The 71,607-nt window shown below is 43.9% G+C and overlaps 3 protein-coding genes across 5 annotated transcripts in view; 1 reads left to right on the top strand and 2 right to left on the bottom strand.

Annotated features, from left to right (window-relative positions):
- Positions 1-12,001: 12,001 nt before the first annotated feature.
- On the bottom strand, positions 12,002-57,772 carry LOC115788131 (CCR4-NOT transcription complex subunit 3-like). The gene is made up of 19 exons (XM_030741054.1): positions 57,626-57,772; positions 50,181-50,243; positions 44,360-44,445; positions 42,073-42,135; positions 39,558-39,647; positions 36,593-36,721; positions 35,566-35,661; positions 31,568-31,696; positions 29,724-29,814; positions 29,159-29,292; positions 26,784-26,846; positions 24,341-25,292; positions 23,481-23,586; positions 22,920-23,070; positions 21,686-21,782; positions 21,244-21,445; positions 17,228-17,360; positions 16,726-16,851; positions 12,002-16,130 (listed from the first exon to the last, which is right to left on the bottom strand). Exons 2-19 carry the CDS (start codon positions 50,203-50,205, stop codon positions 16,032-16,034), a joined length of 2,772 nt encoding a protein of 923 aa, XP_030596914.1. The 5' UTR covers positions 50,206-50,243; positions 57,626-57,772; the 3' UTR covers positions 12,002-16,031.
- A 3,552-nt stretch (positions 57,773-61,324) lies between these two features.
- LOC115788605 (coiled-coil domain-containing protein 106-like) lies at positions 61,325-66,882 on the bottom strand. Of its 2 annotated transcripts, XM_030741710.1 has the most exons (8): positions 66,820-66,882; positions 66,665-66,735; positions 64,101-64,271; positions 63,613-63,804; positions 63,391-63,528; positions 63,079-63,291; positions 62,362-62,522; positions 61,325-62,017 (listed from the first exon to the last, which is right to left on the bottom strand). In XM_030741710.1, exons 2-8 carry the CDS (start codon positions 66,702-66,704, stop codon positions 61,862-61,864), a joined length of 1,071 nt encoding a protein of 356 aa, XP_030597570.1. In that variant the 5' UTR covers positions 66,705-66,735; positions 66,820-66,882; the 3' UTR covers positions 61,325-61,861. The 2 variants fall into 2 exon arrangements, with proteins under 2 accessions (XP_030597570.1, XP_030597569.1); XM_030741709.1 differs by having other exon boundaries at positions 66,665-66,846.
- Positions 66,883-67,219: 337 nt separating this feature from the next.
- The window catches only part of LOC115788701 (transmembrane protein 238-like), an 8,448-nt gene continuing 4,060 nt past the window's right edge, over positions 67,220-71,607 (top strand). The window contains exon 1 of one of the 2 annotated variants that reach the window (XM_030741842.1): positions 67,220-67,331. The gene's annotated coding sequence lies outside the window, so the exon portion shown is untranslated. The remainder of the gene's footprint in view (positions 67,332-71,607) is intronic. The other variant, XM_030741844.1, reaches the window with a different exon arrangement.

Genomic DNA, 71,607 nt, shown 5'->3' with positions numbered 1-71,607 from the left:
AGAAGTCTTTCTGAAAGTGCTGTAACTAAGTTTAAGGATCTAATTCCTTCATTATTATGCTCTTCAGTTCCAACACAGTGCAGAGCAGCTACCTAAACTCTGCTCCCAGTGAGGTCAATTATCTCGTCAATAGTTTTACATCCTCACTGCGTATAACTCTGGATACTGTGGCTCCTCTGAAAAGGAAAGCTTCAAATCAGAAGTGCCTGACTCCGTGGTATAATTCACAAACGCACAGCTTAAAGCAGATAACCTGTAAGCTGGAGAGGGAATGGCGTCTCACTAAATTAGAAGATGCTCATTTAGCCTGGAAAAAGAGTTTGTTGCTCTATAAAAAAGCCCTCCGTAAAGCTAGGACATCTTACTATTCATCATTAATTGAAGAGAATAAGAACAACCCCAGGTTTGTTTTCAGCACTGTAGCCAGGCTGACAAAGAGTCAGAGCTCTGTAGAGCCGAGTATTCCTTTCACTGTAACTAGTAGTGACTTCATGGATTTCTGTACAAGTAAAATTTTAGACATTAGAGAAAAATTATTCATAACCATCTCAAAGATTATTCTTCATGTTCGGCTGCTTTCAGCACTGCTGGTATTTGTTTAGACTCTTTTGCTCCAGTTGATCTTTCAGAGTTAACTTCAATAGTTACTTCCTCCAAACCAGCAACATGTTTATTAGATCCCATTCCTACTAGACTGTTCAAAGAAGTCTTTCCAATTATTGATGCTTCAATCTTAAAAATGATCAATCAGTCTTTATTAGTTGGCTATGTACCACAGACCTTCAAGGTGGCTGTAATTAAACCTCTACTTAAAAAGCCATCACTTGACCCAGCTGTCTTAGCTAATTATAGGCCAATCTCCAACCTTCCTTTTCTCTCAAAGATTCTTGAAAGAGTAGCTGTAAAACAGCTAACTGATCATCTGCAGAGGAACGGTTTATTTGAAGAGTTTCAGTCAGGTTTCAGAATTCATCACAGTACAGAAACAGCATTAGTGAAGGTTACAAATGATCTTCTTAGAGCCTCTGACAGTGGACTCATCTCTGTACTTGTCCTGTTGGACCTCAGTGCAGCTTTGATACTGTTGATCATAACATTTTATTTCAGAGATTAGAGCATACTATAGGTATTAAAGGTACTGCACTGCAGTGGTTTGAATCATATTTATCTCATAGACTCCAATTTGTTCATGTAAATGGGGAGTCTTCTTCACACACTAAGGTTAATTATGGAGTTCCACAGGGTTCTGTGCTAGGACCAATTTTATTTACATTATACATGCTTCCCTTAGGCAGTATTATTAGAAAGCACTGCATCAATTTTCATTGTTATGCAGATGATACTCAGCTTTACCTATCAATGAAGCCAGATGACACACATCAATTAGTTAAACTGCAGGAATGTCTTAAAGACATTAAGGCCTGGATGACCTCTAATTTCCTGCTTCTAAATTCAGATAAAACTGAAGTTCTTGTACTCGGCCCCACAAATCTTAGAAACATGGTGTCTAACCAGATACTTACTCTGGATGGCATTACTTTGGCCTCCAGTAACACTGTGAGAAATCTTGGAGTCATTTTTGACCAGGATATGTCCTTCAATGCACATATTAAACAAATATGTAGGACCGCTTTTTTGCATTTGTGCAATATTTCTAAAATTAGAAACATCCTTTCTCAGAGTGACGCTGAAAAGCTCATTCATGCATTTATTACTTCTAGGCTGGACTATTGTAATTCATTATTATCAGGCTGTCCTAAAAGCTCCCTGAAAAGCCTTCAGCTGATCCAAAATGCTGCAGCTAGAGTACTGACAGGGACTAGAAAGAGAGAGCATATTTCTCCCATATTGACTTCTCTTCATTGGCTCCCTGTTAAATCTAGAATAGAATTTAAAATCCTTCTCCTCACCTACAAGGTCTTGAATAATCAGGCACCATCTTATCTCAAAGAGCTCATAGTACCATATCACCCCAACAGAGCACTTCGCTCTCAGACTGCTGGCTTACTTGTGGTTCCTCGGATACTTAAGAGTAGAATGGGAGGCAGAGCCTTCAGCTTTCAGGCGCCTCTTCTGTGGAACCAGCTCCCAGCTTGGATTCAGGAGACAGACACCCTCTCTATTTTTAAGATTAGGCTTAAAACTTTCCTTTATGATCAAGCTTATAGTTAGGGCTGGATCAGGTGACCCTGAACCCTCCCTTAGTTATGCTGCTATAGGCCTAGTCTGCTGGGGGTTTCCCATAATGCACTGTTTCTTTTCATTCACCTTATTTACTTTGTTTATACTCCACTCTGCATTTAATCATTAGTTATTATTAATCTCTGTCTCTCCCCCCTCAGCAGATGACCCCCCCCCCCCCCCCCTCCCTGAGCCTGGTTCTGATGGAGGTTTCTTCCTGTTAAAGGGAGTTTTTCCTTCCCGCTGTCACCAAGTGCTGCTCATAGGGGGTCATTTTGACTGTTGGGTTTTCTCTGTATGATTGTAGGGTCTTTACCCACAATACAAAGCACCTTGAAGCAACTGTTTGTTGTGATTTGGCGCTATATAAATAAAATTGAACTGAATTGAATTGAATGGAATACACTCAACTGGCAACCAGTTGAATCATGTTCCCTCTTGTACTCTCTGACACACACTGGCTCAGACTGCAAACCTTTGCCCCTCTGTCTGAGGGTGATTGCAGTCAGTCAGAGTTGGGAACTGGTTGAATCTCACAGGAGACCGGTGCAGTTGCCCTGCAATTAAAAGTGGACCCCAGTGATTGAAAGGGTTGCATGCTCAATCTCTGGGAGACCACATGGTTGTTGCAACTACTTGCAATTGGTCAGCAGTTGCAAAGGTTTCAATTGGCTGGCTTCATTTTTGTAGGTTTGTATTTGTTCTCAGCTTCAGTGACTGCCATCGTAACTAACAAATTTTCAGTAAGCAGAAGGATACATGAACACCAATTTGTATCTTTGGGGTAGTTGATACATTTTGCCAGAGTAGATATTCACAATGGGAGGGTGGAAATGTTTTATTTTAAAAGAATAAGCTTAATGTAATCATCCCCCCCCACACACACACACACACCCCACCCCCCACCCCCCATCTTTCAATAAAATGTAAGAAATAAGTGGCCGTATAATCCTGTTTTTGGTCCTATGTGTACATTTCTCTCTTGGACTTGTTAAAGGACAGAAACGAGCCGTGTTTGGTGAGTAGACTGCTGACTGTGGGACAGCTTGTTGCTTTCTTCTGCCGTCCTGCTCTGATGCGATGTTCTGTCATTGAGTCATAGTTTAGTTTCTCCTGCAGGCTGTTTTCACGTCACTCTCCAATCATTGAGCGCAGACTGGAATAACACGATGCGTGTGCACACCGACTCCCGACCTGTGTCGCATCCTATTCTTCTCTCCCATCTCCATCTCCATGCTGTCCTGTCTGTTACAGCTGGAGAGAACTGCTCTGAGTATGTGTCTGTGAGAGCGGAGGCTGAAGCTGTGGTTTTTGGAGTTAGCAGCTGTTTCCGAGCCTCCGGCAGTTCAGGATCTCATAATGAGGCTGGGAAACTTTCTTGGGGCATTTTCCAATATCTGCTTCAGCACCACCACCTCCAACACTCATCGCTGCAGTAACATGGATAAACTGATGAGTGTGAAGACAGTAAAATGTAGTTCAAAGCAAAAATGCCGTTTGCTTGAAAGCCTGAATGCTGCACGGTGTTCAGGAACCTGAGAGGACTCTTGGTTACACTTCAGGAGGTTTTGAGCTGAGTGTCAGGTTTGTGGCTCAGTTTTCAGCACTGAAATGTAAAATCAAATGCATCAGAGCTCTTTCTCTTTGTTTCCATTCCCCTTGGTTTTCTATTGTTTTGATTGTGTTCAGCTTTTACATCACTTCCTCTAGGGCAGCAAGAGGTGGGAGGTGGCGGGTTGGGGCGGGGGTGTTGTTTGACGCTGCAGTCGTCGCAGGGCTGCTCTTAGTGGTGGACCTGCCAGACCTCAGTACAGTCAACAGACAGGGATGAGTCAAAGTGTCCTCTGGCCAGCAGTGAGTGCGTCACCCGTACACATGACCACACAGACACACACACAGAAACACACAAACTTGTATAACTTTTATGTGAAGGTGCCAGTGGTGTCCAAAATATCAACCTCAGTGACCAAAAAAAGAGCTTTTCTGTTCAGCCTGACCTAAAAGTCTGCAATAATTCCAGTTTTCATCGTCGAGTAAAATGGGAACTTCAGCTGAAGTGAAGAAAAATGAAGTCTTGCTTTTAGCGTCACTGCGTTTGGAGTTTGAATCCCAGACTTCTGAAATGTTTTCATCAAACCAGCAGCAGAAGAAATCTTCACACGTGGTCCCGAGTTCACAGCTTCTGGAAGAGTCAGAGACAAAAAAAAGTGCCATCTTTTTGTGGATGAACGAGATATCTTAAGATCCCAGAAGAGCCTGCTTTTGGTTTAGGTTTGAAACACTTGAGTCTTTGCTAACATGTTACTGTAGAGCTGAAAAAGACAGCAGTATCTCCCACTGTTCCAAACCTTCAGACGGGTTTGGAGGATTTTGAAAAACAAGACAAGTGTATTTGTCACATAAATTCACTCTTCCATATTATTGCAGCAAAACTTTGATTTAATGCTTATAATACAAACCAGACAAAGCACATCCAATTTATGAATAGATACTAAATAGATTTGTTAACTGGCCTCGGTGCCCCCCCTAGAAGAGCTGGAGGAGGTGGTCAGGGAGAGGGAGGTCTAGACTCCTGCCCCCACAACCCGGATAAATGGCAGAAAATGGATGGATGTATGTATGTATGTATGTATGTATGTATGTATGTATGTATGTATGGATGGATGGATGGATGGATGGACATATGTATGGATGGATGGATGGATGGATGGACAGCTGTATGGATGGACGTATGGATGGATGTATAGATGGATGGATGGATGGATGATGTATGGATGTATGGACGGACGGATGGATGGACGTATGGACGTATGGATCGATGGACGGATGGATGGATGGACGAATGGATGGACGTATGGATGGATGGGTGGATGATGAGGAGACTAACACCAGCCTCGTGTCTGAGTCTAAAGCTGTATCAGGTAAAGTGGGATTTGGGCTGCTGTGTTGTAGTCGTGTGGAAAGTCAGCTTTAGCGAGTTACCCGAGGGAGAGATGCCACGGTGTGTTGAAGGGGAAAATGTCACTTCTGTGAAGCCTGAAGTGGTGCAGCACAATAATAACCCAAATAATGCATTAATAATTATCAGCCAGAGGCTGCTCTCTGTGCTGATGACAAATTTGTGGTACTAGTTTATGTTTCTTATGAACACTGATGATTCTGCTACAGCAGACTCTGGTTTCTTTGTTATTAGGCTACCTGTGCACATGTTTGATTGCAGTAGGATGTAATAATCATTTCTAAAATGCGGAGCTTGAATCTAAGAAGGAAAACAGAAACTTGACAAGACAAAATATTTAGTTTAATAAGCAGTTCAGACTTGTACTAGCAGTAAGATAGGAATATCCACAGAGCTGTGATGGTGCACCAGAGACAGTCTGAGGACGGCTGCTGTGTAGCTGATAATTTAAAACCTTTTTCTCTTCCCTCATGGATTCATCAGGGTCGTAAGGTGGGAAAAAGGAAAGACTGTAGAGTGCCCTTAGCTTAGGTCATAATGATGAATTGCACAAATTTGAGTCAAGTGCCTAAATGTGTTACAGGGGGCTCACATATGGGTCATCCAGCGAACACTATTTAATAAACTCACTTTTGTGGAAATACTCACTAAAGCCAATTTGCATAGTACTGCTGTTACCTGGAGACCTACTAATTTGCAATAATTACCAAGCTAATCCTGAATGTGTCTGTTACCCACCACGATCTGCCAAACAGACTTTCTGAGTGTGTGTGTGTGTGTGTGTGTGTGTGTGTGTGTGTGTGTGTGTGTGTGTGTGTGTGTGTGTGTGTGTGTGTGTGTGTGTGTGTGTGTGTGTGTTTCTGGCTCTTTCCGGTGATAATGACAGTTACAGTGCTGTGAAAAAGTATCTGCCCCCTTCCTGATTTTTTTTTTTTCATATTTGTCACACTTACACGTTTCAGATCAAACAAACTTTAATATTAGACAAAGAGGACTCATCCAGGAGGTCCCAGAAGAACCCAGAACAACATCTAAAGACCTGCAGGCCTCACTTGGCTCAGCTAAGGTCAGAGTTCATGATTCAACAATAACAGTAAGAGGCTCCAAGGAGAAAACCACTGCTGACCATCAAGAACACGAAGGCTCGTCTCACGATGATCCCCGAGACTTCTGGGAAAATATTCTGTGGACTGACGAGACAGAAGCTGAACTTTCTGAAAGGTTTGAGTCCCGTTACATCTGCAGAAACTAACACAGAGTTTCATAAAGAGAACATCAGACCAACAGTCAGACGTGGTGGTGGCAGCGTGATGGCCTGAGGCTGCTTTGCTGTAACTCATGGAAACATGAATTCTGCTCTACCAGAAGATCCTAAAGGAGAAAAATCAAGTGCCCTGAAACTCAAGCTCACACCAGCAAATCTCTGAATGGTTCCAAAAAAAAGTGTCCTGGTCACAGTCTGAATCTGAAACATGTGAAACTATGAATCTATCAAAGAGGCATCATCTCGAGTTTTATAATTCATGGACTAAGGAGGAACTCAAAGAGTTAAAGGACAAGTTCACGTGTTGTGTCATGTTGTTTCTACACAGAAGTTTTAGGTTTTGTATCACAGATGGGAAACAGTGATGCACTGAAGTGTAAAATGGACATACCTGCTTCAGTTCAGAAATGTATGAGACAGTGGACGAAGACGGTAAACTGCTATCAGACCCTGAATAAACTGTCCTCTGTTGTTTCAGCAGTTACTGTTTGTTAAGGCCTCAGTCGCACCGGCTGGGAGCCGAGTCAGCGACCACATGTCGTCAGGTGAAACTGGGCACAAAGAAGAACACGGTGCTGCACCAAAAACCTTCTCAAAACTACTCTCGTTGCTAGCAGACTGCCACGCTTGCCCATTGCTTACATGGAAGATTCTGACTTATCAACAAACACTCAGCAGCCACTCACTGAGCGGCAAACTGTGAAACAGTTCACCTTCAAAATAAAAGTTTCACCTCTTGAAATGTGTTAGTTGCTGTGTAAAAGCACAGCTTCTACTTTAAAGGCAGACTGTTTCCAGTTTGTGTTGCACCTTTTCAAGTTTCACTGCCGCTTGGCAAATAGTTGCCGAGTGTTTGCAGACAGGTTGGGGTCTCCCATGCAAACTATTGGCAACTGCTGTAGTCTGCTAGTGACCAAAGTAACCACAAAGGTGCAGCACCCTCTTTGTGACCTGGTGACAGCAACCAGTTGTCAACTGGCTGGGGAAACACACATTTGTGGTGGTTGCCTCGGAGTCGCTGACCAGGCTCTAGGCCTGTGTGACCGAGGCCTCAGCTGACCTACTGGTTACACTTGGACAGGGTTTCAGGGAGGAAATCTCTGAGGACTTCTGACAGTTTTTCTACTGTAAGTATGAAACTACAACACAAACTATAACACTGCATTTTATAAATGTGCAGCATTAGATACGACAGCTATAGTGACAAATGGCTGCACACACAGAGCACTGCACTTATATTGTGTTCCTCACACACACACTACTGCTTGCACACATTCAAATCTTTTCACACACACGCTTCACCAAAAACGTCCACACTTGAGACGTCGCAACTTGTAAAGAAAAAATGCAAAAAAAAAAAACAAGCATCACATCTGCAGGCTTTGACCTCAGTTAACTCATGTTAGAATGTAGCCTGCATGCAGCCAGTCATCCAAGAAAAGAAGAAGACAGCGAGTCTCTGCAGCCGTCACACTGGCAAACAGCAAAACACGGCCATATGGAGGCACATCTCCATATGTCGTGCTGCGGTTTGCACCGTGTGAGGAGTAAACAAACATCGCTCGGGCACATGAAAGCACACAGAGTGTAAATAAGTGGGGCAGTGGTTGCCCAGAGGTGACGGACAGGACGGGGGCAGTGGGTGTGGGTGGGTGGAAGTATCTGTGGGTGGTTGGTGAAGGGTGGAACTTTAGGATCACAGTTAACTCTGCGTACCTGTGCTGCAGGCTGCTCTTACATCTTTGCACACATATAAAAAGGGGAGCGAGGCTCTGGGTGGGGAACAACATGCAGCAAAGATCTTCACTCACATAATGTTTGGGGTCGTGGACTCGACCCCTGAGACAGCAGCACGTCCTTTCCCTAAGCCTGTTTAGTTATAGGTCGTCCATGAAATTTGAGCCTCAGAAATGGCACACTTGAGTCTGCAGCAGCGGGGTGTGCTGGGGTGTGTCGTTATTTAGTCACCCAGCAGCTAAACGAAGAAACAGAATCATTTATTTGGAGTCAAATATGATGAATTTAAGTCTAATATTTGCTCTGGTTGGCTCTTAACTGGCTAAATGACTTTATCTCACTATGTGAGCTTCCAGTTTCAGTACATTATACGTTCATTTCCATTCACTTCCTGTTTTATTTTGAAGGATAATTTGTCTTTTTGCCCCTTTCCTGTCCTCCTGAGTGTTTATTGAGTTCACTTGTTCCTTGTTGTCCTTCCCTTCTTTCTCCCTCCAGCTCCTGTCGCTCCCTTGTTTCCTTTTGCTTGCTCCCTGCCTGTATTTGTCCTGTTTGCCCTTTTCAGATGCATTTTCCTGCCATCGATGTGCAGCGCCTGATGCACTTTAGTGGCTAAAATGCCCTTTCAACTCCAACCTGGTTGTGTCTGAATTTGGGTTTCCCTTTGAACGATATTCTCAGTGTGAGATCAGATGCTTCATTACCTCTCCCAGTCTGGAACCAGTTCCATGAATTTCCACCAGTAATGGAGCGGTATCGGGACAAAACAAACAGACTCAAAGTAGAGTCAGAGTAGAGAACAATAAAAGTGTCCACTGCAGCCACCGTCTGTGCTTCTGCACTTTTTGATCTTTGATGTTTTTCATGCCTTCAGCTGCTGGCTTTCAGTAAGGTGTCCTTTGGAGCGTGGGGTTATATGAATAGTGAGCTAGTCATCACATGAACCATTACAGTTCACTATTTTACACCCAGAGTTGCATAATTTAATCCAAAGCACTTTTTTTGACCCAAACCTGACCAAGTTAAAGCTCTAAACGGGACCTGAACTTGGGCGTTCTGGCTGATAATCCTGTGACTCATGTCACCACCGTCCCTCCAGCCTCTTAACACAGTCTTGGATCTTGGATCTGGATCGCTATAAGAACAGCACGTCACACTCTGGGATCAGAACGTGTTGCAGAATCAGTTAAATAGAATAAACCAAAGATATGAGGAAGTTCTTTTACAGCATCCTTGGCTCGTTCAGCTCCTGTTAAAACTGTGTGCCTGGTTCATGAAATCCTGTCTGATATTTTGCAGAAATGGTGTTAGCATGAAGTTTCTGTAGTTACTGCAGCTTTTATATTTTTTAATAAATGCTCGATGTAAAAGTCTCCATCACAAATGCTCAGGATGAGTCAATCTTTCTTATTGAAGTGGTGGGTGATGATAATGATAAGGCTGCTGAAGGATGGTGGCTGGATGGACTCCAGGTTTTATGCTCTGCTCTTACTGCGTGAACCTGCTTCATGTGAATGTGTTTGCCAGATTTTTCTACCTGTAAATATCGAGACAAATTAAAGGAAAAACAGCAGTGGAGTGGAACAGTGGAGTGGAACAGTGGGGTGGGCAACCATAATGAATACAGACACTTTCACACAGGTGATCATGATATAATAAGCATCTGATGCTGAGTTGATTCTGATTTTGTACATAGATGGAAAGAGGAAACTATCTTAATTACTTTGGGGGGGCTCCAGTCTGGATGGGAACAGAGACTTCTGCATTTAGATGTGTGGGAGAGACTTCAGTGTTTCTAACACAGCTTCATCATCTTCATCCTCCAGTCTGCACACAGAGGAGGAAACAGAGGGCAAAACTCCAGCAGCACGTGGAATATGAAAAACCTTCAATAGGATCATCAGTGGAAAAATACGGATACTTCCAACATACAAATCTAGCAGTGAGGCACCTACAAGGATGGGCTGGGCGTGTGGTCATGTGACTTCAGGCCAGTTATTGAGCCTGGCAGAGTCCTAACACATGTGGTACAACTGAGGGCTGGTTTCACTCTATGTGCTGCTGCTTTGTGACTTTTTTCTCCAAATCACTGATTCTAGAGCTTTTTGCAGATTTGAAAATATAAACTTATATACATGACGATCTTTTATTATGGATAAAGATACGCAGCAGTGTGTCCATCCATCCATTCACTTCCGCTTATCCTGTTCAGGGTTCTGGAGCCTATCCCAGCTGACATCAGCACAGTGGCGTGGTGGTTAGCACTGCTGCCTCACAGTTAGAACACCATCTGGGAGACCTGGGTTTGATTCCACCGTGGCTGCGCAGGTTTCCTCCCACAGTCCAAAGACATGCACTTACTGGGGTTGGGTTAATTGGTTACTCTAAATTGCCCATAGGTGTGGATGGTTGTCTCTCTGTGTTAGCCTGGTGACCTGTCAGCAGTGTGTACGTAACCAAAATCATCTAGAGCTGCAACATCAAACATGGTTCAACATGCCAAGTAGTTTTTTGTCACTTCTATGAAGTCACAGGGCTGTGCATCAGATGCAAATCCCGCCCAGTGTGTGTGTGTTTAAACCAGCTTCCTACACTGTATTTATTTCTGATCCAGATCCTGATTTCCAACCTATTTTTAAAAATGCTCCTCAATCCGGAGGGCTCAGTTTGTCATCACCTTCACTTTCACCAGATCTGAACCCTGCACGTGTCTGACGGCGTGGGCCCGTTTGAGTAACCGTGCAGCATTTTAATGCTGCAGCAGCTCCAAGTGATTCTAAATACTTCATACTGTACATGAGAGAAATATTTCATGGACTCATGTGAAATAAGCAGTGGCGACATCCATTTCCACAGGGAACAGAATAATCCACAAATGCAGAAAGATGTCGTTCATAAAGCGCTCCTCCTACCTGCAGATGAAGGTTAATGAAGGAGTTTGTCAGCATGCTGACCTCTGACCGCAGAAACAACAAGCAGCACAGAATATCTGAAGGACTTTAACATCCAGCTTGAATCAAACGGTTCCTGCTGAAGGGTTTCCCTGCACACACACCTCACACCGAAGCTTTATTGTTCCACACAAGCTCCACGATGTACAGTCACTCAGAAACGATGGGGGATGACGCTCTTCCCACTGGTGCAGGTCCCTGAAGTAACGAGCTCCGTCTCATCTGAAGTCTTCACTGTTTGTGTATCTGATGGAGCTGCGCAGGCTGCAGGTTCCACCGCCGCAGAAGAACAGCGGGCTCTGAGACGCTATCAGACTAAAATCCTCCTCTGTACACCATCACTGAGGATGTGAAATCAAACACTGCAGATTGATTTGATGTGCACACTTTCAGCTTTATTCGAGGGGCTCAACAAAAATATTGCTGTTTAAGAACCGTGGCCATTTTTATCCAGCCTCCCATTTTCAGCAGCTCAAACGTAACTGAACTGACTGATAAACCGGTCTATGGACGGGTGAGTTCAGTTATTAAATACTAGACTGAGTGCAGAAAGACCCACAAACAAGCAGCAGCTGAAGCTGGCTGCAGCAAAGGCCCAGCAGAGCATCTCAGAGGAGTTTGAGACTTCAGGCAATCATCGACCGCAAAGGATTTAAAAACAATCCTCATAATTGAAGTTGTTTGTCCAATTAATTTTTAGCCTCTGAAATTTTTGGGCCTGTGTAAAAAATGGAGGTAAAGTTTGTGTTAAACCCTTAAATTTGGCACTTCACTCACAGTTTGCTGCACAGACTCACAAACCACACTCGTGGAGCCGACTGCAGTTTCCACATTAACTCCGTAATTCAGGAAGCGGCTGGATTTCTGTCCACGCTCCCGAAGTCCCACAAAAACCACGATACAAGTGCAGATTTCTGAAAAGTAATTCTTTTATTAATATTTTACAATCCTTTATTCATGGTTATGTCATTATTTACTTTTTCAGCGCCACTTTGCAAGTGTCATTATTCCATGCTGTCTCATGACAACACATGAAAAACAAAAAACAAGAAGAGGTTTGAAGGATGACGAGTCGATACGCTTTTTTTGCCAAGGGGCAGACAGAGATTCACATTCGAGCTCCGGCTGACCTCTCGTCACGCCCGCTTGTCAAAAAAAGAAAAGAAAAACGTTAAAAGCAGGACTGTCAGTCAAGTGAATGTGTGTAGAGTTGTGTGTCTGTTATAAAAACACTCCTTTTTGAGAAGTCGCTGATCTTTAAAAAGAACAGGAGTCCCCGTTCTCCTCTGGCTGTTAAAACGAGCTCCCCGATCTCTGAGGAGAGAAAAAAATCTACCACAAATAACAAATACAAAATATAAAGATGGTCTCTCTTCCAGGTGCTGCTCCAAACATTGGAGGATATTTGTATTAAAAAAGAAAAAAGGTGTTGTGTGAAATGAGAAGGGCTGCTGTGGAGCAAGGAGAAGAAAACGAAGCTGTGGGGAGAGATGTACTGTGGTTGTGCTGTGGTGACGGAGCTGCTGGCGGATACATTTCCTCATAAAATGGTCTATCAAATACTTCCTGAGAAATAAAGGAAATATCTACCTGGCATGAAGAGAGGAGGAGGCTGAGAGAGAGGAAGAGACGTAAACTGAAGAAAACAAAAAGAGAAAGAAAACGAGCTGCTGCCGAGTTTTGTTGGCAGCTGTGGAAGAAGCTCGGCAGTGTGAGTGTGTGTGTTCAGTGTGGGCCCCGTCGGCTCGCTCGAACCCTTCAGTGTGTAAACATGGAGAGCTGGAGGACAGAGGAGGTGTGGGCAGCAGTGCTGGTGTTGCTGTTTGTGCTCTTCAGCACAGAGAGAGGAAGAGGAGGAGGAGGGAGGGAGGAAAAAGGGAGGCTGGTGGGAGATGAACAAACTGTCCGTCCAGCTACCGGCAGCATCCAACACGCACAGCGTTCACAACGCTCAGTGCCGGAGCCGTGCGCGTCACAGGATCGATTCTCCCGCTCGGCTCACGGCGCGCTCGTTTTTCAGCCGGCTGCAGCATCCCAAGCCCATCCTCATTCCAAAGCTCCTCAGACAATTTCAGGAGAAGCAGGTCAGGATCTTATTTCAAAAGCAGGAAAGGGACGACTCGCAACCCTGGCAGTATTTGGTTTGGTTTAGGTGAAGGAGCTGCCTCGATTGGGGAATTATCAACACTATTCCAACATCAGGGTCTCTGTTTTTTGAAATACAAAAGAAGAAGGGCTGCGGTGCGTGTGTGAAAACAGAAACACGTAGAAAGTGTGTGCCTGACCCTCTGGCTGCAGCAGCACTGAGATGGACCTCACTGTTAGAGATTAGTGCAGGACGTGAAGCTCCCAAACGGAGCGAGCAGGCGGGTTCCTGCTCGGACTGTGACCCCGGGGTGCAGGCCCGCTCTGGTCAGTGATGCTGAAGGACACCCCGTCTGTATCCGACGCCCTTGGGCGACAACATCTCGGCACGTTTTCAGGTAAACAGCTGAGTGCCGGTTTGGGGACAACACGGTTTTATCGCTCGCTTGTTGAAGTCAACAGCAGCTCAGCTCATTTCTGCCACGCGCAGTGGAAACAGTGAAGTTCAGGTTGTTAAATTAGTGCGCAAAGTGAAACAGAAAAACAGCAGTTTGTGGGTTTATGAGGTTAGCTATCCGAGACACTCTGAGACCGGAAGCTTCCAGCTAGACACGGCCCAACACACGGCCTGAAGATAAACTAGTTCATGTTTTTTCACTTTTTGTACCAATTAAAACAAACACTGGTCATCTGAGCGCGAGCCGCGGCCCCCGCCCTGGCTTTACGCTGCGCTAAGCAGCTGGTGGGTCCAGCTGTGCGTTTACCATACACACACGAACATCTGCACACTCCAAACTGCCAAACTATTTGCTTTGAATACAGATTTATACGAGTGAGGCGGCGTAAACATGGTGAGAACAATTACATCAGATCTGAACCCTGAATCAGTCTCACTTCACCCCAAATGTGAAACTGCCGTGTGCGTCTAAGCCTGTTCGCACAGATGTGAGCAGCTGATCATTCATGTATCCAGCAGCTGGATTGGGGGGGGGGGCACCCCAGCACAGGGATGCAGTTTGGCCTGTGCAGAAAGAAGCATTAAATAAAAAAATAATAGTCAACAGCAACACGGGTGGAGCAGGTATTCATACCTGTACTCACAGGAGGATCTGGGGGGGCGGGGCCTCTGGGTTTTACCTCTGCTGCGTTTGAGTGAACGCAGAAAAATTACAACTATGCATCTATGCCAAGATGCTTGAATGTAACAATGGGAGGACAAAAGGCTTCATTTCCACTTGAATTCTTAAAGATTTGAAGCCATGTTAGTGAAACTGACATAACGCTGCCCACCAGGTAAAAGAGTTACTACCAACACCTCGCCGGCTGTGCTGTCACACTCCTCCGCCGCGGATAGCTGGGAGTAGGCAGGGCGGGATATTTTTAGACCAGCATATTCACAAAATGCACGACGACCTCACAAGACAAAAAAACAAAACAACAAACCTCTGAAGCGCGCGCGAGGCCTGCGGCGCCGCCTACACCCAACATTTACCTGTTTGAAAAACAACCAACCTGCAGCCGAACACACTGAAGGTGAAGCTGCTGACGGCACAGGCAGCTCCAAAAGGACCCCTGATCACAGCAGCAGCAGGGCAGGAGACCACGCTGTTCATCTGCCGTTTCACACTGAAATTTAACGGCTTTGCACCTCAGGAAGTTCACACCTGAGCTTCCGATGAAAGCCGCCACACAGGGGGAGAGGTCCCGGGCCTAAAGATCAGCTCTGCTCAGGACACTTCATGCAGTGAGAGTTTTATAAATACAGTCTTTTTAATCTACGTTAATAGAGGGCGACCTCTGTGAGCCAACACGGGCATTCCCTGAATCTCCTTCGATCATACAGAGCCTGAGATGAGGTCATCCTCCTCTGAGTTTTCACTGACTGTATTTATTTCCTAGTTGGTTGAGGCACACCCCCCATTAACAGCTTCACCTCCAGCACCCCGGGTCTGAGGATATAAAAGAGGAGATCAGATCATTTCTGAACCCCATGATTTGGTTTACATGAGCTCTGCTCACTTTTTCCCAGTGTGAATATTTAATGGGAACTTTAAGCTAAATCAGCTCTAAATGTTCTGTTTCTGGTGAGCCATTCAAACTGATCATGAAGGCATCACGAAGGATTAGAGTGGACAGCTGTATCTAATAATGTGGCCACTGTGTGTGACTGCATTATGAAGCCCTGCAGACATTTGTCTGTATCCAAATGAATCCGGATTATCAAACAGCGGGCAACAAGCCAGAAACTGCAGCTCGTTATGTTCCAGGTCACGTGAAGCACCACATCAGCAGGTGAGCCGAGTCTCTGCTTCTGGCTTGATTTTAAAAGGAGTTTCTGTCAGCTGATCCCGCCCTGCTGCTGCAGGTGTAACAGCACACACTGACGTCAGAGCCTGCACCCCGAGTGGAACTGACCAACAATCTTTGGTCTTTACGAGGCTAACACAAACAGCTTTAAAGCCAAATCAACAGGATAACTCTGAGGATGAAACGCAGCTGGAATATTATGTGTGATTTTTGTGTGTGTGGTTTGTCCAAGTCAGGAATTAAAGGGGGAAAAAAAACAAAAAAGAGGCCTGCTGATGGAGGGAGAGAAAGAGGAGGAGGAGATGGGAGTGGGAGGAGTTATTACTGCTGGGGTGAGGATGGTAAGGCGGGGTTGGAGGGTCAGGAGGAGGGACGAAACCCGCCCGCCCCTCTCCGGCCCACGCATCTCCTTTCCCCAGCAAGCTGAGGTCAAATCCAGGAATGTCAGCAGGTGGATCGCCCTTCTTCATTCGGTCATTGGTTCTCTGTCCCTCTCTCCTTTTCTGAGCTGTCCGTTAATCTGTCCGTCCTGTCGTCCCTCTGCAGGTCACTGGAGGTCTCGGTCTTCGAGGTACCGGTACTCAAACGTGAAGCCCTCCTTCTTCCGCTGGCCCCATTTCTCATAGTCAAAGTAAATGTATGTTCCCTAAAAAACAGAGCAAAGAATACAGTTTAAAGACAATCAGGAAACCAGTCCCTGCACACAAGACCCAAAAGCCTAAAGATCTAGGAATATGATTTTTTTTTTTTGTCCATACTGGACAGTTGTTCTCATGATGCTGATACCATCATGATGGAGCATCATCAGGCAAAGTGGTAACTAAGTGGCTCGGGGAACAAAACATTGAAAATGTGGGTGCAGGAAACGCCCCAGACCTTAATCCCATCGAGAACTTGTGGTCAGTCCTCAGTGATTGCACTGAGTCTGCAGACTGGGCTGCTGTCAGTCAGGATCTGGCCCAGAAGCTGACTGACGGGGGGACTGCAGAGGTGTTGAGAAAGAAGAGCCAACACTGCAAATATTGACTCTCTGCATAAACTTAATGTCATTTTCAATAAAAGCCTTTGAAGTGTATGAAATGCTTGTCGTCATTTTTCAGTATACCACAGAAACCTTTGACAGAAAGCATCTAAAAACACTGAAGCATAAACTTTGGGAAAAGCAGCACAGTTTCATTCTCAGGACCGCGGCACAGCCGAAGCTCTGGACTCGTGCTTGTGGCTACAGATCCGATGCTGACCTGCTCAAACTCATCAGTGATGGTCTTGGGCTCTTCGTGCCTCTGAAACCACATCATGTACTTTGTGTGGAACCTCCACGACTGCTTCTTCAGGGCTTTGGCTGCCAGATACTGGGCCTTAGTGCCCTGCAGAGAGGAGGACAGAGGAGCAGAGAGGATTTATAGCAGAGGAGGAGATGATGGCAGGAAGAGAGACAGTAAATTAGAGACATGTTCTGGTGAAAACATCAATGAAAAATTCTACATGTAATATGATTCATAAATGCCCCACTGGCCTAAATTAACACTTCATTTGAAACGAAGATGAACTGCTTGCTGCCTGTTTCCAAGTGTTTTATGATACCTTAATCAGACCTTAGTCAGTACTGTGTTGACCCTGGTCTCCTTTAACAGGCTCTTCTTTCACTTAAACTAATAAACTTCAGCTTTCAGACTGACTCAGCAGATCAGATCTAACCTCCGGCTCTCTCACAGTAAACAGCATTAAAGACACGCAGCATACCTCCAGGTAGTAAAAGATGAAGAAGAGGGTCTCTGTGGAAAGCCTCTGGTAAAACTCTACAGTGTCTGAGTGGGGCGGTGGCACCTGGTGGTGGAAAGGCAGGGTGGGGCAGGGGTTCCTCATCAGGTACTGCCTGTAACAGACACAGGGGGAGGGGAGTTAGTGGCCTACAGATGAAGAAACACACTGTAACAGTGTAACACACTGCAGCCCTAAGCTTATCGTGAAAAATCATATTTAAAAATGTGTCCAGTGTCTACAATCTTACAAAAATCCACCGCATTGGCTGTGATTAGTCTGCCTTCACAAACTCACTGCTTGAGCCAAAATGATTGATGATAAATATTAATTTCATTTTTTGGAGCATATTTTTTGCTTAAACCTGTTTCTTTATTTGGAGCTTAAGTTCTAACTGCTGATTTCCTTAAATGGGACCTCTAAATGCTTCTAAATGTTATCATAGAGAGCGCGGATTCCTAATATGGTCGTATGGCTGTGTGCACAGAAGCTCCACCCACCCACTGTTCAAACCTTACGTTTGCCAGGCACAGCCAATCAGAAGAAAGCTGGTTCAAAGGGAGAGTGGCCTTTAACAGTGGATGAACAGAGCCAGAAATGAGCAGAACAGGATCAAAATAATTGTGATTATAATTAGTTCCATAACCAAAAACAGTGCTAATCAATAGGCTCCACCCACCTCTCTGCACAGTGGAATTAAGTCCAGAGCAGAAATATGTTTATTTTTTTAGAAACAAAATGAAATGCAAACAAACAGCCGCACTGATGCCAAGGAATAACCAAACCAGCAGGTGGAGATCACTGCTCATAACCACAGGCACGAGGGCCAATCAGAATCACAGACACTGACATCACAAGCTACAATTTCCAGAGACATCAAACGGGTCAAAATGTACAGAAAAAAAATCCATGTTTAAAAAATATATATTCCTGTACATGTGATCAAGGTCTAATAAATATGTGTTTCACAAATATTCTCATGCTAATGATCCCAACATGCAGTAACACGTGAGCTGAGGACCTACAGAGGACACACTGAGGAACATGTGGCTCCTATGATGCTAATTATCGGGACACAATGGATCTATGCAAAGATTTTTCTCTCCTGATGGACTCTCAGAAAGTAGGAAAATCCAACAGTGGGTCACTCCCTCTACCCAAATGCACTTTTCCAAGTATTTTTAGAATGGTGACAAACCCAGTTTATCTGCTCTGTTTCCATGAAGCTGCCTCTGAGTGTGGGCCTAAAATAACAGAGTCCCACAAACAGGGCAGAGCAGAAAGTTTGGAGTGTCTGACTAATGTGAGCACTTCAGATCAAACACGCAGGAAACGAGTGTGTGTGTGTGTGTGTGTGTGCTGAAGGTAAATTACACCTTTTAAGAAACAGGTGGAGCAAACACGTCTGTCATGTTTTAATCACATAAAGACAAATCCACGCTGTGTGTGTACGCTCTCATCCTCGAACTGTAAAACAGCAGGTACTGTGGGACAAGAGGGTTTGATTTAAATGTCAATTGCAGCTGTGTGGGCTGACTGCATTGTAGCTACAGTACCAGTGTAATCACTTCTGTAATTATGACTGTGTGCGTACAGGTGGACTTCATTACTGAGCACTCCGGTATCAGACAGTACTGCACACAAACAGTGGAGGGATTTTATTCTGTGAATCTTTGACTTCAGCTGGATGAAAATCAGCAGAATCTGATCTAATATTTGATCGTATCACATGGAAACAAACTCAAACATGCTTCCTGTGAGACGCTGCGACTGATCTGTAAATGTTTCCATAGATTAAAAAACCATCACAGCCTGAAGTCTGTTAGGCGAGCCTTCTTATAAATATCAGGATGATCCCACACTGCTTCAAAAATAGAGAGTCCAGGCTCTGGGGGGGGGTCCAGTCCACGACTCTGGGTTCCTCTATCCAGGTGTGCTTTGACTGCATTGGCAGTGTGCTCGGGATCACTGTCATGCTGAAAAATGAAGCCGTTCCCAATCAGAAGCCTTCCAGGTGGATCAAAATCTGATGATATGATCCTCACTGGCTGAAATGCAGCTCCACACCATGACGGAGCCTCCACTGCGTTCTCACACTCACTGTTGGACCTCAATGAATTCAACTAAAGAAATGGGAGCAGATTATGCATTTTTCCAACAGACTGCTAGTAACAAAGTGTCTAAAGATACAATTTAAAACTTGTTCTTTGAAAGTTGTGAGAGGATGACATTGGCTCATTCCTTAAGTTAGGCATCTTTTTCATGCTTTAGGTCAGAGTTCAGCAGCTTTACAAAAACAATAATTCCACTGAAAATGGCCACGTATAAGGACTGCACTGAGCATGTGCAGAGTGCCTAAAGAAAACCTCTGAATGACCTTCAGAAAGAATGCAGAGACATTATTCCAGACCACTTCCACTAACTGCAGGAAAGCCTCGCTCCTTGGAAGCAAAAGTGATCAATAAGATCCCATATGCAGCTTTTCATGGAACAGTTAAAAGAAACGCAGATAAGCTGTGATTCTTCCCAAATGATCTAAAAACAAGAAGCAGCCCGAGTGCAAACCTCCACCAAGGCAGCTCACAGTGCAGCTTTTACTTTGAAGGGAACAGAGCTGCAGTAAACATCAGCTGAGGGTGACAGATGCTCCACAAACATTATGAAGGAGCAGGTGATGATAACTGATGTGGAAATATTATTAATGAATATTAAACTACATTTAACCATGCGGCTCAGTCTCTCCTCTCTCGACAATACTTTGGGGTCAACTTGCAAGAAAGGCAGACGTAAAAGTGAGGTCAGAGGTCAAAGGTGAAATGACATTTTAAATCTGTATGTATTTTTAAAATCATACTGTTGAGCAGGATTAGAAACTTGCAGGTGTAGTTTTTAAAGGGAACCCACTGCACTCACTTCCAGCTCCATATTTTGCAGTGAACCATTTTTCAGCTCAGGCCAGTAATGAAAACCATCCTAACATAAATGGATCCGGTGACACGTGTTTGATCAAGTATTAAAGGAAATGTCCCAAAAATTTAGGGCCTCTCCAAGTTTTTTTAATGCAGTTTTCCAGCTTTAACTCAGTAGCTTTGTTTATGATCCCAGGTGTACTTTCATATTTAATCACAACAATGTTCCTAACATTAATTTGTCAATCTACTTCTATAACCTTTCAGAGTTATTTTATAGTCAGTGATGCTAAATTTGTTTGCTTGAGCTATAAAAGTCTACTTTTGAAGAATCTGTGGGTTCTCTGGTATTTAACTTTGCAGGACGATGAAGAAACTGAAAAATATGGAGTTGGTGTTAGTCAGTCTTCCACATCTCGTCTACAGCTGCTCCAAAATGCTGCTGCGCGGTTCTTGATGGGACCACAGAAAAGGGAGCGTACATGGCCTTGGCCCACCTTATCTCTCCGAGTTGCTGCTCTTCCATGCTCCTTCCCGGTCACTCAGATCAGCTGACCCACTGCACCTTGATGTGCCGAGGACACAGCAGAGGCTCAGAGGAGCCTTTGCTGTGGCCGCTCCTAAACTCTGGAATTCACTGCCTTTAGGAATGAAAGAGGCCTCGTCATTGGCCAATTTTAAATCTGCTCTTAAGTTCCTATCTTTTTCATCTGGCCTTTGACTAGTACAAGCTGCTGTTTTATGATTTTTTTTTTTTTAGGATAAACTGTATTTTATTGTTATTTATTTTATTTTATCTGTGTAAGAAATTTTTTTATCTTGTCTTGTCCTGATGTTTTATGTGCAGCACTTTGGTCAGCGGTTCCTGGTTTTAAAGTGCTTTATAAATAAACTTAACTCCTGAGACTGTTGCTTAAGTCTGTACTTTACCTTTCAAATGTAGAAACTACTTGTACTGTAATATCCAACAACACGGCACTTCTACCTTAAGTTATGTAAAGAATCTGCTGACCATAACGAGGCACAGCGCGATTCTTCTGCTTTTTCTTCAGGGGGGAAAAAAAAAAAAAAAAGAAGATTTCACTGCACCTGATTCTCTCGGAGTCGGATGGGTGTGGCATGTGCGTCCACGCTGCCTCCTGCATGGCCTGTTGGTACAGCTGGTCTTTGGACAGGGGAACCGGCCCCAGCGGACAGACCCCCAACGACGGGGGGATGCTGACCTCTGACAGCGAGGGCTGAGGTGCTGATGGGGGGCCTGAAGGGGCCGTAGTGCTGCTGGGGAAGATGTCTGAAGATGAGAGATTGCAGAAAGTGAGGATAGATGAGGAGTGAGAGGTACTGAGGATTTGGAGTTGTAGAGACAAAGAAAAGTGAAGTTGAGTCAGGGATGATAATATCATCAGCAGTTTTTGTTCAGAGGAGGCTGAGAGTGGGAGGTGAGATGACATTTTGTTCCATTAAAATACAGCTTTTCTATTTCTGCTCTGTGGCAACCCGCTATCTCCATTTATCAAGGTGTGTGTCCTACCTGGGGTGAGGTGCAGGGAGGTCACATCTCCCTCGATCCCTGAGCTCATTGCTGCTCGCTCGGCCATGGACTTGAGGCTGCTCAGAGGCTCTTGGGGCTGATGAGGACAGACAAGGAGACTCTTGGGAAAACAGATTCTCCCGGACGTGTGCACACAGTTATCATACCTGCTCCAACGCAGGAACTCGAGCTCCCGCACCACTGATAATGTTGTCATGGAAATCACTTTGACTTCAGTTTTTGGGCTGTTAGATTTCTTTGCTCCTGCGCCCTCCCTCCCTAAGATGCGTGACATAAAGTCAGCTTGAAGAGTGATCTCAAAACGAAATGATGGGACAGGAACTAAAATAGTCCACTATACGGTCTCGGCTGTGGTCAGGTCAGCATCATACTGCAATAATTTAATGAACTTCAACTCTGAGGCCACAGATTTCTGTTTCTCTGAGACAACAAAATGCACTCAAGCCACATCGAGGATTTTTTTATTTTAAACTGGAGCCAGGCTGACTGCAGGCCAGATTTGATCACGTACTGGACCTCACGGTGTGCGTACTTGTGTCTGCAGACGCACAACATCTGGGGGCCAGTTTGACAGATGCTGTGGGGTTAAAACAGTCATTGTTCCCCAGTTTGAGAAGCACAGGGTTAGTCTAATGCATGCTGTACTGTTCACAACAATAAAGACCGACTTAAGGAATGAGATGCTTACCTATGAGCTCAATGGTACGCTCACACCAAACATCAAACTACTTTAATATTTTACTGATCAAGAATGAAGTGTTCTTACAGTTTTAGAGAGTATATATACTGCTGTGGAAAACACCAATTCTCTCTTTTGAAGATGTATCGATATACACACACATTTCTGGAATATCACCTTATTTGGAAGGTCTTTAGTTTCCTCCCTGCTGGATACTCGTTACTCATTTTCTGGCACTGTTCTCAGTGTTTTTGTTGACAGTGTTTCAAACAGCTCTCTTAATCAACAAACAGCAGTAATGAGACAACAATCATCTCCCCTTTGGATTTAACTGTTGGCACAATTAATTAAAGTGGAAGCAGAGGCCGTTCTTATTGTGTTTGCATGCAAATTAATAGTCTGTGGAGATTCGGGAGATTAAGTTGTTCTCTTAGCAAACAACATTCAAGTACCCAAAATCCCAAATGCTTAAGAGAGCGTTCACCAGGCTGGAAACATGTAAAGGAGGTGGGAGCGTGTCTGAGCGTGTCTCACTTTGATGCTGTCAGAGGACTGCTGTGAGTAGGACATGGGCCCGTTCAGCAGGCTGCTGCCGCTTGCCGTTTTGGCCTCGCTGTAGGAGGCCGGGGATGGGGAGCTGGACGACAAACTCATAGAGCCCAGCAGACTGGGACCAGTGTCCTTACTGGGAAGAGGAGAGAAAGAAAGATTAGTTTAGGCCGGGGGCACGTGCTCAGGTACAGGATTCATTTTCCTGAAATTTAAACAAAGCACAAATGTAACAAATCAGACTGGACAAACAACCTTCAAATAAATAATGTAACAAAAACATTTACTTTCACTAATTGCAAAAGTTTCACAATAAAATGCTTTTTTGAGAAATGACGTGTTTGTACCCACTGAAAGCTCAGGGGCTTGAAATGGATGTAGGCGGTCTTCAATAATACCTGAACACATTAAGTGGGGGCAACAACTGCTGACGTCATAGATATTTATTAGCTTAATGAAGATCATTTCAAAACCACAACAGCAAAATCTAAAAAAGGTGCAGACAGTAAGGGGCGTGTCCTCCAACCAGCTACTTTAGCCACTTACAGCTGATTGGCTGTGGAGGTCAAAGATGAGGATTGGCTGCTTTGTGATTGGCTGGCACTGTTGAGGGCGGAGTCTGTTGCGCTGTCTGCCACCACAGCGCTGTAACCTGTAAGAGGAAAAACATCAGAACATAAATGTCTGGAAACAATGGCTCCAACACTTCAAACGTTACAAACAAGATTTATGTTTACAAATTAATACAGAAAAACATGATGAAAACTTAAATTAAACGTAAAGCTGCTTTTATAGCTTTATTTTGTTGAGATAATTCAGGAACCTGATGACTTCCTGAGCCCGCTAGTTTTATTTAAACTCAAATTTTACTGCAATTAATAAAAAATGTGTTTTGCTTCTGGCTACAATTTGAAAATGATGCGTTTTACTACCCCAAACATTTTGTTTCTATGAGAGCTGCATTCATTAAAAAAAATAAATAAAATAAAAGGTCAGGGTCTGTTTGGTCTAATTTACGCACCTCATTTAGTTCCTATTATTTAGCTTTATGTCCAATATCTGCAAAATATTTTGGTATTTTTCCACATTTCAACAAATGCTACAAAAGTAAGAACTCTGTTAAAGAGCATTTTTGACTTCACTGAAGGCTCAGAGTGGATGATGCACCTGAACTTAAAGGGCATCCTCAGATTCATTTCTCTCTGAATCGACTTGCTGACCTGCTCCATTCTTTCAGGTGACACACAGTCTGGGTGGAAGCTGGTCCTCCACAGTCTCTTACAGCCTTTTCATTTCAGAATCAGAAGTTTCTCTAGAAGATGATTTTATTTCTTTCTCCAAAATCTCTACAGATAATGGAAATACACAGAACTGTTCTGCAGCACGTGCAGACGGCAGATACTCACTGGTGCTACCGTTCTGCTTCTGTCGGCTTGGCGGTCGCACAGAGAGCGAGTTTCCTCCCACTACTCCGCTCCCCGCCGATCCCGAGCTGCCTCCGTTGCTCCCAATGACTCCTACTCCGCTACCTGGAGCTAAACCTCCCATGGAGTTCGGTGACACCAAGGATGACCCCTGCACCCCTGACTGACCAGAGCCCAAACCCAGAATCCCTGAACCGACCCCACCCGGCGCCGCACCCAGCAGGCCTCCCGATGAGGATGTCGGCCCGCCGACTGTCATGCTCCCAGTGCCGATGGAGCCCACAGCGCTGTTGGTCGTTGCCGTGCTGACTCCGCCCAGAGAGCCAGGTAAGCTGGAGCCAACCGCCTGAGCGTAGGGTGCAGGGGTGTTACTGGACAGAAGGCTCGCCATGGTGCCCGTCAAGGATGCCGGCATCCCCGACAGGCCGAGCCCTCCTGACATGGGGCTGGTAACAACGGAGCCCGACACACCACTTTTCCCCAAAGACAGACCCAGGCTGAGGCCTAGGCTGTTGGAGGTTGGCGTGGACCCTGACGGAGCCTGGGGCTGTGAAATTGAAGCACGTAGCTCCTGTGTGCTGGCGTTGGGTGGAGAGGAGGCCGAGGAGGCGGGGTGGCTGTTGATGGAGGTGCTGGAGTTGGAGATAGGAGCTGAGGAGGAGGAGCTAACAGAGTTTTTGGCCTGCTGCTGTGCTGACGAGTGCGGCGGCTGCTGGGTGGCGTTGCTGTAGCTGCCAGAGGAAGTGTTGGAGAGGTGACCCGCTGAGTTGCCATGATGACTGTTACCCCCAGAGCTGTTGCTTCCTCCCCCAGCGATAGTTGCCATAGAGACCATCGAAGATGAGGTCAGTCCCGAGATGGAAGAAGAGGCAGAGGAAGAGGAGGAAGAGGAAGAAGAGGATAACGAAGAGGAGGGATTTCCATTCTTCACAGGCTACGGGAAAAAAAATAAAAAAAAAAAAAAAGTAAGGTCAAATTAACCTGATGTCTTAATCGATGACTTTAGAAGGTGCTGCTCTTGTTGTGCTGTAGAACAGACTAGAACTGCTGAATTACAGTACAGTGTGTCCTCAGCCATGAACACACTTATCAGAATATTCACAAAACCAAAGATTCAGCTCAACGTGGCAGCACAACGTCCACAGCAACACATTTTAACCTGAGCACACAGGGATGCCTTTGTTTCATTTCTGACAGTCATAAACAAACTCCCTTCATTCTACTAAAGTCAGTTTGAATTTTGTGGCAGCACACAGTATCCAAGGGCTACTATGCCAGCAATACATTAAATAATCTGCTTTTATTACTGATTAGTACTTTTAATTAATGCGATTAGTACTTAAATTTTTAACAGCTCTCTAAAATGTTCCAGCTTCCAGTTGCCATAGCCTCTGTGACATCGTCAACTATTAGTAAAGTCCTGTCTCCGCCATCGCCATCATGGCGTTTGGAAACCAAACATGGCGAGCAAACTGAGGGAGGCTGCGCCCTCACAAAGCAGAGACACCTCAGTCACAAATAAAGCAAACATTGTTTTCAGTCTAAATAGGATAAAAATTTACAAGATTCATATTGTTGTGTTTAATATTTGAAAATAGCAGCGAGCATTTACTGAGGTCAGAGCTGAAGCCTGTTTGCAACAAGAAGAGTCCCCCCCTGCAGGCCATTAGAGAGACTGCAGGACTAAGCAGGGAGTTTACATAAGGAGACACGGCACTCAAAGACTCCTGAATACAAATCGATTATATTTCTATAATAGTAAAGATGGCAGCTGTCCAACCCCGTGCCCAAAAAGTTAATTAGCAGCAGAAGAGGGGCAACATATTAGCCGATTAATATTTGCTGCCCTGACACATGAACCCAGTATGTTTCAGCTGGGTTGTAGTGTAGCCTTCTACCCTTATCTTAGTAAAGACGTAGCTATTTTACACCCTTTCTTGGCTTATTGTAACCATTAATAAAGAGGATGGCGTTTGTTCAGCTGTCTGTCGGCATTCTGGATTGAGCCATTAATAAAGCCATAATATTGTGAAATTGTGCGCTTGCCTAACAGAAGCATAAGTTGTGAGAGGAAATTTTTTTTTAGACTTCATTTTGGAGCAACAGATCAGATTTAACTGCTGAATCTGTGTCTTTAGTTTTTATGTTTATGTCCTGAACATCCCCACATTTGTCCCCAGAGTCGAGACCCGAGTCTAGAAGAACTTTGGTTTAATGTATGTACTCACTTTTCAGGCATGGAGGCTGCCTCCAACTCTTACAGACTGTGCCTGTCACACTTGTTGTCTGTGTGTTGACTTATCAAAAAAAAAATGACCTGCTAATTGCAGCACTTCTACACAGTTGTGGTAATTACAGCAGGCTCTGATGCTCCTGGAGCTGTCTGTGGTGCTGATGCTTCACAGAGAAGTTTGAGCATCTTCACACTAACCTGACTAACTTCACTGTCTGTCGAACGTCCCCTCTTCTTATCATCTTCAGAGTTCTCCTGAAAAACACACACACGGCATTAAGACCACATACAAACATCATGCAGTTGCAGATTTGCATTGTTTTTTTTTTTTTAGGTCTCAAGTTTAAATTCCTTTAGTTAAAAACACCACAGTTGACAGCATTTTCTTTTAAGCTTTAGTATTTAATGCACTGAATATTTCATTTGTATTTTTATGCATTTATCAGCATGTTTATAGTCACACACCGTTTTCTCCTCAGTCTTGTTTTTAATAATTCTTCTGCATTAACATATGCACAGAAACACACAAAATAAACAGGTCCCTGTGTGCACGATAGTACATCATAATATCCCACTCAGCAGAGTGGGATATCCTATGAAGACAAACTGCAATGCAAGAATAACACAGATTAAACACGTACTACAGGCTGAAAGCAGCACAGCAGCTGCAGCCAAAGCAGCAGCGCATGAGAAGAAAATAAAATGCTATGTGTTTTTAAGTGCTTCGGTCACTAATAGTGGAAAATAATTTGAAGACAGAACCGGAGAAATGCAGACTATGTGAACAGGCTCCCTCTTTGTTGGTGCTTGGATTTGAGCTGTATTTTATACGCTGCAGCACTGGTTGAGTTTAACAGGGCGAGTACAGAACAAATGTACATGTAAATGTAAAAAGGTCAGTAAGTCCAAAGAGGCCCACAGATTTAGGATTATGTCTTAAAGGAGACATCATGCAAAATCCATTTTTTTAGCCCTTAAATACATTTTTGTGTGCACTAAATTTCTTCCTGAAGATCAGGATTAGATCAGGGAAATAAAACAAAAACCATCTTTAGATGCTCTTTAAAAACTTTAGAGCCTCCATGCACCGAGCTCAACCAGTTCTTCTATGAATGCTGATGTAATTTTGTACGCCCTGCTCTCTTATCTTCAACATGATCTGCTCTGGAGTAGGTCAGCTCTGCAGTGACTGCTAATAAAATGAACTACCGTATTTTCCAGACTATAAGTCGCACTTTTTTTCATAGTTTGGCCGGGGGTGCGACCTATACTCCGGAGCGACTTATATGTGAAATATTAACACATTAACCAAAATACTCCAGCCACTTGACATCTCCGTGAACGGGAGCTTTAAGGCAGTCTTGCGTAACCTGTGGGAGCAGTCTCGGATTCTATCAAATTAATCCCCCATGCGACTTATAGTGCAGTGTGACTTATATATGTTTTTTTCTTCTTTATTATGCATTTTTTGGCTGGTGAGACTTATAGTCCGAAAAATACGGTACCTTGGTAACGCTGAAAAGCCCAAACTCTGCTTCCTACAACAGCCTTCTGTAGTTAGTGACTCCCAGGGAGTGTTTTCCTGCAACGTTGCCCAAATCTCAATGAATCCAGTGTTGGTGTGACTATGAAGTACACGGTGAACCTGAGAATCCTCTGCAGTCTAACCACACCTTTAATCATCATTTATTGCATTTTTTTCTGTTAAATTGAGCTCCTTTATGTAGTTTTTACCTTCTTGAGATATTTCATATATTTTATTGTACTGAGATATCCGTTTGTGATCATTTATTTCGGCAAACTCAAAAAAGTGAAGCTAAATTTTCGCTGCTTCTCATCCTCGGTACATTTGTGCTGAAGTTCAGCTCCACAGACTGAACTTCACGCGTCTTCGCAGCAGAGTTGGAGCAGCCTACCGTAGGTCCTCCTCATCCTTTACATTCCCTTTAATGCCACCGTGCAACTTCTCATCAGCCGCGCTCAACAATACCACGCCTTCTATTCAGACAAACCAACCCTATAATAACCGCTCTCACTACATACTGCGTGTGGGCGGAGAGGAAGAACAGAATAGGAAGATGATATAAAGGCAACGCGGCAGAACAATGAGAGCAGATGGCAGGGCACTACAATAGCTACAAAGGCAATTATCTTTCATTTATATTTTAGATATTGACTCAGCTTGAGTGTAACAATCGACTTCATTTCCCTCGATTACCGGTATTACTTCAGTGGAACCATTAGTGACGGGTTCAGCAGTCAGTGATGAGATAATAAAACTGATTATTTTTGGTGGAAAAGCAGCAGGTTAATTTATTAATTTGGATTTTTAAAGTAATTTTAATTGTAATATCACTGGAGATGGAAAAAGAACATCACGCATGCAAATAATATGCAGGAAAGCTTGAATGATGATGAGCAACAAGCAGGGTTCAAATCACTCTTAATCCTGTTTAAAATTACTTTATAAACCCCCATCAGTGCTTTATGTGTGCACAGCTTACACAGGCTAAAGTGCACACACACACGTCAGAAGCTGAAGGTAGCTTTCAGTAAAGTTTTCTTACTGTAGTGCAAGTGGCAGGTGATGGGGGGATGGGTGAAGATGAGGTGGTGGAGGTGGGTGTGCTGCTGGACTGCTGGAAGATCTCCTCCTCCAACTGCGAGTGCCCCGGCGGTGAGGTGGCGACCAGCGACTGAGCTGGAGAGAGCAGAGAGTTCAGTCAATGACACAAAGCCTTGTAGTACTTTGGCAGGTTTCAAGCAATAAACTGTGGTCTGGACTATTTTAAAGTCACAAATCCACGGTGAGATCCAAACACAAAAGAGAAACATTTCTTTGTACACTGTATATGCCCACGTTTCTTATTTCACTCCAATATATGTCTGAAGATTTACAAGAAGGTAGTGAGACCTTCTTGTAAAAAACAAGAAGCAGCTCTCCCCATTCCAACCTGTCTTTGATACTGTTTTAAAATGATTGTATCCAATTGTGTGTTTTGCACTTTACATGCAGTTAGCTGAGAACAACACATACCGGGATTGTCTGCTTTGTAACGGTCCCACCAGTAAGTACCAAGAACAACCAACCAATGAATTCAGAAAGCAAACCGTAGGTCGTTCTTTACTTACGGATGTCCTCCAGATCCAGGTCGTCGTAAAGGAACTCATTCTCCTCGAAGTCAGGATCCTGCGAGGAGTCTATATAGTACTCCACGTCATCCTTTATGAAGAAAGCACACATCAAAGGGAAAGTTACCAAAAAGGAAAAAAAAGGTTCTCTGGATTATTTTGTAGCCATCATTCGGTAAAGTTTTCACAGCCTGCCTGATCTGAACCTGAGTTCTTTTGTTACTGACCTCTGTGAAAAAACAGTTTTTCCATAATGAACACCATGTTTGAACATAAGGATGTCCGTAAGTGCCCGTGGCACCAGAACACCCTAGACTGCAGGTCTATGATCGATTTTATAACTGTATCATCAGATCTGCCGTTGTGAACCTGGGTGAAGAGAGGAGCTGTCAACTGATCACCACCTGGTGGTCAGTTAGATCAGTGGTGGGGGAGGATGCCGGACAGACCTGGCACCTAAATGTATAGTAAGGGTGCGCTGGGAACGCCTGGCAGAGGTCCTGCTCCACAAGATCTTCAACTCCTACCTCCGGCAGAACTTTGACAGCGTTCCGAGGGAGGCTGAGGACACCGAGTCAGAATGGACCATGTTCTGCACCTTCATTGTTGAGGCTGCTGCAAGGTGGTTGGTGCCTATCATAGTGGTAATCTTCAAACCATATGGTGGACACTGGAGATGAAGGGAGCCATCAAGCTGAAGGAGGAGTCCTATCAGGTTTTGTTGGCCTGTGGGACTTCAGAGGCAGCTGAACACGTACCGGCAGGCCAAGTGGAGCGCAGCTTGGCTGAAGCAAAAACTCGGGTGTGGGAGGAGTTCGGTGAGGCCATGGAAAAAGACTTTCCGTTTGCCTTGAATCGATTCTGGCAAACCATCAGGCAACTCAGGAGTTGTGCTCTACTCACACTGTGTATAGTGCAGGTGGAGCCCTGCTGACTTCAACTGAGGACCCCCTTAATCCCACTGATATGCCTTCTGTAAGGGAAGCAGAGTCTGGGAAGGGGGGGTTGGACGGCGCCGGGGCTGCCCTTTGACTCCAATTCTGTTCAGAATTTTAATGGCCAGAATTTCTAGGCCTAGCCAAGTTGTGGAAGCCTTCGTGGCCTCTTGAGTCTCATCTCTGGTTTTGGCAGATGGTGTGGTCCTGTTTGCTTCATCAGGTGAAGCAGCAAGTATGAGAATTAGCACCTCCAAGTCTGTGGCCATGGTCCTCAGCCAGAAAAGGGCAGAGCGCCCACTCTGGGTGAGGAACGAGTTGGCCCAAGTGGTGGAGTTTAACTATCTCAAGGTGTTGTTCACGATGTACTGGAGGGGGGAGCGGGAGACTGATAAACAAATTGGGGCCTGCACCTGTCCATCATGGTGAAGAGAGCTGAGCTTAAAAGCAAAGCTGTCAATTTACTGATCGGTAGTTGGGGAGGAGGAGGAATTGGTTTCTCTGCTTAAGCTGCTGCCCTGCGACCTGGCCCCCGGATAAGTAGAAGAAAATGGATGGGTGGACATTTCTTAAAGTAAAGTTTGGGAGCATATAATAATGTGATCTATCCATAGAAAATATACACTCTCTACCAAATAACTGTATAAAACAACATAATTTCATTTAGTTGATGGAAATGGAAAAAAAGACAAACCAACCACAGAATTATGAAGGGGGATCTCAGAGGCTAAACTACTTTTGAGGGAAAGAACGGCACTAATTGACACAGAATAAATGATTTATTTATGGAAATGCTGCAAGTAATGCCTGCAGATCTTGTGGATAAAAATTCTGCCTTTGGAAAAATAATTGTCCGATTGGCCGGTTTAGTAAATTCTCATCACTCTGGACTCCGACATGTGAACAGACCTTGATCTTCCTGATGGCTTCCACCTGCACCGAGTCGTTGTCCAGCATCCTCAGTATCGTCTCCAGCATCCGGATGTGGTACCGATGCCTCTCAATGAACTTCTTCAGCTCCTCGATTCGGTCCTGCTTCTATACATCCAGGATTACACAGGGGTGGGGGGGAAGAAAAAGCTTTAATGTAATGTAAGCGGCTACACATGATTGTTATAATTTGTTATACATCTTTGGTATGAAAATCCCTGAACGCGTTAGGAAAACATCAAATGCACAAATTATTTACTGCAGGATCAGAAAGAGAAACGAGCTATTCATTTGCAAAAACGGCAGAAAATGTTCCATTTTTAAAAATTCAACAATAAAAAGCATATAGAAGTGAGGGAACCTGTGAGAGCATGATGTGCTGCTACATGTGCACTTTATGGCTTAATAAATCATAGAGGCCAGCTCAGGCAGAGCTGCACCTCTGACTTCAATATTTAATTCTGCAGCATTAACTCGTACATATTGTGGAGCTCTCAGACATGGACGTGCGTTTCTTTGTCCAAAGGCACTCCAGAAGAGGTTCAGAAAAAACTCAACATGTTTCGATGCCTCTGAGGAATAAAACCCAAAGAAAGCGTGCACGTGTAACACTGCAGATCACAGCTGGTCTGACGTGACTGAAACGCCGCAGCAGCTGTTAAACACGCTCAGGACACTCATGGAAACACACGGTTCAGCTGCTGGTGCCCACAGCAGACAGGGACATATAAATGTGTTTCACCTCAGTGCACGTTAATGCTGCACAGAGTGAAGCGTCACCAAGATACACTCGGGCTCTTTGGCCTTCTGAGCCACAGCTACAGATGTGATCAGAAATTTACACACAATCATAATTTCATGGTAATCTCAGCCTTTAAATGATTTCTTTGGACTCTTCTTTTCCCAGGGTGGAACGATTAAAGATGTATGCTCCACAAAGACTTTCAAAAACAAGAACTGGGTACACTATTTATTTTGGATTTTTTCTGATCCATACAGTGTCAAAGTATAAATATATAAATACACAAATTGTTTAATAGGTGATCCTCAAGGCTCTACAACAGGGCTCTTCAAATCCAGGCCTCGTGGCCCGGTGTCCTGCAGGTTTTAGATGTGTCCCTGATCCAACACACCTGAATCAAATGGCTGAATGACCTCCTCTGTATGCAGTCAAGTTCTCCAGAGTCCTGATAATGACTTCTGTATTTGACTCAGGTGAGTTGAAGCAGAGACACATCTAAAACCTGCAGGACACCGGCCCTCGAGGTCTGGAGTTGAAGAGCCGTGCTGTACAGTGTCTTAACGCGACCAGGCCTATCAACATCTCATCTCTGATGGTTGGCTACGTCGTGTTGGACAGATTATTAAACTGACCCACGCAGAATAAAAGTCCAAAGATACAGTTTTTGAATTTGTTACAGTTGATCCCAATAAAACATTAAAAGATTCAAACAGAAAAAAAAAGGGGAACAAAGTGATTTGCAGATGAAGTATTTTCTCTGCAGCGACAGCAGTTTGCAGCAAATGTTCCTCAGACAGCAGGAAACGGTGCATTTGTTACAGACTATTTTCAATTGCAGATTAAAACACATTTGGTGCTCTAGTAAGTATTTGGGGCAGCAGAACAAAATAAGCGTGTGTGTGTGTGTGTGTGGTAAAGCAGCAACATGTCAGCCAGTGCATCAGAGCAGCAAACTCGTGTGTTTTTAATAGTTTCTGGACAACAAAGGAGCTGAAGAATAAGATCATCAGAACTCGGATACACAACGTCTGCTGCTTTCTGTCAAATGTTAAAATTTTAGTCATCAGTTTCTTTCATCCAAAGAGGAAAGAGAACAGTAAGAAATATTTATATTTTCAGTACTTTGTGTACAGTAGTCTGAAATGTGCCTGCTGCTTGAGCATGTACCACCAAAATACTTGTAATTAATGCTGACATGAGGCGTCACAAAACCCAGAATGAGGAACCTGCCTGCTGCAGCGTGCCTCTGATGGTGTTCACTGCAGTCTGACTCAACTTATCGAGTTATCATAAGGTTTCTAAGATGAAATGCTCAGGCAGTTTACTGACGACGGTATTATTAGAGATCACATGACGTGAGAACGTTTCTGCCACTGAAAACACCACGCTCAGGTGAACAGAATCAAATTTAAATGATCTTCACCAGATAATTAACGTACACAGACATAAATATAGACTCACTGGCTGATTCAATGGGTACAAGTGCTTTTTAAAAAACAAAATATCTAATCAGCCAACACCTCACTGCACTGAGGCATGGAGACATGGTCAGGACAACCTGCTGAAGTTGATTTAAGTGACTGAATGTGGCGTTGGTTGTTGGTGTTTCAGAAACTGCTGATCTGCTGAGATCTTCCCCACACGGCCGTCTCCAGACTTTAGAGAGAATGCCCTGAAGGAGAGCGCGAGCGGCGGTTCTCTGGGTGAAAATGCCCAGTTGATGGCAGAAGGAAGGAAACAGCAACTCAAATAACCGCTCGTTTCCACTGACGCATGCAGAAGAGCATCTCTGAATGCACAACACATTAAACCTGGAAGCAGATGGACTACAGCAGCAGGACATCACACCAGCTGCGAGTCCCGTCAGCTAAAAAGCAGGAAACTCACAATACAGTTCACACAGCCTTCACACACCTGGGCCTCATCAGAAGCAGCTGAGAATCACCACAGCCTACCTGAGAATCCTGCTAAGTCCATGTCTTTATGACTGCAGTGGACCCACCTTCTGATGGCTACTTCCTGCAGGATAACGCGCCATGTCACAAAGCTCAAGTCAGACTGGGTTCTTGGACACAACAGCGAGTGACTGCGTGACGCTTTCATGTAAATATGGACCGAAAACTGAGGAGTGTTTCCCTCACTGTGTTGAATCTGTGCTGTGAAGAATTAAAGCAGCTCTGAAGGGAAAGATGAGGTCCACTGCAGTTCTAGCCAAGCGTACCAAATAAAGTGGCCGGTGAATGTAACTTGGACCGAAGTTTGTCTTATTAGGAGTCAAAAAAAAAAAAACAGTTATAAAACTGCATCAGGTACAAACTCTTGATCTGTTTCAGGTCCTGGATCAGATGGGAGCGTTAAACAGCTTTTTTTATGACGGCCAGAGAGACCGGAGTCTCCAGAGAAAACACGTGCATGCAAACGCCACACAGACGGCCCTGCGCGGGTTTCTTGGTGTGTGGTGCTAACCAGTGAACCACTGTGTGGTCTATAAACATACCATATTTTTTTTTTTATTCGTCCTTCCTGCTTTCTCAACACATTTACAATCAAAGTACCAAAGACCGCAGCAGGAGACCCTCTGAACATGTTCTGCCTTTAATTTTTGGGTCATTTCGGAGTTTGTAAGAAGCTGAGAAGCAGAATCTTATAGCAGCGATACAGTGCAACATTTCTCTGAAGACCTCTGCTGAGAGAGACGGGCCTACGCTTTTGGCCAGCTAAGCTAACTGAACAAGAAACAGATAAAAATAAACTCCTCTGGGTTTCATTTATGAAATGGCCACGGTGCAAAATTCATGCTCAGAACTAAATGTAAGCCTAACAAAGTCGGCTGCAAACACTTTCTGTGACATAAAAAAAAGTATTTTTTCAGCTCGAGTGATAAAAACTAACACGAGACCTCAAAGTTTGCATGCTTTAGCAATATCTGCACCGTGTCATCCAGAGGTTTCTCTGTAAATGAGATCCCTGAAGAGGACTTTAAAAGAAAGTCGGAGAGAGAGGCAGCCAGGAGAGTTGCCCTTGTGTGGTCAGAGACAGAAGATGAATGGAGGACACACCATCTGACCTCTGCAGCAGAGCAGGAGATAGAAGAGGAGAGAGAGGGGCTGCAAGGCTAAGGCCGGCTGCCCGAACGATCTGCGCCAGCTGTAAACAGACGAGGGAGAAAGAAGCTCGACAGAGGAGAGGAGAGAAGAAAATAATGAATGAGTCAGAGACGAGAGCACACACTGACCTCCTTGTCTCCTTTCTTTTTCCTCGTCTGGACTGAGAGAGACTCCACTTCGCTCTCAAACTGGTCCACCTGCATGTTCAGAGTGTCTATCGTATTCTGGGGAAAGAGAGGAAGTTCACAGCATGGCAGCAGTGTGACGAGCCTCAAACCAAACTGGTTATTAGTTCTTTAATCGGGTCCAAAACAATCAGGAGCTGTTTTAATAATGATGCAAAACTGGCTTTTTTAAATTGTGAAAAACTAACTTTCTAAGACATTAACGAAGAACAGCAGTCACAGTTATACGTGGGCCTCGACTAACATGTACAAACAAAGCCGGAAACTCACTAACTCTGCTTTCAAGATTACAAAAGGCAAAACAACATGAGCCGAGTCGGTGTTTAGTCCATAAACGTGCTGTGCAGGAGCAAATTGGTGCTGAAGGCTTTCACACGCATTTCTAACAACATTATTTATTAAATTATCGATGCTCTTCAACAGTTTAAAGTAGAGATTTCTGTCAAAAACAGCAAACCCGACTTGCTGCCTTTACGACACTCGAGATAACGACAGCTCTGTGTAACATCAGCATTTAGTTATGATTAATCTTAGGGCCTCTGCAGCGGCTGCAGGCTGATGAGGGTTTGCGTTCACTGAAAGCTGAGCTGCTGTTTTGTGTTCATTTGGGTTTTGGTTCCACCTAATCTAACTTTCAGCTCCAGGTTTCACTGTAACAGAAAATTAAAAACAATTCAAGCAGAAAACTTCGTCACTTAACCTCTGACCCATAAGCTGAGACTGACTGAGGTGAGTTTACTGCTTTTGAGAATAAAAACAGCAAATGATACCAAACCTGCCCGCTCTGAGCTGCAGCAGCGGTTAATAAAACGGATGATTAGACTAACAGCATTAGAAAACACGTCTCTGCACAAATTAATATGACACCTGACAGCATTTAGAGGACACTAATCTGGGAAAATATTACTTCCTGCCACAAATACAACCCGAGTCTGTCTTTGATATGACAGCATGTGATCATGAAGCTCACCGTCAGCCACGTGCCGACTTCCTCTTTCTCCCTCTGGGCCGGGTCCACCTTCTGCGCCAGACCCAGGCCTTCTTTAGAGTACGCCTTTGTCTTGGTTTCTCTTTCCACGATCTTGAATCGCTCCATTTGCTGCAAGCAGACAAATGCAAATTAAGAAGCTGATAAAACTCAGTGTTTGAGGACATTATCAAAAATGCCCCTCTTTAGACCAGCAATCCTGCAGCTTAAGTCAAGTTAGATTGAACAGCAGGGTCAGAAAAATTAAACGCTAAGACTTGTGAAATACGGATTTAAGACATTTCGATACAAACTATGCCACGACCTAAGCTGAAGCCCTAACTAAAGTTTACTTTAACTTGTGCAAATAGTAAAAAATAAAAAGAGCTAGCTAAACTAATATGAACAAATGTTACTGATATATGCAGCACTCAGTTCATACACAAGACGCCATGAAGTTAAAACAGAGCACAGAACTGCAGTGATCCAGTCAGACCAGCTACAAATGGAAGAAACACCTGAGAGTCATGAAGCAGGGCACAGCAGTGCAGACACACTGAGGAGCATAAAGGCTCAAAGGGCAAACACGAGGTGCAGAAATAATTCCTCCTCAGAGTAACGAGAGCCTAACTGAACCTGAGTAAGTAACTCAGTGTGACTTCATGCTGGGAGCAGGAGAAGCTGCAGGAACACTTCCAGCAGCTCTCGCCTTATTTTAATCATCTATAAAGTGTAGATACGCTGTGGGGCAGTAAAGAGAGGAGAGTCGCTGCTTGGTTGTTCTTGATGTTATCTGACGGAGATACACCTCCAGCCACTAGGTGGCGCTTCTTTATATGTGCTGCTTAACCGAGTGTGGATAAAGCAGAGCAGCTCCAGGTGCAGACTGCTACAGATGGAAACATTTCTTTGTGCCGCGGTGCAGAGGTGAGACACATGCTGGATATATTTATGGAAGTGGGCCAATGTGGCTTTATTATGTTTGATTTCAAACCTTAATATGGACGCTGTGCCTGAAAAAATGTAAATAAATGGAAGCCGGTGGCTGTGGAGAGGGCGGTCTGGGTTCCTCTGCTGCCCCCAACTAAGCAGAAGAGGATGGATGGAGGTCCAGCTGCAGCAGCCCCCCAGAAGCACAAGTTTAAATATCTTTTTAACTGAAATCTTTCATTTGGATCTCAGTTACTGTCACTATCCACACAATGGGACACACCTGACACACACTAAGGCCTCGTTTTTAGAAATTATATATTAATTTCCCTTAAAGCTGTTTTTTTAGGGTCCAGAGGAATCCGGTATATAAATGAAGCACTGATTAAAAAAACGCCATCACAGACCTCTATGGTACTATCAAAAATGGTTTAACAGCTGTACCTAATAAAGTGGCCACTGAGCGCATATAATGCTGAAAATTTAATTTATTCCACTGACTTCTTAAATAAGCTGAACACCACAAAGCTCTGCTATAATAAACGGAGTTCTTGAACTAGAAGAGCCCTTGAACGCCTCTCAGCGGAGCGTAAATAGGACACTTTGTCTGACTGAATGTTGTCAAAGTCTCTCTCTCTCCTCCTGCACTGATTTCAACACCAACCCTGCATTCAAAGCTCTAAACTGCAAGTTCATCTTGGTCACATATTTCTGTGTAAACACCCGGCAGGTTGTGAATGATCTTTTTCTGTTGAGGCAAAATCTTTCTAACAAGCTCCCTCCGCTTCCTGCAGGACTGTAATTTCAGGGTGACCAACAAAACCGCAGGAAAACTCGCAGAGCGGCTCAGAGGGATCTCTGCCGAGCTGCAGAGGCCCTCATTGTGCAAGCAGGTGGCTCACATTCAGTCCATCTCCAAAGCCCTCATCAAAGGTTCACGTGGCTCTGAGGCCTGGAGGACAGGCGTTAGAGCGCCCAAAATGGATGCAGCTCTTTAATCTGAACCAGTAATCTAAGGAATTATTTTGGCAACACAGTCACACCGTTTGTTTCTGAGCTTCTGAAGGTGGCACTGCTGCTGGGAGCATTTGAAGGTGCTCTGATGGTTTTCAGGCTGTCCACAGGTATGAAGAAGCTACATTTAAGAGCTTCTGAACAATATTCAAACAGCAATCTAAGACCAAAACAAAAGGAAACGCTAGCTCAGCTGGCTTTGTAAACACTTCCAGACAGTGACTAATCAAAATTCACCTTTTCATTTCCACAAACTAACAAACAATCTGCTGTTTAGCAATGCTTTCTTCTTCATATTCTTCACTTACAGCCATCATATTGCAAACAACAACAACAAATAATGGAGCCTCTAACAGGCGTCAGCCTCAGGAATTCTGTTTTCCTCTAAGACACAAACTACAACCAAGTTAGCGCTCCATGACAGCAGCAGGATCCACACACTGCAAAGACTCACTGATCCCAATCCAACTGTGGTATACAGCACAAACCTGACATACAGAGGACCCATCTCATGGCTCACAGCACCCAGAAGATCCATTTCTAAGGTCTTGGTGCCAGAGGTCTGCAGCCCATGCTCAGATGGAGCTCTCTGGATGGCACAGTCAGTATTAATGGATTTAATGTGGCTGACATGGAAAAAAGTGTTGGACACATAATGTCGCCTTTTTTTCTCTTTCACAACAACCTGATACTTGCTTTGCCTTCAATGAGGAGAAGCAGAGGCAGCATTAAATCATCATGTTAGCCCTACAGGACTATACCAGCGCACATTAGGTTGTACTTCATCTACTTTTTACATCTTCATCTACTTTTAGTACAAACATGAAGATAAACTTTAGAAAGCACAGACTGCACAGAGACATGTGACTCTTTAACCGGTCAGCTTTCACCCAAAGTGGTTTGGAAAAATTCCCATAAAGCCGGTTTATCTGACACGTTTCCCAGAGTTCAAAACAATCCTCCAGAGTAAACACAGGTCCTGGAGGAAGTGTCATAATCACCTTCATCCTCAGGTCCTACTTACCGTTTCTATGAGTTTGCGGTTTTCTACTAGCTGCCTTTTGTCTTTGATCTCGTTGGATGCCACCCACGTCTTGATCTGGTCTCGCAGACGCTGAGGGACCAGAAGCAGAAGAAGAAGAAGAAGAAGAGGGGGGGGGGGCCACAGCGGGGGGATAGGCAGAGAGAGATACAGACACATCAGTGAACTCTGTGATAGGAGCTCAGTCATGGGTGGTGAACATGCAGGCTTGGCGTGGAGTTTGGTCCTCATGACAACACTGAACATTTCAGGCTGAGTGAGATGATATTTAATACTACACAAGCAAACACACACACCTCTACATGTGGCAGGTTAAATGGTTCAAGTCAGCAAACACCTCAGCCCATTTTCAGAGACCTCAGATTAAGTTCAGCAGTTTCTGTCTCACCTGCTCGCTGCTGATTGGCTACAAATTAGACCCCGCTCACACCTGTTGCTAAAAGGAATCAGGACCAGAGTAACGAGAACCACGCCTTAATCTGAGCGTGGCTTCACACAAATCACAGAAAATCAACTTAAAGTGACAAAATCAATCATTCCCAGAGCCGTCCCTCTGGAGGACATCTGGAAAGGTCTTCATGTGATCTTGAAGGATAATTTGCTTTATTTGGTATAAGGTGGTTCTTTCCCATTATTGCGGCTATCCTGTCGGTCGTGACAGCTTTGGAGAAATAAGGAGCTGCACAAAAGTGGAATCTGCTCACCTTCCCAAAAAGAAGTGATTTTTATAAAAATACTTTAAAAAGTTTGAGTCTGATTGCAGTAGAGACATCTAAACTAACCACCCTACATTATCATCATCTCCTCATTATAGTGAGTCTCTACAGAGAAGGTGGAGAAGGCAACGACAGCATGACCCACAGACTCACAGCAAGAGGATAAAATACACTGAATTCCCTTTTGTAATCCAGAATCTCCATTAAGTCATCAAAGGAGTGAAAACAGGAGAATATTTGATTTTATAGTCAGAGCTGCTACTTTCATCTCTTCTCCTTAACTTCCTGTTTGTGTGTGTTTGTAGGTAAAAACTTCAGTGTCTGCATATAAAACCAGACTTAGTTAGTTAGCAGGTGTAAAGGCCTAAAGAACACTAAAGTTGCATGCAGATATTTGGCTGATATGTCTGTTTATGGTCATTTATTATTACTGTGGCTGACTCATTCATGGCTGTATGTGAGTGAGGCCTCCTGCCGGTACAGCCTGTGTTCTTTCTCTTCATGCTGGAAGTTGGAAACATTTCAAACCCGAAACATTTTTCTGCATCACCAGCAGAAAAAACACAGGATCTTTTTGGGGGGGATTCGGGGCCAAAAACACGGCAACATTTTTTCACTGAATACAAGATAATACCATCAAAATAAACCCGCCTGTGGTGTGTGTGCACTGGGGGTCTGAACCCAACACAACTGTTGCTCTCAGATCTGTCACAGTGTGTAGAAATGTTCACACAGCTTTCTTCACACCTCCAGACGGTTTTGAAGGTTTTCTGATTCCATTTTTTTGGTGCACATTTGAGCAGCACTGCATCAGCTTGAGCTTTACTACTTTCAAAATGCCTCTGCTCTGTTTAAAACACAGCTTGGTGATCAGTTATCAGTAAAAGGTGGGTCTGCACGGTTAATCTCATCAGTGCTCTGACCCGTTTGCACCATCCTGCTTTTGTGATGTCAAAACTTGTGAGGGCGGTTCAGAAAGCAGCGTGGGCTGCAGAGGTGGAGGAGTTTCAGTGGAGGCGTCTCCCGCTCATGCAAACGTGATGCAGGCTGCATGATCAGAAACGCTGTGAAAAACAAAAACAAGTCTGAAGAGGCTTTTTTCTCCTGGTGGCGTCTGACGTGCTTCATGCTGTTACAGATCTGGATGTCTTCCCGGTTCCCTCATTCAGTCATGTCACTGAACCAGTGGATTAAATAAAGGTTCACCCATGTCACTGTTTTTACCTTTAACCAGAGAGACGAGCCCACATCTGGAGATGTTTTTATAGCAGCATGTTTTCCTGCTTTAAATCTGCACTCTGATAAAACACTGTCGCTTCTTTTCTGTATAAACTTCAAACTCCACTCCGATCTGAGGACAAACAAATGCTCCCACACCAACAAAGGACAGGTTCATTTGGGCCACAATGTGCACTACAGGGAAGACGAAATAAATATGGAACCTGGGGGGAGGGGTCATAGAGAGCGATGAATACTGGGCGAGATCTTCTCTTAACCACCATTTCCAAGACTAAAACCCCTCAAAGACCAACTTCTTCCAACAATCCAGGAGCAGCATGATGGAGCGCCACATCACAAGGCAAAAGTGATTTTTTAGGTCAACATGGCCATGCCATGGCTGCTGTTTAACTTTGGAATCATTTAAAATCAGGCTCAGATGTACCTTGAAGTTATAGGTACAGACAGGTTACAGGTACAGTATTCCTCAGAGCTGAGCTGGGCTCTCAGAGAACATGAACACCTTAAACAGAACGTGAATTTTCTGGGCTCTTTTCTCTCACCTGTAGCTTTTTAATCTCTTTCTTGAGGTCTGCTTCATATTTCTCCTTCTGGTTTGTGTTGGCCTGGCATTGTGAGCTGGCATAGAAGAAGAAGGAGAAGAAGGAAGAGAAGAAGGAGAAGAAGAAGAATAAGAAGAAAGAAGGAGAAGAAGAAGGAGAAAAGGAAGAATAAGAAGAAGGGAAGAAGGAGAAGAAGAGAAGAGAAGAAGGAGACGGAGAAGAAGGAGAGGAGAAGAAGAAGGAGAAGGAGAAGAAAGAAGTAGAAGGAGAAGAGAAGAAGAAGAAGGAGAAGAAGAAGAAGAGAGGAAGAAGAAAAGAAGAAAAGAAGGAGAAGAAGAAGAAGAAGAAGAAGGAGAGAAGAGAAGAAGAAGAAGAAGAATAAGGAGAAGAATAATAAGAAAAGAAGAAGGGGAAGAAGAAGGAGAAGAAGAAAAGAATAAGAAGAAGGAGAAGGAGAAGAAGGAGCAAGGGAAGAAGAAGGAGAAGGAGAAAGAAAAGAATGAGAATAAGAAGAGGAATAAGAAAGAATGAGAATAAGAAGAAGAGGAAGAAGAAGGAGAAGAAGGAGAGATAAAGAAGAAGAAGAATTAGAAGAAGAAGAGTCAAAACTCAAAACTGTAACAATCATTCAGAACATTAAGTATCATGAGTATTGTACATCCTGTTGTGGTAATGGCAGCGTTTATTTAACATCTAAAGGGGCAGGAGTCCGATGAGACCAACGCAGCACCGAAGCATCAGCAACAAACGGCTAAAGTGGGAGAAAATTTACGCAAAGAGCCCAAGTGATTAGGATGAAACAAAGAGTCCACGAGTCAATCTGACATCGGCCGTTCCCAGATATATATCGATATCTGTCTATATGCTTTTAGATCGGCATTAATGAGTAACAGAATATAATGCAGAAACTGTGGAAGATGAGCTCTCAGCTCTGCGTGCAGCACAGCTGAGCAGTGGTGTGAAGCCGACTCACAAACACTATCTATAAAAAAGAAGAGAAACCGACTATTTTCTGTTCATTATATTTCAACAACACATTCTTAGGATTTATGCATATATGAACAGATCTATCAATATCTCCATATTTTTCTTTACTGCACCAAAAATCCAGTATTACTCTGGTGGTATTATATTTGCAACAAAGCCAATGTTAACAAACTGCAGAACGTCCAACATTACAGCAGAAATAAACGGCTACAGCCTGCCACAATAAAAAGAATATTTGGCCTCTGTGGACGGTTTCTGTACAGGTGGTGATTTTTAGTTTTTTTAATAATGTATCCACCTGGATGCTGGACTTATGGATGATCAGTCAGCATTTTTAACTGACTGATCACATGACCTGCTGCCTGGTGCAGACTATGCAGGAAGTTTGGGTTCCAGTTTTGGTTTTTATTAGTCTGTCAGCACTAATTAGCTCATCTGTGAGCTGCACCTGTACAGTTTGTGAATATAGCTTGTTGGGCACCAGATTAGCTCACAGCATGAGCAGGTGATCACATGGGCTGAAAGTCAGCGGCCTGGGTTGGAGTCTGAACCACAGCCCCTTGCTGCCTGTCTTTCCCCACTCTTTCTCCCTACTGTCCTGTCTACTCTTCACTGTCGTGCTATCCAATAAAGGCCCAGAAATAACTAAACGCAGCTTGCTAACCAGGCCAGCTGATAACTTCACCCACCACCCTCTCGTAAATGGTCACTTATGGCTCCAAAGATACATGGCAGCAGCCAAAGTGGTGATGCTACAGCAGTCGCCTCCATTTTTTACGTACAGTCTATGATCTGCAGTAATATCCGGGCTCCCATCAGGTGTTTTTCAAGCCCAGCTTAAGTTTGTTAATGTATCTTATTGGCATACTTTTATTTCTAACCATCTCATTGCTGTAAATAAATTAAATATCATTTGGTGCTCTCCCACTGGTATATTTACACGTTAGTTTCTCTTCATTTGTCTCCTTGTGTTTGCAAATGTGCACATACTCAGCTCTGCTGCACTGTTTGTGTTACAGCGGGTGGAGAGAACCACCACATCAACTGACTGCAACATTAAAATGCACTTATCCCTCCCATCTCCACTACGAATAGTTTTATTGTCATTATACGTCACATATAACGAAATGATATTCTCCCACTGCGCAGCAATGTGAGTATAAAAGTATACAGAAATAGAATAAATTAAGATCAGTTTTTACACATCTGTTTAGGTTATATTTACACAGCTAAGGATAAATATCACAATAAATAATGAGTGTGGATGTATATGAGTGATGTGTGTTGCAGTCCCACTGACGTGATGATCGTTTCTTACCTTTTGCCAAATGTCCTCAAACTGCTCCACTCCCTCCGCTACTTTTTTCAGACATCGATCTATTTCACCTGCAGGAGGAAAAAGTGAGTGTAGAAGAGCACGGACCAACACAGAAGCAGCTAAACCCAAACCTCAGCTTACACACACACACACACACACACACACACACATAATAACATGAGGTCACGCTCTGCTCTGAGCAACAATGACCTCTTTTTCAGTTTGTGTGAACATTTATTATTAATCACTGAAAACTGACTTGTGTTTAAACATGTATGTGATGCAGTCATTAGCACAGAATAATAAAAAGAAATGTGTCGTGTTTGTCAAATTATTTAGCATGTGAGCACTGACACTGCTAATCCTGGGTGTAGCTGCACCGGTTATTGGATTAAAACCGGAGATTTTCTGCCACCGATATATTCATGCTTCCAGCTTTGAGGCGTTTTGCTCAGGAAAGTGGCTGCTTTTTAAAAACAGGCCACTGGAAAAGCAAAGAAAAGCAATAAACCATATAACAACAGGGCACTTACAAGCTGTGGCTGGCATCTCATGAAATATGCATATAGTAAAAGGCACATTATGCTCCTGAGCAAGTGGTGGCACACATATACAGCAGCTAATTCCCAACATCTTACAAATGCAGCTCCATGAATGGCGTCTGGTGGAGGTTTAAGGAGTCAAACCCGATTAGGGAGTGACAGAAAGAGACAAACACGTCTCGATTCAGGCTCGCCACCGTGTCCCAGATTTACGTCTCCGTTCCGCCGTGACACGGATTAGCTGCCGGCTATCAAATGTAAACAGGAAAATGCTTGCAGTCTAATTTTAACATTTCTGACCTGGACCACATCATGCCTAGTCATTTTTTCTCCCTTTTACATGAGGAATGTCAGTGCAGTTCCTGGACTGGAAAATCTCATCCAATTATGGCTCACAAAAATCTGACAGTTTACCTGGTCAGAGGAAATCAACATCATCATCATCATAAATGCACAGTCCAGCCCCCACGTAAAATGTTAAATAGGATTTTTGTCTAAACTTAATGTTTCTGTTTATAGAGCCTCAACCTAACTGACTAGTTTCTAATGATAAATAACACAAAATATCACAGTTAAAGTACAGCAACATATCCTCAAACTATAGTCTGTGTGATGTTTCACGCCACCGCCAACCCCTTCAGCCTCCGGCCCCCGGTGTGTAGTTTTTCCCCCTTTAAGAGCGGGAAATATACAATTTGTGTACAACACAAAACAGTGTTCAGGAGGAAGATGAACATAAGGGTGGTGACTGTTTGACAGACTGTATTAAAATGCACGCACACATGAAGTGAGGGAAGACGGTCTGCAGGAACCATCACACGTCCTAAACATACATTCCCAACTAGTCGTGTTTCACGCGTTCTCCCTTTTTCCAACAGCACCATGAACAGAGTGTGGTGCTCATTGGGTGCAGTCATAGTTTCTACACAATCACCGGGGTTTTAAAATGTGGAGTACAGACACCAGTGGGTGGCATGACAGTGGCTACACAGTGTTTGATCTCTGTACTCTGTGTTGATTGAATTCTCTGCGGGGGGACCGTAAATCCCACATAAACAGATGATGAGCAGGATATGTTTTAGGGCAGAGCAACCTTATGACTGACAAGTTGCTACTGTATGAGTGTGCTGTATCCTCAGATGTTCCACGTCAGTTGATACATCTGATTCCTAAAACCCAAGACAGAGATGCTAAAATGCTCAGATCGATTAAAGATGGGGCCTCACAAGCCTTCATGGAGGTCATGCTAATCTGTCCCAATCAATCAGTGCTTCCCACCCGAGTCTCTCAGAGTGAGCGGGTACTTTAGCATATTTAATCAAGCCATGAGAAATGTTATACATAGGAAAGGGGTTGAAACTTGGCCAATCCCAAGCCTGGACACATGGGAGGGTCGTGTGAGGAAGAGCATCCAGTGTCAAATCCGTGCCAAGTCAAACATGCGGATCCAGGGAGCAGCTCCAAGTACCTTCCTTCTATTCTTACCAGCATTTTTGATCCATCCTAAGTTCACAGGAGATATCAGCCTGCAAATCTGTTTTACACTAACTCCAAGTTCAGCACGATTTTTTTACTATAACCAGCAAGCATCCACAGTATGGGACGTATCATAGGTCCAACAGCACAACTACATGCTAAACCCAGGGAAGGACTGGCGGCCTGTGCTGGCTGCACCCCGCCTCTCGCCCTACGACAGCTGGGATAAGCTCCAGCACACCCACTAGCTTGAACTGGTTAAACAACAACTGCACCAATTTAATGTCGAACAGAAACAAGCACAGGTACCCTCAGTGTGTGATCTGTTGTCTAATTCACTGGAATAAGCTTCAAAAATGTGTTTTGGGTACATTTTCAAGGGTGAGGTGGCTGCTCAAAACAAGTTAAGGAATATGAAAGGTCTGCTTTTACCTACATTTTCATACAGGCTCATGTTGTAGCCATAATTTCCTATGAGTCAAAATAACCACATAACAGAGCGCTTATGCTTTAATACTCCCTGATGTAGCTTAGACACATTTTTGACCCACCCCGATGGACTCTGAGGCCTGTAACTTAGGAAATCTTCATAGTATGAAGGTAACATTTGGAGTATCTTCATTATATATTTAAATATATGCCTTTTCTTCATATCCCTACATTTCTAATCTCAGAGTTCGGACTGTGTGTTTGCTGATGAAGATAAAAGGAGCGATGAGGAAATAAGCAGCAACCAGTGAGGTCAAGAAAACCCTGCTGCTGTAACCAAGTTGTGAACAAACCCCAGCGTGAGTGTGGCCTTAAACAGCTCTGATGTTAAGATACTGCAGCAGCTGTGATATTTTTAGATGAAAGTCAACCTCCTCTGTAATAATACATTACAATTTGACAGCGCCGGGGCAGTGCTGGTGCTTGATCTTTTCTTCCTTGTGACAACATTTTACAGGTGATACATGTGCGTGTTTTTGTTTTTAATATGACAGCCATTCAGCAGGAGAACTCGCGGGAATCTCATGTGACGGGATGAGTGATGCTGAATCCTGGCAAAAAGCGTGTTTTTTAGCCTGTGGCTACAAGCGTCGGTCAGAAAAAAACATCAAAGTCTCTGACGGAAAAAAGGCCTCCAGGTTTTTGGGGTCTTTGCACAAAGATCTGGGTTCAGGTTACAAGACTTGTTGTGGTGAGTGTCAGAATTTTATCACCCGAGAGCTGTGAGCTGTTCCGTTCAGCGTGGTGGTGCTGTCGGAGGTTTCGGGATAAAAGCGCAGAACAGAGAAGTGCAGCAGTTAGGAGTTAACGCCAGACTGTTTTCATGTCTGAAGCCTGGAACGTGCTCCCTGCTCTGGTTTCTGTGAAAGTGTGTCAGTACCATGAGCAGACTTGTGCACAGATGTCACCCTGTGCACAAGAAGAGGCAGGAACATATTCACCAAACCAAAACAGGAAATGAAAACAAACAGACAGAAAAATACACGAGGCAAACAACAGTGCAGCTCTACATGATTATACTGCGAGCCGTGCACAGAGCACTCTGACCCTGCGTGTCTCCACCAATCCTGAAGATTCCCTCCAAGCCACACTGAGCCCCCGGATCCAGAAACACATCTACAGCCAGATGATGTGTCCCAGCTTTTCTTATTTCTATAAGTACTCATGAAAACTTGATACAAAATGTCCAGTTTTGTGGTTTTATCATGCGATGGTAAAGAAGAAAAAAAAAAAAAGCTCCATAAAAATCCACTGCTAACTTTTTTATTGTGCTAACAAACAAACCGAACCGACCTTCCTGGTGGAGCTCAAAATAGATACAACACTTGGGCAGGAAGGATTTGAAATTTTTAAAAACAAGGCGGTTCAGCCCCAAATCATATTTGCATATTTTCCTTCTGGCAGCAGCACGATTTATCCATTCAAATTACTTTGATGTGAGCTGCCCAGCTTTGAAGATATCAGCTACCATCTTTTGAATATAATCTAACTAGATCAGCTTTCTGGCATTCAATGGGCCAAAAACACATTTGATCCGGTTATTCAGGAAATTCCACAAACCTTGTTGTGAGCAGTTTCAGGTAGAAACCATCTTCTACCTGCTGTCTACAGCCGCCAAACTAAACGGGGCTGTCGGACAGCTGAGGGCAGATGCCATCAGTGATTTCATCTTGGTAATAATCTCATCTTTCTTCTGCAAAGCAATGAGATGTGTAAATGTGATCTTTGAGCTTTAAATTTCAGCTCTGGCCAACACAAACTTGAATGAAGTGTTAGAAACCTTCTCTGCAGCTTTATACAATGATCCAACAAGGTGACCTGTCCTGCTCATCCCATCATTCCTACTGGATGGAGACAGTAGGAGCAAACAGTTCTGTATAGGAACTGGGTCATGAAGTTTTCAAATGTATTTACTGGCACACCAAAAAGCTAAGTGCTATTTAGTTTGACTGTATTTACATTTCTACCACTGATATCTTCAAAGCTTGGCAACTCACATCAGGATCACGTTTGTGTTTAGAGCGGTCTGAGGCCTGAGAGCTCCGGTCCCACACATACCCGGTACTTTTTTAGTACCTACTCAGCCGCAGTTCTGAGCTGAGCTGAGTCATGAGAGCGACTCCTTCACAAGAATCAAACCCGCTGGTTTTGAAACCTGGGAATGAGGGAAACGACTACACACTAACCAACACTGTGGTTCAAGGACGAGGTGCTGGCTCGGTGGCTGACAAACAACCATTTGTGTCGCATAGAAATGACATTGCGGGACTTTCGGGTCACCTTGCTATAGCGACCCCACCCACATCGAGGCAGTACGCATTTATAATGGAAAACAACCAAAACCAAGTAGAGCTGAGTCGAGCAGTGGAAAAGAGGCATATAGTAAAGCAGAATAGGGGCCCATCTAAGAAGGTCAGTATCAGTGTGCTCGAAGGTTTTTGGTCCTTATCATCAAGTTGTGTATCCATGTTTGGATTCCACAAACTCAACAGATGCTTGGAAAATAAAATAATAAAATGTATACTTCTAAGAGACGCTACTTTGTAAGACAGTTTGTTCTGATGCAGAGGCAATGTGAAAGCTTTAGGTTATCTGATTTAACCAGACACATAAAAAGCAGCAGAAAAACAATCCAACCTGACTCCAGAGAAGAGAAACAGAAAGAAGCAAACTGCACATTAAATCAATCATCCGATGCTCTCATACAGGGTCGCCTCTGTGTTTTTATTTGACACATTAAAACATGACAAAGCATTCAGGTAACTCCGCCGTGTTTCAGCTAAAGCCAGAAGACCCAAACCAGTTTTATTTTGGAGTGCGTGTGGCGCCAAACATTTTTTAACCTGGCAGGATGAAAGCTTACGCAACTCCACAAACAAGCTGCCTGTGAGCACATGTGACTTCTGTTTACAAGCCCCGGCTCTCTGTTAACCAAGCAGTGTGATGTCACCAAGGGAAAAAACAAGTTTTGGTTGCAAAACAAATTGCACAATAATGAAGCACGTATAGGTGTGATCGCACTTCAATAGTGGCTCTGCACTATCTATCTTTATCTGGTCACATGTGGGTGGAGTTCATCGCACACAAACCATCAGAGGATTTTCCAACAGCAAAACAAACACACACACACAACACACACTCTGAAATCTGAAGTGTAATTTGTGGTTACACTCACCTGCCTGGCACCTCATCAGATCACTAATGGCTTTTTACGCGCACGCACGCACGCACACACACACACACACACACACACACACACACACACACACACACACACACATGTGCAGTACTCTCACCTTGAAGTTTCCTTTTATCGGCCATGACTGATGACTAGGATGATGTCTTCATGCCTTCTTTCACTGCAGGGGAAAAAAAGAACATCTGCATTAATAAATCCTGCTGTAAAATCCCAGGATAGTGTCACACAGGAAGACCAAGAACATCAAAGTGAAAGGAAACAGGATGCAGAGCGATGATGACTTGTGGAAAGATGGAGGGATTGAGGACACAGAGGGGGAAATGTGGACACGACTGTCTTCATCAGCTGGTACCACTTAGTGTAATTCAGTTCAAGCGAGAACCTTTGGTTCTCTTTAAAGGGTGTAAATGTCAAAAGGTTTCTGAAGGTGAACCTGTAGAAGGATCCTTTAAGGCTCTGACTTCAGAGGGCGTCTCACCCAGTGACCCACTGAGCTCTGGCTCTACACTGACTGCTGTCACTACTGTGCTGGGAAGTATCGGTCCCATCCTGACTTAAAAAGCTGGACCAATTATCTGTGAAGACATGCCGATCTATTAAATCCAACTCTATGTTGTTGTGCGTGCACCTCACCATGCGTCAGCAGCAGAGCACCAGTTGTTAGCACAAGTGCAAAAAGAGCATGGAGGAACCTGCTAGCAAAGGGTCGGCAGTCTCGAGGTTTTTCACTGCTTTTCTTTGTATGTTTGTAATGGTTTGTGCCTTCACAGTGATCTGACACAACGGTGCTGTTCTGTCTCTTATGTCGACCAGCTGAAGTGTTTTGGGCAACACAGTGAATCCCTGTCACAGCTCCCTGTGGAGCTCTGCAGCTGAAAGTTGACAGAAACAGCAACAAAGTTGCTGACTGTCATTTTCTAACACCGCTGTGCTGAGCAGGTCAGATTTAGGTGAGCAGGTACAACAGGTATGGCAGCAGTGTTTACAGTGTTCAAGCATGTGGCCTCCAAGCTGCAGGCTTTCATACTACAGACTTCTTAAATGTAACCGTTTTATTGTTAATGACTTCATTAGAGCCTGCAGCTAATACAAAAATCTGAAGGGGCTGAACAGATCTCAAATTCAATCACAACTCCAACAGTTATGAAAACACTGAGCCTGGATAAAACAATTACTTTGTTGCATTAATTTTTGCTACAAAACTCTTGTTTTATCTTATGTTATGAATCAAGGACACCTTCACAGCAGTGGATTTTCACTAGTGGACGGAGCATCATCTGCTCGCCACCACCGCCGAGTTTCAGTCCTTTATTTGCTTTTGATTTGAGTTGTAGCTGAAGTTCAAGGACATCCACATATTCTATAAAGTTTCATTGAATGCATGATGTTTGTTGTTTGGTTAAATAATGGAGATTATAATTACTGACCAAAATAAACCATAAAATATGGATTTTTGCCATAAGGGAGCAGTCCTACTGCAGTTACAGTTGCAGGTTGCATGTAAAGTTAAAAATGTTTGGAAAGCAGAGCTCGTCGGCCACAAGACTAAATTAAAGCAGCTGCAGTTCAGACAACTTACTGTAAATATTAAGGTCTGTATTTACTTTATATACATACTGCTGTGGAAGGATCTCTTAAGGTTCCAGGTGGCTCGAGGCATGTGCCACTACCACTGACTGCAGATACATGATCCGAATACCTTCCTTCAAATGCCAGTACAGCAGATTTCACTAATGTGCATCTAGATAAATATGATCTTAAGCAGCTCAGTGATGACTGTTTGTTAAGGTGGTATTCGTGGTGTCACAGTTTAACTCTGCTTCTCTGAAGGCCCATTTTGACTACAGCTGCACTAAAACACTGAAAACAGAGCATAATGCATGAACTCAGGTTCGATTAAGACCCTCCTCACAGTGTCTAATTACAAACACTGACAATTAAGTTTGCTTTATGGGTTTATATATGACAAAGTCATTAAGCCAACTATCAATAATTAAAGGTGTTTATATACATTCACAAGTGAGTGAATTGCTTTAAGTTAATTAAAGCAATCATCACCCTCATTGTTCCTTAAGATCAGCAGGGGAAAAAAATGCAATCACTGAGACATAATGTGACTGCAGACTGGCGCGAGCCAAAGGAGCACTTAATCAGCTGCAGCAGTTCAGACGTGACACCCAATCTGTCGCTGATGGTTGAGTATTGTTTACTGTTATTCCTCACTATTGATGGGTCGGACTCAGACTCGCGACCAAAACAATGTTTTTTGTTTGTATCGTTTTGATTCATTAATATTAGGCACCAGTGTTTACCTGTTGTTTCAAATCAATTTCAATAAATGTCTAAATGTTTAATTATTTTCATAATGCAGATTCTTTGTGTCACTAAAGCATAAGAAGGAATAAGTAACAGCAAAACAAACAACCAAAGTCGATGCCCTTCTGCAGCCCTGACCAGCTCTTCTCATGGAGAGGTCCTCCGGGGATGTCCTCCACACTCTTCACACTCTTGCTGGGAGACACAGCAAACCTGTGTCTTTGTGGAGGAGCTGGACCACCTGTGCAACCTTGAATGGGCTGCAGGCACTGCTTCATGCTACCAGCAGTGACAAGGACACAAACAAAAAGTCAGGAGGGATGAGGAGAGGGCAGTGGTCTGCGCTCACCACATGCAATTTTTTGAGCTGTGTATTTGCAGCCTATAAGAACATTTATGTTTCACCTTCTCTAAAATCTCCCGCTTGTGGTTGGTGCTTTTAAATAGTCTTGATTTATTTATTAATCACTATCAGCTGACTGATCGATAATTGAGATTTCAAAGTCTGAAATATTGGAATCACCAGCAAAATCCTACAACAGTCAAACTGCGTTTTACAGTTTTCTTCACTTGGATTTTGATTCTGGTCACAACCAAAGAAGTACAGAGGTGCCACACTGAGCCCACCACCGAGCCAAAAATACAATTTACAGACACAAATGTGATTATAATGACATTTAAAGTCAAATTTTATGATATGCAGCATATCAAAAAGAGGCAGTTTGAATGTTTTCGCTCTCTCACACACACACACACATACATACAGACCCCCTCTGAAAGCTTTAAGTTCTACTTTCAGACACAGAGCTGCTCGGAGGATCGGACACTCATCAGAATGAGAAGTTGATCCTCGTGCCTCAGAAAGGGGCCCAAAGTGTGCTCATCAAAGTCAAGGAATGACGGGCAGAGCCGACCTGTAATTAACGAGCTGTCTGAGGTGAGGCTGAGAAGATGCTGTGTCAGCTTAAAGGCACAGACTAGCAGCACGCCACTCATCAGGTTCGGACACAGGCCATTAAACAAAGGCGGCTGTGCTGACGCCGGAGCCGCAGAGAGCTGCTGTTTGACACGTAAGCCGAGTGAAACTGAGAGCTACAGAAGAAACCTTTACATTTTATTTGTGTTTGTCCGAGACGAGAACCAAAGACGCTTTGACCCCAGGGCTCTTAAAGTGCACATCAACAGATCTTACTATTTGAAGTTGCTCCACACGAGACTTTTTAGACCATCTTTCACGTTTCTCTGGTTGTAGGGTAACATCTCATCTCACAGGTTTGATTGGCAGTTAGCAGCTTCTTCTAATTTTTGTTTAATGACAATTAGCAAACAGTGTCTGGCAGTAACAGCACACTGGTAAAAATGCATGCATGAGTCCAACTTTTTCTATTTCCAGTAGGCTTCAAACACCTTTGCAGTGGGTAGCTGCTGATACAGAGTACCAACAGTAGCAGAGTTAAATCAATAAGCTGTATTCCTCTCTGAGGAAGAGACTCAAACTCATTCTTTATGTGCAAAACCACAGCTGAAGTGGAATAACACTAATCAAGCTGAGACACATCATGTTACTGTAAGTGTAATAAAAGCTTCCCAGCAGGTGTTACACCAAACCAACATCCTTCTCACTTCTACCTTAAATAAATTCTCTGACCAAACATAAGACAGAGTGAAGCTGAAGCACTGATTCATCTGAACTTTCAGTCACATCAACTGACTTCAAACACAGTTTGGAGTCAAACATACAAAGAAGAACTGCTGTGCAGCAGATATGAAATACCTCCAAACTGCTGCAGCTTTGCTGTCGGCTTCCTCCATGCTTGTATTCACAGAACCACGCAGAACTAACCACCCTAATCAGATCCTGAAGCAGGTGAAGAACTAGTGCTGCTACTCTGAGCTTACTGAGACTGCAGAGCAGAACACGTGCTAGTGCCGCCAGCTGCGGTCCAAGCCTCACAGCTGGAGTCCATCCACAGGACGAGGAACTCACTGCAGAGGCAGCTGATCACTGCTTCACTGTTTAATGCCACAAAGCACATATTAGGGATTGACTGGCATGGCTTTTTTCAGGGCCACTCTGGGTTACTAATAATAAAGACTGACAATCGATATTTGATACATTATATGTTTGATTAAAAAGGAAACTCTTGGTGTCAAGATTCAGGAAACCAAAGAACTTAAATGTGAATGTTATATATTAAAAGCATGCTATGACCGGAAAACTGTCATTCAAAAGTTCAAAGCTACTTCCTTCCTGATGCTGTTGGTCCCCCAGAACAGAAATGGAAACACAAAAAGATGACTGAGGACGTCTTACAGCTGATTTGGCCTTCTGAGAGCCTGCAGAGTAACCTGTGCAAGCAGCCGACAGCGCTGCCAGCATTCGTGCTTGTGCGGTGCATTACGCACTAATTACCCTGTGGTCGCGCTCTGGTATTTTATATGCAGTGCCACCACAATAGAAATAAAATGCTGGGATTGTGTTTCCCTCCTGAGCCCACTCTCTTTGTTGTGATCAGATTTTTTTTCCCCACAGGGAAACATATTAGTCCCTCAACTTTTTCCACTTCTTTGTACATTCCCTCACATCCCTCCCTCCAGGAATTTGCTATCTGTGAGTCCTTTTATTGAGGCTACAACTATTATAATCTCACTGATCCATTCAAAAACTGCACCGCTGAAAAGGTATAGGAGGAATCGATGGTACTGTACGGGCCAATCACGGTAGCTGTTGTTGACATAAGGTGTAGTTACATTTCTAAGTAGGTGCACATGAGGTTACTGTTACGGCGTAGGTTACGGCGTAGGTACAGAAGTATAAATCCTCTGTTACAAGAAAGAATCTGTGGATTCACAAAATCCACACTTTATTTGATCATCACTTATTCCAGGCATACAGCACGTGTCCTGTACAGCTGCATTTTATGTTCCTGTCCTGTGGCTACAGTGAAAATCCATCCACAAACCTGCCTTTAGTTTTCCTTTAAGTTTTTCCACACAAAGAAAACAAAAATGTCACCACAAGAACCTTCTACTGATTCCTGATAAACTTCCTGAGTGAAAAAAGTATTCCCGCAGAGGTTTTATTATCCACCTGTGAACTCAAAGGCCATTAAATGGCCCTAGGAGACCCACCGCTTTAAGAATGATTGCTCCACGTTGGCTTGTTTGAACATTTGAGGAAAAAAAGCCTGTTATGCTTCAGTAGCTGCAGCCCAAATGAACCGCAGTGGTTGAAAGCAATCTTTTTGTTACACTGGAAGGAGGATTTTCCTTTGGAGGTGGATCAAACCTCTTTGAGAAGGCCTGTCAGTGTAGAAACAAAAACTTAAAAAAAAAAAAAAAGACTTGCAGGTGACTCAGACGTGCAAAAGCAGGTTTCTCCTGTATAGCACAAATTGTGCCCCCCACCCCCAAGAAGTTTTATCCCCCCCAGTCCAGTACACTGTTGCTTATGAAATGGCCAGAAGACGTGACTTGTGTTAATCAACGTAAGACAGGCTCTTTGCTTTAAAATGCAGAGCGATCCTGCTACAAAACCCAGAAAAAGCTCCACCTCCCACAGTCTCATATCCCTGGTTTCAGAAAAATAAAAACATGCCAGCACTGATAAGAGGAACAGATAAACTTGGAGGCATATTGGATAGGAAAAACTTGAAATTAGTCCTCAGGTCCTCTTCCTGCATCCAACAAGCTGATATATGTTCCAATATCAACCTCGTAAAGCAGATTGGGGAACAGTCTAGGGCTGTGCAATTAAGGAATTATAATTTCTATCATAATTTTGGCTTCTACTGATTATTAAAACAAGATAACTGAGAGGAAAACTATTATTGTGCTGCATTTTACTTATCTTTGAGTCCACACAGTCCAAACTCACAACCTGTTGGGGAGTGAACCTTCCAGGTCGTGGCGGGTAGACCTTTATTGATCTTAAATCCACTTTCAGGATTTGGGATTAATAGGTGATTGAAGCCTTTGTGGTGCTGCTGAACTGCACTATTGTAATGCAGTGAGAGGATTTTCCACACTCACTAAAGGAAATCTCATCTTAGACCACCGTAGCTATAAGTAGAGTACCTAAAAACCCACCAGGTAGAAAAAGTTTTGCTATTTCCTCAAGTGAGTGAACATGTTAAATGACTGTGATCTGAATAAGTACGGCTAAGTAACTGAGCCTGCTCCTGGTGACTGAGCTTTTACCATCAGGACCCCTCGGCTTTTAATCTCAAACACTTTGCTTTTATGTGATAGCGCTGCCTCTGATGCCTTTCTACCATCTGCTATCAGCTGTCACTTGTTTTGCTTATCATCTACCATACCTATTTTTAGTTTGATGGTGTTTTAATCTACTTTGATCATTCAACTTTTGCCTTTCTGCCAAAGCACTCTGTAAACTCTGTTTTTAAAGGTACTCTATAAACAAAGATAAGTGTCCTTCTACGCTGACATCCTATGCAGGGAGACCACTTTCAGGATGTGGGATTAATAGGTGACTGAAGCCTTTGTGGTGCTGCTGGCCTGCACTACTGTACTGCGGAGAGATGATTTTTTTTTAAAGGTGATCTCATCTTAGACCACCTGAGCTGTAAACAGAGCTCCATGAAAACTCCCAGCCTGCCTGTCCTGCGTCTGTCTATTAAAACCTCTGGGGAAGCTTGGACACTCACTCGGAGAGCTTCACCTGCATGTTAAAAGTTTCGTAACCGCGTCCTAGTCTGACTAACAGGACTACAATAAAGAAACGGTGTTAAATACGCTTCAGCATTACTTTTACACACATCTGCACACATCTGGAGACAGCCCCCTCCGGTCCACACTGAGCCAGATGAGTTTGGACCAACTGAGGATACTCAGGCTTTCGTGCCAGCCGGGCTGCTCTCTGAGAGGCTTGGAGCAAACACGCGGGTGGCGTCTGCACACCGAGGAGCAGTGTTTGTTAGCCCGGGATGTTTATAAACAATGCGGGCATCGTTACTCTGAGCGCAGCGGCATCCCAGCGCATACACTCCGGCACACACTCAACTCAGCCTCACACGCCGCGGCTCGGCAGAGGAAGTTCCGTCCGTAATGCAAACGCGCACGCTTGAAGTTGCTGTCAGTGCCGAGAGCTGCAGCTTCCCACTGGCTGCGCTATTTGATGTGGGAGACACAATTTGGAGAGGGGGAGAGAGAAAACAGGGGGGAAGGCACACACATTCATCACCTCTGACTCGGCCGTCACTTTACCTGGATCTTTCCGAGGTACGAGTGCTCTTCTCGGTCGCCACACTCCGCCAAATCTTCAGCGATTCACCACGAAGGGTTATTTCCTTAAAAAAATGTCAATTCTTCTCGCTAAACAATCACTCCGCACATCCAAGATGGCTACCAGGAACACCTCCTCCTCCGATGCCCTGTTGGACAGGAGTTCCGCCCAGCTCGCCTGTGATTGGTCCCGTAAGGTAGCTCCTGCACTTCTATTCGCTGAAACCAGCTGTCAGTTCAAATAGGCCTGTTTTACTACTTCCAGCGTAGCTCTTGCTCTGATTGGCTCGCTTCGAAAGGTTAAAGGGTGAATTGAGTTTTAGTTTACGACTGCCCCCCCCCCCCCCCCCCCCCCCCCCCCCACTACACACCACCACCACCCCCTATGTGTCGTAATGTCTTCTGGGAAATGGAGTTAGTTTAATTGTGTGTTATTTTAAATTTATTTAGATCGCGGTAACAGTAAACATTTATCATAATGCTGTTTTTCTGTTAAAAATGTAGACTGAACTATAATTCAAACTGTGCAAAAAAATTCAATAAATAAATGTATACTAGAGGTTTATTTCAGTGGGTATAAGTTTTGATACTTTACATAATTCAGTAGTATTAGTCAAATAATTTATATCTCTTTATATAAATGTTTAATAAAAGGATCCTTACAAAACAATATCACAAAATCTAAAAAAAAGAGGACTGTGTTTTACAGCAGGAATTATGTACTGTATGTGTACTATTACTACATACAGCACTGCTTCGTTAATGCTGAGGTCCGGGCTCCGGGTAGGCCGATTCATGACTCATAGTGTTCCACTGTGTGTTTTTATTTCTGGATATTTACTGTGGTGGCAGTGTGTTTGAGATCACTGACATGCTGAAAAATGAAGCCACTGCCAATCAGATCTTTCATAACTTTCATTAATTTTGACAAGATTTCCAACACCACTGGCTGAAATGCAGCCCCAAACCGTGACAGAGCCTCCACCGTGTTGTACAGACACTCACTGCTGTACCTCTGTCTTCACCTCCTCTGTAAATACTGATCATTTGTACCAAAAATGTCAAATTTGGATTCATCCCATCAGACCTGCTGCCACTGAATTTCAGTCCTGTTCTTGTGTAATTTGACAGACCTCACCCTTTTCAACGTTTCCCCTCCTTAACAACAGCTTCCCGACAGCCGTCCTTCCACTGACAGCACTTCTGATGAGGCTTCAGTGAACAGCTGATGGATCAGCTGACAGGCCAGATGATCTCTCAGGTCTTTGCTGGTATTTTTCAAGGATTTGTTCTCTGCTAAGTTGTCTGTCGTGTGTAGACTCAACACTGGTTCATCCCTCGAGTCTGGAGCCGTTTTCATGCTTGAATGTGTGAAAGGTAAACAAACAATGGAAATGGTCAGGTACAGAGTGAAAACGCAGCCAAAATCTAAAGCAGAACTTTGAAATCCTGCAGAACTGTTGCTTAAGTCTGTCTCCTCAGAGGGAAAACAGAAAGAAATGATTTTTAAACAACAGTCCTGAGTTTAGAGGAGAGGAAAAGCTAAAACACTGCCACACATGGTGACTTAAAAGAACAACACACTCCTCATTTAAATATACATTTCTGGAAATCATGAGCCACAGTTATTGGAATGAAAAACAAAGACAAAATATTTCTCAACATTAAACTGAGTCCCAAATGTTTTGTTCTGTCCCAGCAAACAGACGTGTGAGTTTTATTCAGTTATCATTGCTGCTGTGCACTCAGACTGTGGTAGCTCAGTGATGGAGTGTGGATCTGAGTCCAGCTCTCAGCAGTAACAACAGCCTTTAAAAGCCTTTGCATCCATTTACAGAACAAACGATGACCAGCACAAATTCAACAGCGCGTCTCAGCGTCTCTGTTTGCTGTCCCGAATCAAACAAACGTGTTTGTGGCACCGCTGATTCTTTTTAAACGTGATCCATGCTTAATAACTTCCAGCACAATGCTTCCAGATTCAGTGAAAAGTATTCATGGATTCCTCCTTTGTGTTGTTTTCACCCTGTGAAGTGATGCAGTGAACAGGAGTTTCAGACAAGGACAGAAAGCCCATCCTGTGTTAGGGTCATTTATTTATTTTGACATAATTAATAATCTGTGTTTTGTTTGAAGCAGTGCTTTCTATAAAATTGGATTTAATTAAGAGTAAAGCTACAGAAAAATGAATAAAATCATAATAAAATCAGATGATGTGTGACGTTATTATATCGAGGCATCGATCAGCTGTTAAAGGCCTCACTGTGTTGTGTCCCTTTGACCTTTGTGATCAGTTTACAAACATGCTGCTCTGCACTACCAGGATCTTTAAGGGTTAAGTGCTGTCATACAGCATCAAACACTGACCCACTGTCAGCACAGAAATATAGCATTTGTCATATATTTAATTTATATCACATTAACAGTGTTTAAAAAGTCTTTTTTTTAGAGTATTTCTCCAAAAATATGAGGACACCTGAGTGTTGGTCCTGCTGAGCACCTCAGCCTGAAAGCACAGCTTTAACCTGCTGCTGCGAAGCCTCCAGATGCTGGAAACTGTCTGCAGCAGTATTACGATTTGTTAACCCCGAGAAGCCTCGACCAATCAGGATTAACTAATCCAGGTCACAGGTACACAAAAGTGTCAGGACACGTTTATTTTAAAGCAGCTTTTTTCAGATATTTTCCTGGAGTTTCATGACAGAGAAAAACATGATGGCGTAAAATGACTCATGTAAACCTACACTGCTCAAAAACATTCAGAGTTCAGTGACACAGACGTCAGTGAAACCTGTGTGATGCTGATGCAGTCAGCAGGTAAGAAGCAGAGGGGGCTGTCGGTCAGTTTCAGCTGCTTTGGTGTGATTGTGTGTTTGTTGTTGTGCAGAAACTCTGGACATGAAGCAGCTGTGACTGTTTTCAGCTTGTTGTGTTGTTGCAGAGTGCATCTGGGAACCTTTAGATTTTTTCTCTTTTTATGGGAAAAAATATTTAAACTAATAAAATTACCAGCAATTTTAGGCCATAAATGCTGTGGGCCATCACCTGTACCTGCATTTAATATATAAATACAGTGTATGAGGAAAAATCTGATCTACAAACCAGAAACAACCAACTTCATGGATCTTTTTGTACCATCTAGTATTTTGGTTTTGCTTTTTGTTTGGAGTCCTGATCAAAGTGATCATTTCTGAAATCCTTGATCAGAATTTCATAAACTAAATCACTTTCTTCCACCGGGGGGCGCTGCAGTCTGCAAGTCTATTTGGTTTTTTAAACTGGATATCACTTTTTTTTAGCAAAATCTTTTGGTGTAACTCTTGGTGATAAGTGATGAGTTTACACGTAAACCCTGAGCTCAGTGTATCGTCACTTTGTCAGCCTGAATCAGGGCTCATCAGGTGAGTCAGAGCGGCCGGCGGGTGGGTGGGCGGGGCCTGAGGCTCCTGGCAGGAGTACTGCACGTGTTAAAGGCTGGAACTGTAAAGCAGAGGTTAGTGTAAGTCGTGCCTGAGCTGGCAGCTCCTCTGCAGCAGGATTTCTCTTTAAATTCAGAACCATAAGGTCATTATTCTGCTCACACCCTTCACACTGATCACCAAACAATGCACTTAAGGTTATTTAATATCCAACACAACATTTTACATTTTCTGTTGTCACAATTCAAAAATCACATCATGTTTAACTTAAAGATCTTATGCATGAAATACACAAACTAATAAAGTTTGTTTTAAGTAACAAACAAAAAAAGACACTCATCAGCACAGGAAGCAAAATCAAATACTGCCACAAATATTTCTCTCTTTTATAACAAAAACTTACAGGAAATGATGCCAACAATTATTCAGAGCAAAATTCAAAACACTTGTACTCCAACTTCCATCTCATACCTGCTCCATAAACACCTGCAGGCACTGATAAATCACCCATGAAAAGAAAAACCATCTCTGAGGGCGTCATAATTAACAGCATGTATAGAGCTTCAGTTAATTCCTGACGTAAAGCAAACAAACGTTCAGTCTCCGGTGAGAAACACCGTTAAACATCTGAGAGGGAGGAAAAACAGTAACAGCTGCACAACAGAAAAACTAAATCCTATAAATCGAGCAGCGTATTGAAGAAAAAAAAAAAAAAAACTCGCCCTGTGAGCTGCCATTTAATTTTTTAACTCCCATCTTTTCGGCTCTCGGTGAGCCTGCTGCTGGCCTCCCTCTGCAGTCAGTTTCTGAACCTGTAGGAGATGGGCAGCAGCTTGTGAGTCTTCTTCATGGTCTGCACTTTGGCGTGCGTCTCGTCATCCATCGTCTTGTAGCACCTCCGGGCGTAGTCCAGCAGCTTCTCCTTGGATGCCTCAAACTCCCCGACTTCCGTCACCTGCCGGGAATGTCGGGACTGTTTACGATGCTGAAGTAATGTCAGTTTTATGGTGAGATATGCAGAAAGATGCTCTGCGTGATTAATAAAAGCTGGTGGTATTATAAAGATGGCTGAATTACTTTAAAAACAGCTCCTTGAACCTGGAAAGTCTGCATTAGGAGTATGAACTGGAGTTAATTAAAATGTATTTGAAGAAAATTAGCAGAAAGGCATCAGGTTGTTTCTGTGACCTGGATCAGCTAAAATCAGTTATTTATTAGCAGTTATCTGACTTCTGACTATAAGAGCTTCATAAATCATGAGATCTGAGCACATCATGCAGAGGAACATGAAGTCCTCACCTTCTCCGGAGCCACCAGCAGCAGCTCAGCGATGGGGGAGGTGGAGGCCATGGTGTTCCGGTCGACTCCGTGGATCTGAAAGGCTCGGGACATGCTCCTCACCCGCTGGTAGGTGGACAGGATCTTCTTGTAACGGATCAAAACCCCATCGGGATCTTTAACTGGGGGTGGGGGGTAAAACAGAGCGTTTACTGTGTGTGAGGGATCACAGGCTGAGGTTCAAACTAGGGTTTAATCCCGGGAGCCGGGATTCCCGGGAAATGCAATCAGAACCATTTCCAGTTTCCCGGGAAACGTTAAGACGGGAAACCGGGAAAAAAGTAGAGCGAAAGTACAGAAAAGAAAAGAAAAGAAAAGAAAAGAAAAGAAAAGAAAAGAAAAGAAATAGCTTCAGAATGTTAAATTTAAGGAAATATTGATTCCCGGGAAATGGCTCGTCTTTTCCCGGGATTTGATTCATGTCATTTTCGGGAAAAATATTAAACCCTAGTTCAACCAGCTGATTAGCTTCAGTAAGTGAGTTTCTAATTATGACCTCTTTGCTTGGGTTAAAAATGCAGCTTGTAGTCTTCAGAGCCCATATTTGATTTCATTAAGAACATGGAGGCGCTCTGAATAGTTTGAATAGTGGGGCCGAGGCAGCAGTTAACCCTGCGCGGGAAACAGCTGATCTTTGTCAACAGAACAGAGTCACGTGTTCTGTCACATGACCCTCACCTCTTTGTCGCTCCCTCCCGTGTGTGATCCTGAAGACCCTCCTCATCTTCATCCTGGGCTCTCCACTGACCCGCCCTCTGCACTTCTTCTTTAGCCCCTTCTCTGCTGAAGAGTCCACATCTTCCTCCTCCTCCTCCTCTTCTTCTTCCTCCTCCTCCACGTACTCATCCTCAGTGTAGTATTTGTCTTCCTCCACATGAAACTCCTGCCTGGCTACATTAAGAAACCATGACATGGATGGAGGGCATCTCTACCTTAAAATTAAATATTTAAAATTGTTCATTTACAGTTGTGTGTCGGCATCTTCCTCACCAGCATTGCGGCGGGTCCGAGATCCTGATCCTTGGATGCGTTTGAGGGTCATTCCGGACCTGGTGGTCATGGGGGACAGAGGGGAAGGAGAGCTGGCAGGCTGGACCTTCACACCACGCTGGGCGTCCGCGCTCCACTCTGTAATTAAGAAAATGCATCCAAAAAAATTTGAAATATTTGCTCATTTCTGTATGCAAGAAAGACTTTAAATGAACGCCTCACCCTCTGGACTCCTCATGCTGACGATGAAGCGATCCAGCTGGCAGCGCAGGAAGTTGCGTTCCTCCTCGAGCTCCTCGATGCGCTTCTGCAGCCAGGCGTTCTTCTCCAGAGTGACGTACAGGTGAGCTCGCAGGTTAGAGATCAGGATGAAAGTGCTGTACTGAGAGTGAGGAGGCTCTTGCACCACCGGCTCTGCGGGACACAAACACACACACACGCACGCACACAACTTCAGAGTTTGTGAATATTTATTTCTTTTATTTCACCAGAAAGTCCAAACCCCTTTTAGAGGCGGCATGCAAACATCACATTAAAGATGCAGCAAATATGTCGCAGATATTTTGGACGTTTCTGCACACCTGCAGCAGGTTTTAAATCAAACAAGGTGAGACTGAAGTGCAGAGTTCCAGTTTTAGTTAAAGTATTGGAATAACTGTTCAGGAATTACAGTCATGTTTATAGATGGTCCCACAGTTTCACTGACATACCATCCATCATCTGCTGGCCCTGGTTCAGGTGATAGGCGGGGGGTCGTTCTATACCCTCCTCCAGGGGAAAGGACACCTCGTAGGCATTCAGGTACAAACCTCCTCCTCCTCCTGCTGGAGCTGATGAAGATGATGCTGCAGCGGCTAATGATGACTGCGGCACATAGTGCTCTGACACGTGGAAAAAACAACAGAGAACTGGGTCAAGATTCAACACACAACTAATAATTAGCTTTATTAAATCTGCTGATATTTCCTCATTATTGACTAATGAAACAAGGTTCTCCACCCTGCCTGAGATAAACACCATAAATGTGTGTAAAAACACACACACACACGCACATACAGATTTGTGTGTGAAATCTTCACACTGGAAGCCTTAATGCTCAGCTCTCATTTATCACTCAAACCCAGTTTTGATTTGGCTGTGCACGTGAACCTGGCGGCGTCCTGATCTGATCCATGCAGCAGGCTGCTCTACAGAAGCAGCCTGCTGCATGGAGTCAGCGCTTATGGTTCTTTTACATGTGGATGTGCAGTGGGAATGATGAGGAAAACAAGGAGGGAAAGAGTGAAATTCCATCTTTGGAGGAAAAGGCTGCTGCTAACGGCTGGAGCGGTGAGACTGTGATCTTGAGGGTTTTTATCCAAAGTTTATGGACAGCAGGGTGACCTTCATCTGTCAGCATCTCTGTGACAGCAAGACAGTCAAAAACCAGATCAGAACGGAAAAGCTGCTGATTCACATCCGTTGTGCCATTCAGTGATTCCTCACCCCACTCCCACAGTGGAGGACGATTATAAAGCTCTCCAACAGCTCGTCTTACAGACCACTCTGAAGGTGCAGCTCCTGCTTCATGTCCAACATGGAGGAAACTCCACAGACTCCATGTGATTATTTCACAGCTACCTCAGCAATAAACTGAAAGTTCATGAAACCTACTACATATTTTAAGAACCTTTATTGTTTTTGTTATAAGAAGGTAGATGAGTTTAAATACCATCCAAAGCAACAGACAGAGCACGAGAGAGGTGAAGAAGAGAGCGCAGGCAGGGTGGAGTGGGTGGAGGTGAGTGTCAGGGGTCACTGAGACAGAAATAAAGAAGCATAAGAGAAAGGGAAGGTTTACAGGATGGTAGTGAGACCTGCTGTGATGATGGTTTGGAGACAAGAAGACAGGAGGCTGAGCTGAGGATGCTCAGATCTTCACTGGGAGGGAGCAGGAGGGACAGGATTAGAGATGAGGACGTCAGAGGGACAGCTCAGGATCAGCAGGTTGGAGACAAAGTTAGAGAAGCAAGACTGAGATGGTTTGGACATGTGCAGAGGAGGGAGGGTGGATATACTGGAAAAAGGAGGATGAAGATGGAGCTGCAGGCAGGAGGAGAAGAGGAAGACCTCAGAGGAGGTTGCAGGGACAGAAGAGGACCTGAGGACAGGGTGAGCTGGAGGCAGATGATCTGCTGTGGCGACCCGTAAAGGGAGCAGCCGAAAGAAGAAACTGAGTAAAAACAAAGAACTAGCAGAGAGACCTGAACTGAACCATCTAAAGATGGCAGTGAAAGCAGAACTTCTGAGGAGGAGATTTTCAAACCTTCATGTGGGTCAGCAAACTCTAAGAAATTTGTATTTTTAAATCAGATTTTCAGAACAGCAGAAAGTGTCTTTTCAAGATGGCTGCCCAGAGAAGCACAGGTAACAGGAAATGATGTTCACACCTGACTCGAACTGAAACAGGACGCTCCCAACAAGAAAAAGCAGCAGATCCTGACTGGGAGTTTCTGTTTCTACCCTCAGCTTTAACTCAGCAGCTGCAAACGTGACTCCACGTGGAGTTCTAGCTGTCACAGAGTGGGAGGAGCAGCACATAACAGGTGCCTGTCTTAAAGTTATGGCTTCTGACCACAACTGGAAGAATAGAATAAATATTATTACTACTGCGCCACATCGTGCTGTTTTTGCCTTTAAGCCTGGCACTTACACCTCCCCAATTATTCCACAAAATGTCCTTAATTCTTTCTTTAGGTTGAATAAATGCAGCTTTTCCAAAGCCTGCAGAGTTCTGCTGTGACCGAGCAGCTCTAACTTGTTCCTGTAGCTTAGTGTCCTACTCCCGGCCCAAGATTAAAGATAAGGCATTGAAATATAACATAAAACACGGGAAAGGAGCAGAACTTTACATTTTAAAGAGACGCTCTTATGGCCGCCAAATGCAGATTAATTACAGCTTACCAGTTGCTTGTTAAGGCTAATAAACCCACAACTGATGGAGGTTCGTCCCACAGCGTGGGAGCCTGCTGCCACAGTGAAAACCAGAAAGTGGAATTAAATGAAGAAAACAGAGCATCAATAAAACCGTCATAACAGAGAACAGAAAGCAGCGTGACTGAGGCTGAGGCGCCCACCCTGCGGGCCCCTCACTGAGGTAGTTTCTCTTCACATGTGCAGTTCAAATAAGCCCGCCGCGGCCTGCAGCGCTCGGACAGCCTTTCAAAGTTTCATGTCTGACTGCAGGACCTGTTGTAGCAGGTGGATGCACCGCGTAGCTACGAGCAGTGGTTACCTGGTGGGCTTGCATCCTCTCTGCTGGTAGAGGCGTTCATGGCTGATAGCTCTGCAGGCAGCAGCTACAGACTGGTAATAAACCGGATGTTTGGATAAAGCAGTTATTATTTGTCTCCAATAGTTCTGTGCGCAGTTATACTTCAGTAATACAACCTGAAACGACCCACAGCTGCAGCCCTGCAGCTCTGCTCACGCGCTTCCCGCCGCAATTACCTGATTATACTGGCGTGCACAGGTGTACCGCGCGCAGATTTGGTTGGCTCACACATGCGCAGAAGCGCGTATTTTTTTTCCCCAAAACAGATTAACGTTAAATCAATAAAGCACAAGTGGTGAAATGAACATATAATATACTTTATTAATGGAATTAATATGAAAAAAACTGGCATAAAATAAATACATACATAAGTGAAACGATTAGAATAAAGACTGCGTTTGAAAAAAATACTTTTCTTCGTGTTTATGAAGCTCCCAAAAATCATTGGGAGCAAAGAAAAAGAAAAGGAAGAAGAAGCTGAAATCCCCACAGGAAACGTGTCACCTGAAGGGCGTGGCGCCGGCAGGTGAGGAAGAGGCAGGACGAGGCGGAAGTGAAGAAGAGCGAGCCGCAGCGAAACACGTTAAGTAAGGATTTTTCTCTAAGTGAGCGGACACAGCAGCGACACGTGAGTCACAGTTTATGTGTGAAAGAAAGTTTTTACATCACAGTCACTCTGCACAGCTGGGGGGCTTCTCAGACTATTCCGTCTCTGTTTGAAGGCCACATGAAGCTCTGCAGTGTAGCCATGAAGTCTCAGTCATGTGTCACTCAAAATATAATGAACAGCATCAAAGGCTTACTCTGTGGACATACTGAACAAGGACTTTGTGAGGTTTCACTGTCGAGGTTTTAGGGATCCGTTTGTACATTTTCTGCATCATTTCTGTCGGAAATGTCTTTAAAACCAAAAATGGAGCTCCAGGTAAGACTCTGTATCTATTAAAATTAATCTATTATTTTCCCTCGTGAGTCAGCCCACATACAGGTCTGATTTACTCCTCTGTCCTCCGTGCGTGGCCCCACCTGTGGTGCGTGGCCCCACCTGTGGTGCGTGGCCCCACCTGTGGTGCGTGGCCCCACCTGTGGTGCGTGGCCCCACCTGTGGTGCGTGGCCCCACCTGTGGTGCGTGGCCCCACCTGTGAGCGAGTGCAGAGTTTAAATGGACTAGTTCTTATATAGTGCTTTTCTACCCTGAGCACTCAAAGCGCTTATACAACATGTTTACATTCACACCCATTCATACAAGCACTTCCATGATTAACTAAGCTAAGTGCTTTTATTATCGAACATTCACACACATTCACACTCCAGCGCTTGCATCGGAGAGCAGCTTGGGGTTCAGTTTCTTGCTTAAGGATACTTTGGCATGCAGCCTGGAGAAGCCAGGGACCAAACCACGAACCTTCTGATTAGTAGGTGACCCGCTCGACCTCCTGAGCCACAGCCACCCAAATGTGCAGCCGTTCACATCAACGACAGATTAATTGAATTCATCACTGGATTTTAACAACTCAGATTTCACACATACCTGTAACTTTACCTTTTGTCAGTGCAGTAATGTTAATTTTAGCTTTGTAAAACAGAGGTTCTTTGATTCATGAATCATTTTCATGTTCTTCTGGGTACAAACCAAGCAGGAACTCGCTGACTTCTTGCCTAAACAGTTGTAGCCTCTGTACATTTAATCTGCTTCATATGCCTGGTGTAGTTTTCTTATAAGAGTTCAACATGGGCAGCATCCACAACAGTCAAGCCTCTTATGATGATCAGGCAATTAAAATTTTGGATAAGCAGCCACTAAGAGTAATGAATCTACTGTCATTAGCTTTGTAATGAAACAGACAGGATGAAGGTCTGAGTGTTTCAGAGTGGTTTCTGGCAGCTTGGTGCTGTCTTCAAATTATCTAGTAAGCTACTTGAGCTAGGGCCTTCCAGACATTTAGGTATCTGTTCCCATGGCTCTGTGAATATGGACCCTCAGGAGAGTAGAGCTCATAGAAAATGGAAAACTCAAAATCCCTGAAATAGATGAACGTCTGATCTCTGACAGCAAATTTGGAGGCCTGTAGAGAGCAAGGCTTTGCAGGTAGGGGGCTCTACTCACATAAAAGGACCTCTTTCCTCTTCAGACAGCTCAGATCAGGTGAATGGGTTCACAGATATTAACGTTACAGTGTATCTGCCTGACATTGTTGGACTCGGACACTGAGCGGATAAACTCTCGTACGATGTGAGAATGTAATCAAACTGTTTATCAGAGGGAAAGTGTGATTTTTAGGATGCCCGAGCCCGACATCAGCTGGCATAATGTTAGCTTATAACCAGCTGCTGCTGTTGTTTAGCCGGCTCATTATCAGCTGAGTCAGGAGGCTCTCATGTCTGATCTGCTGACAGTAAGCAATTGCAACAATGTGGGGAATAAGTAAGCGTGTTTATGGACGTTCAGTTCAGGAGATGAGGCTTGAGGTGAGGAGGAAGAGGATGGTGTTTTATCCAGATGCCGGTCACGGCGTCTTCACTTCTTTGGTGAAGGCGACCCCTATCTCAGATGATAAAACAAAGGTATGAACCTTCATATCTCGAGTCTGACGGTGCAGACACAGATTAAAATTTGTCTTCGTGGCACACGATCGCCTTGGCGTACTACAGACTCGATTCAAGCTGGTGGGGTAACATGGGGATTAATTAATATGTTTATGAGTATGCACCAGTATGTTGGAAGATGTAATTACACAGTAATCAATGTATATTTATGAGAATAATATTCTAATTTCTATGAAATAAATGTAAAAAAACACTAACTGTACCTTTAAAGCTTGAATATGAAAAAAAGCAATTTTTTCATCCAAATTCAGTCTGTGTAGATTCTCAGTTATCCAGGTCATAGTAGTCTCTGGAGCTTGAAAAAGGCGACTGGACTTCTTTTTGTTTCTTGAAGACGTTTCACCTCTCATCCGAAAGGCTTCTTCAGTTCTCAACCAAATGGTGGAGAGACCCAGGTATTTAAACCCCTGTGGGCGTAGTCCCCTGGAGGTGGTTATGACCCTCTATTGATCATGTGCTTGAACACATGTGCCCAGGTGTGAAGGGGGCGTGGGTCATATTTAATCAGTGGTTTCAGTTGAAACCAACTTAGGACTCCGCTCCATTGTTTCCTGTGGCCTATTGAGGTCACTGGAACAAAGGTGTGAATGGGGGTTGAGACGTCTGGGAAGGGAGCTCAGGACAGCACTGTAAGCGGGGGAAAGTTGGTGACGTAATCCACCTCCTCTGTTCAATGATGGTTGTTCACAGTGGACATAGATGGCTTCTTTCACTCCTCTTTCAAACCATCTGTTTTCCCTGTCCAAAATGTGGACATTGGCATCCTCAAAAGAGTGCCCTTTTTCCTTCAGATGCAGATGTACTGCTGAATCTTGTCCTGTCGAAGTGGCTCTTCTATGTTGTGCCATTCGTTTGTGAAGAGGCTGTTTGGTTTCACCAATGTAGAGGTCCGAGCACTCTTCACTGCACTGAACAGCATACACTACATCGCTGATCTTGTGTTTGGCGGGTTCATCCCAAGGACAAACCCGCCAAACACAAGATCAGCGATGAGAACTGAAGAAGCCTTTCGGATGAGAGGTGAAACGTCTTCAAGAAACAAAAAGAAGTCCAGTCGCCTTTTTCAAAATCCAAATTCAGTGTAATATTCCTCAGGTATGACACCAAATACCAACTCAAAATTACCTTTTTTAAAAGAGCGAGGTTATGTTAATAATGTGTTGGTGTTCTCTCTCATTTTCCCGACAAACATTATGTATGATATTGATTTTTATCCTTTCCTGTGTCTTTTTAAAGTCCAACTATGAATGCGCGTTGCAAACAGGCTCAGGCTTTAAATGCTGTAATACACGGTTTATGAAATGTGCTGGTCCCTATAAGCTTGGCAGGAGTTACCTGCGTTTACATTGAGCAGTTATAGGTGCCGTTTACACGAAGCCGTTTTCACTGGAAACGGTGTCGTTTTGATGCGTTTCAGCCTTTCGTTTACACGATGGCGTTTCAGAAACGATCCGCGTTTACACGAGGACATGTGAAACGATGAAAACGATGTAGTTCCCATGCCAGGCCACAAGTTGGCGTTGGTTTTCTCTTTGCAGTTTGTTTACGCAAGACGCGCATGCGTGGAGTGACACAGTAGGTAGTGCGGCAAATTGTTCATTACTTACAAAACGGCCAATGTGAGAGGTTTTGTGTGGACCGATGATGAGGTTGGATCACTGCTGCACACAACGCTGAATTACAAAACGGTCAAAACACAGGAAAAGCATAAGAAGCACTCGTGAATCCGCGAGTACTGTTTATCAGTTTGCGCGTGCGCGAAAAACTGGCCGTCGCAACCATAGTGCGCATGTGCGAGTCGAGCGTTTTCAAATCACCCCGGTTTCAAGTGTTTACACGAAAACGCAAGCCGGTGCGTTTCTGAAACGCTCCACTCTGGACCCCGTTTCTGAAACACATCGTTTTCACTCTGTTGTCGTGTAAACAGAAGGCCGAAACGCATCAAAACGACACCGTTTCAAAATGAAAACGGTCTCGTGTAAACGGCACCTAAAACTCTGATATGATGTCTGAAACAGTGTTTGTCATCACTGTCACACCAAGTGTGTGTTCAGGGTGAATTATGTGCATGAACTACTTTATCACTGTGGCTTTAAGTGAAGGACTTGAATCATCCATCACTGCATCGTTTTAACACCAGCTGATGCTGCAGCAGTTTTACTTTTCATGCATTTCAGTGGATCTGTGGTTCTGCTACATTATAACTGTCTTTGCTCCTCCCCCCCAGCTCTATTATGGGCACGTATAACTTTTTTTTAAACCAATCTTTATTGAACAGAGATATACAAAGCAAACA

The sequence above is a fragment of the Archocentrus centrarchus genome, chromosome 11 (assembly GCF_007364275.1).
Source record: "Archocentrus centrarchus isolate MPI-CPG fArcCen1 chromosome 11, fArcCen1, whole genome shotgun sequence".
Taxonomy (NCBI): domain Eukaryota; kingdom Metazoa; phylum Chordata; class Actinopteri; order Cichliformes; family Cichlidae; genus Archocentrus; species Archocentrus centrarchus.
This window is presented reverse-complemented; position numbering and strand designations above follow the sequence as displayed.

Excerpts from the sequence above, each read along its gene's own strand:
- LOC115788605 (XM_030741710.1), bottom strand. The coding sequence starts at position 66,704 with ATGAACGCCTCTACCAGCAGAGAGGATGCAAGCCCACCAG. Across the intron at positions 63,805-64,100 it reads GGGCCAGCAGATGATGGATG|AGCCGGTGGTGCAAGAGCCT; the intron begins GTATGTCAGTGA and ends TGTGTCCCGCAG. Across the intron at positions 62,018-62,361 it reads TGCTGGTGGCTCCGGAGAAG|GTGACGGAAGTCGGGGAGTT; the intron begins GTGAGGACTTCA and ends CATTCCCGGCAG.
- LOC115788131 (XM_030741054.1), bottom strand. The coding sequence starts at position 50,205 with ATGGCCGATAAAAGGAAACTTCAAG. Across the intron at positions 31,697-35,565 it reads AAAAGAAAGGAGACAAGGAG|AAGCAGGACCGAATCGAGGA; the intron begins GTCAGTGTGTGC and ends CTGGATGTATAG. Across the intron at positions 25,293-26,783 it reads GTGAAGTTAGTCAGGTTAGT|CCTGTGAAGAATGGAAATCC; the intron begins GTGAAGATGCTC and ends TTTTTCCCGTAG.